Source organism: Schistocerca piceifrons, chromosome 2 (genome assembly GCF_021461385.2).
Source record: "Schistocerca piceifrons isolate TAMUIC-IGC-003096 chromosome 2, iqSchPice1.1, whole genome shotgun sequence".
In the NCBI taxonomy this organism is placed as follows: domain Eukaryota; kingdom Metazoa; phylum Arthropoda; class Insecta; order Orthoptera; family Acrididae; genus Schistocerca; species Schistocerca piceifrons.
This window is the reverse complement of record NC_060139.1, coordinates 405,858,031-405,930,119: the sequence shown is the minus strand read 5'-3', so window position 1 is coordinate 405,930,119 and position 72,089 is coordinate 405,858,031.

The window sequence follows — 72,089 nt, the reverse complement described above, 5'->3', positions numbered from 1 at the left end:
TATAGTTATAAAATAATTGTGTGTCTGAGAAGGCGGCCACTTAGAGGCTTCTACCGTGAGCATAGAGTGGATAACAATAGATGTTCCCTTGGACGTCCTTGTATATCTGAAACCAGCCTTTACAAATAGCTTCAGGTACATGAATATGTCACTCACTTCACCAAAAGAAATAACTTCCATAATAAAATCTTTAAAAAACCGAAGCATTCTAGTGGTTACGATGAAATATCAACAAAGTTAATTAAGGCATGTTCTTGTGAGTTTAGTACAATTCTAAGTTACTTGTGTAACCAGTCAATTATAACTGGGACATTTCCTGACTGGCTAAAATACGCAGATGTTAAGCCTCTATTCAAGAAAGGGGATAAAGAGATACCATCAAACTACAGACCGATTTCACTTTTGCCAGCATTCTCAAATATTTTAGAAAAAGTAATGTACAGGCAGCTTCTCAACCATCTGACCACAAATAACATATTATCAAGAACACAGTTTGGATTTCTTAAGGGTTCTGATATCGAGAAGGCTACTTACACCTAGAGTGAAAATGTACTTAATTCATTAAATAACAAATTACAAGCAGCAGGTATTTTCTGTGATTTGTCAAAGGCATTAGATTGTGTGAACCACAACATCCTTTCAAATAAATTAGAATGATATGGTGTCACGGGCAATGCTGCAAAATGGTTCAAGTCATACCTCGCTAACAGGAAGCAAAGGGTGTCAGTGCAAGGGACTAGTGAATTATGTCATCAGTCATCATCAGAATGGGATGAAATTACATGTGGTGTCCCACAAGGATCCATCTTGGGGCCATTGCTTTTTCTTGTGTACATTAATGATCTCTCGTCAGTTAACTGTCAGAAGCAGAGTTCGTTTTGTCTGCAGATGACACAAGTATTGCAATAAATAGTATGTCGAGTGTAGTTCTAGAAAGATCTGCTAATGATGTTTTTATGGATATTAATAAATGGCTTAAAGCCAAATCACTGACATTAAACTTCGAATAGACTCACTATATGCAATTCAGAACCTGTAAGAGGTTCCCACCTAGCATATGCATGAAGTATGAAGAAGAGCAGATAGAAGAGGTTGACAGTCTTAAATTCCTGGGATTACAACTTGATAATAAATTCAGTTAGGAGGAGCACACCACAGAACTGCAGAAATGCCTTAACAAATATGTATTTGCAATTCGAGTGTTAGCAGACAGAGGCGACATAAAAATGACAAAGCTTGCATACTTTGCCTACTTTTATTCCGTAATGTCATATGGTTTAATATTTTGGGGTAACACTTCAAGTCAAACAAAAGTTTTCAGAGTCCAAAAGCGTGTAATACATATTATTTGTGGAGTAAATTGACGGACGTCCTGTAGAAACCTCTTCAAAGAACTTGGTATACTAACTAGTGCCTCTCACTATATTTACTCCTTAATGAAATTTGTCCTTAATAATACACTCCTGGAAATGGAAAAAAGAACACATTGACACTGGTGTGTCAGACCCACCATACTTGCTCCGGACACTGCGAGAGGGCTGTACAAGCAATGATCACACGCACGGCACAGCGGACACACCAGGAACCGCGGTGTTGGCCGTCGAATGGCGCTAGCTGCGTAGTATTTGTGCACCGCCGCCGTCAGTGTCAGCCAGTTTGCCGTGGCATTCGGAGCTCCATCGCAGTCTTTAACACTGGTAGCATCCCGCGACAGCGTGGACGTGAACCGTATGTGCAGTTGACGGACTTTGAGCGAGGGCATATAGTGGGCATGCGGGAGGCCGGGTGGACGTACCGCCGAATTGCTCAACACGTGGGGCGTGAGGTCTCCACAGTACATCGATGTTGTCGCCAGTGGTCGGCGGAAAGTGCACGTGCCCGTCGACCTGGGACCGGACCGCAGCGACGCACGGATGCACGCCAAGACCGTAGGATCCTACGCAGTGCCGTAGGGGACCGCACCGCCACTTCCCAGCAAATTAGGGACACTGTTGCTCCTGGGGTATCGGCGAGGATCATTCGCAACCGTCTCCATGAAGCTGGGCTACGGTCCCGCACACCGTTAGGCCGTTTTCCGCTCACGCCCCAACATCGTGCAGCCCGCCTCCAGTGGTGTCGCGACAGGCGTGAATGGAGGGACGAATGGAGACGTGTCTTCTTCAGCGATGAGAGTCGCTTCTGCCTTGGTGCCAATGATGGTCGTATGCGTGTTTGGCGCCGTGCAGGTGAGCGCCACAATCAGGACTGCATACGACCGAGGCACACAGGGCCAACACCCGGCATCATGGTGTGGGGAGCGATCTCCTACACTGGCCGTACACCACTGGTGATCGTCGAGGGGACACTGAATAGTGCACGGTACATCCAAACCGTCATCGAACCCATCGTTCTACCATTCCTAGACCGGCAAGGGAACTTGCTGTTCGAACAGGACAATGCACGTCCGCATGTATCCCGTGCCACCCAACGTGCTCTAGAAGGTGTAAGTCAACTACCCTGGCCAGCAAGATCTCCGAATCTGTCCCCCATTGAGCATGTTTGGGACTGGATGAAGCGTCGTCTCACGCGGGTTGCACGTCCAGCACGAACGCTGGTCCAACTGAGGCGCCAGGTGGAAATGGCATGGCAAGCCGTTCCACAGGACTACATCCAGCATCTCTACGATCGTCTCCATGGGAGAATAGCAGCCTGCATTGCTGCGAAAGGTGGATATACACTGTACTAGTGCCGACATTGTGCATGCTCTGTTGCCTGTGTCTATGTGCCTGTGGTTCTATCAGTGTGATCATGTGATGTATCTGACCCCAGGAATGTGTCAATAAAGTTTCCCCTTCCTGGGACAATGAATTCACGGTGTTCTTATTTCAATTTCCAGGAGTGTATATCTCTTTTTTCAACAAACAGCTCAGTTCACACATACAATACCAGGAACAAAAATGATTTGCACAAGGACTTAAAAGCACTTACTTTAGTTCAAAAAGGGGTCCACTACTCAGGAACACTCATCTTCAATAATTTGCCAGCAAACACAAAAAAATTTATTTACAAATAAAGATCAGTTTAAAAGGAGCCTGACAGACTTACTAGTGGCCAACTCCTTCTACTACATTGACGAATTTTTAATAGAAACAAATGATGTATTGTATATACTCATACTATTAGTATTGTTATTTCAACTTAAAAAATTTAACATGTTCCACATCCATGAGGATCTCCTCAGCACGGATCTATGGAACGAAAAATTAATCTAATCTAATCTAATCCTCAAGGCCTTCGAAGTAAGACTTCGCTTCACTTTGCACCCAGTCACCATACGATCCACGTCAGTTAAACGCCGGAGTACACGCTGCTTCGGATGTCAGAGACAATCTGTTACTAAATGCATATTTTCAGCAATTATAGAAAGTGAACTCGCAAGGACTGTACACCGTCCTGGATCGTTTAAATATCTGAAAAAAGACTTCACCTCGCACCCACCTACCATACAGTCCGCATCAATCAAACGCGGGAGTAAGCACTGCCTCGCATGACGTCACAGCCATACCGCAACCAAACTCATGTATTCGGTACAGCTGGAAGTGAACTCGCGAGGACTGTACGCCTTCCTGGATCGATTAGATTTCGTGTAAGTAACTGTTACTGTGCAGCCCACAATGTTAACAAATCCGCTTGGAAAGTGGAGATAGTTATTTTCCACTTTTGTGCCGTGCAATTACTTTGACTATCATAAGTCAAGGCGAAAGAGCATTTAATGGGAACTTACCGTCGAGGTCGCCTCTGAACCACACACTGTATAGATTGGAGAGATATATTATTAGTATTAACATCATTAATACTACGATGTTATGGATGTGAAAATTTATCAAATATATCTATCAATTAGAACTCAAAATCTTCATTTATAGTCATAGTTCCTGACCCCGTTGAGTAAACAGTGAATAGAAACATTTCTTTCAATGGACGGACAAGAATATGGACTTACAGACTAGAAACTATGGTCAGTACGTTCTCCATCACTTACTGGCTGACCACAGAAATAGTTTCCAAGGTCTCGTAAAAGCGATGAACAATATTCAATTATTTCCGGTTATTTATTTATTATTATTACTAACCCGCTGCCTCACAATACAGAGATACCGTGTTGAAATATGTAAGAAAAAATGAAGTTCTTTGTTTCTCCCGTCGACGGAGGTCATTAGTAACTGATCATGAACTCGATATAGAGAAGGATGTCAAAAAAAATTGGCCGTATTCCTTTAAGGAGCCTCAATTTGGCAATTTAGAGTAATTATAATTAAAGATTAATATTTAATACAATAGCTCATCATATTATTAATTAAATGCATATCTACACATTGATGTCTTTCTACCTATCACACGTGATAGGTAAATCTGGAACCTTGTAAACAGCTCGAGAGCGACTAATATCGCCTACAACCATTTCATAATTTCTATTTATTTTCACTTCTTACATGCATTAAGGAGGAGCTTTGTGGTCTAGTCAGCACGGTAGGTCAGGATGTTCGGAGTGGCCATTATTTGTAACAAAAGAACTGAAATCTGGTTTCCCAGGATAGAGCTGATCAGGTTATGGTTGCGGAGGGGGCCATAATCAGTTACTGTTAGTTGAACAAAACACACAAACTTTTATTTTCCAAAGAACCATTTAATTACACATTGCCTTAAAAGGATCAAGTTACAACAATACAGCTGAAGGTCTAGTTAAGAAAACTTGCAATACCTCCTGGGCTGAGGTCCCAAAACCACACCAAAATCAAGAACGGCTGAAGGTCTGAACACAAGTTATGAAAATCACTTCAAAGAATACACGCGGCAGAAGGCTTAAAAGAACATATTTCACGTAAATATTCGGCTGAAGGCCACACACAAGACATTGAACAACTCAGGGATTAGGGCCTGGATAACAAGAATTTCAGACAGAACAAACTTTCAAAATTTTGTTTCTAAAGAAATCAATGTTCAAATTTTAATTTAAATCAGCTGAAGTCCTTATTTTGAAATTTAAACAAACTATATTGGCTGAAAGTTTCGCACGGTACATCAGACTAAAATGAAAACCACCATCTAAAACCAACAAAACAGTGGTGCTCAGAAGTGCTCCAAGGGTCTGCCTGAGGAGGTAGCTCTAACATAAGGTGAGGTGAGAAAGGTAGTCAAGAGTAAGGTTAAATAATCGAATAGCAACCCGACCCAGGGATGGCTGAAGGGCCGACCAACAGCCTAATCAATTCCCTTCCACCCGACCAACGGTACGACAACGGAAAATATCAACCGAGGAGGAAGATACCAGCAGCACTACGTCTTCAAAATTTGCATCTAAAAACAGCCGAGGCACAATAACCACACTTAAGAAAAATATATGAACAAACAACTAAAAGGCTGTCGAACTACACACCGTGCCGGACAGCATCAACACAGCGAGGAAAAACCCACTGCCGGAAAACTACGCTAACAACCAGGGCAGGTAACTGGGACATTAACGGTCACAGGGCAGAAAATACCCCTGGTGCACTTCACTGATAAGTAACAACCAGTTTTATAGTTAAAGACCATACAGGAAGACGGCTGCAAAATTTCGCCGACTCCAACACACATTGCTTCTAGCTGTAACGACCCAGGAAACTACCACCGGCAATGAAGGAAGAGATGTCACAGTAGTTGAGGTTTCATAACAGATTAACTGATCACTAAACTTCAGTGTCCAGGTTCGTTGGGCAATGAACTTTCTAGCTCTCAAGGCTAGCACCTCACAATCCGACCGCGCATGCATGATGCCACTGGTCCCGGCCTGATCTTGCGCCACGGAGACTTCCTCGCTGCTCTCTCCCAACCGACCGACTGCCACACACTCACCACCACACGGAAATATAGCGGTCACACCAAAGATGGTACAGCAGTACTAGTATCGATAAGCGCTGCTGCTGCCCCTGATGGAGGCAAGTCAGCATCTCGTTACAGTAGTAACTCAGGGAGAAATGAGACGCCACTCGATTGCGACAAAATGCCAAAGAACATATGGCATCAATGCGAGCCGGCCACGGCTCGAGAACTAAGGTTTTTATCTATGGAATTTCATAGGTGTCATGCGACGTTCACGCAGAAATGATGACGAAAATTGACAAAAAAATAGATTGAAATGCAGTGCGTGGAAATTCACAACCAACTGGTGGCCGCTGCCCAATTTTCCGCCATATGTCTTTATCATTGGAGTGCTAAAAAGATGTCTCTTCGGAGAAAATTATTATTCTGTTATAAGTCACTGAATATCTGGAGAGATACAATAATCAGTAATATCGGACTTGCTTGGTTCCAAAACATGTCAGCAGTGTTGACGTTCGATGTAGAGTTGTTTCAAGGTGCTCAAGGTCTGGCCTATGTAAGTGATACCACATTTTATAAATTACAGATTTCCGTAACAACAAATTATCCTTCAGTGGTAGCAGAAGGTTTTCACTATCGGACAGGGGTTCCAAATCCATCCGAAATTTACGGAGAATTCTTGTTATCTTAACGAAATATCACCAGCATAGAGAAGAAAAGCTAGACATATTCCTGGCGTCCCCTCCACTTTGTCCACTTCCGGTATTTCGTTTCGACAGTGTCCCGTTAACCTACTGAGTACAATATCCGGATTTCACTGACAACTCTACGATTGCAGTTATAAATCGGTATGAGTGCACTTACGATGAATTGAATGCTCCACAAATGATGATGATGATGATGTTTGGTTTGTGAGGCGCTCAAAAGCGTGGTTATCAGCACCCGTACAAATTCCCGACCTTTGCTCAGTCCAAACTCGCCACTTTCAGGAATGATGATGAAATAATGAGGACAACACAAACACCCAGTCATCTCGATGCAGCTGAACACCCCTGGCCCTGCTGGGAAAACGCTCCAGAGAGCCGTCGTTTATCCTTCAAACCAAAACTTCCAGGTATGGCACACAATAACCTTCACTGCCACCGTAGTGAACAGGATAATTTTTATGAATGGAGTGGAGGTGACGTAAAATCTCAATTAACTTATCCTTCCACGAGGCCACCCCGTGCAAGGTTCGTCCATGTATCCCCAAAATATAGTTAGTTTAAGGGCCGCTGATTTTCGCGTTGTACCCCGAAAGACCTCCACAACGTTGGCAACCAGGCGAGACAATGGGCTACCCCTGGCATTGCCGTCAGTTTGTTCAAAACATTCTTCGTTGAATGTCCAATAGGTTGATGTAAGAGGGTACCGAAGCATCCTAGTAAGAATACAGCAGTGTTAATATACAGGTTGGTGATAAAAAGACTAAAAACCCTTTAAGGGTGTTGTAGGGAAAATTACGCTGAAAAATAAATGCAAAGAAAAGAATTAGATACTCTGTGCCGATTCCCAATTATTTAGCATAAAAGTTAGCCAATCAGACCGTTGCGAGCGCAAATTCAAACGGCTCGCCGGATACAATTAGTGACAGAAGTTTTCACAGCGTAGATGATAACTCATGAGATTACTCAGCCTCTGGCTCGGGGTTCGGTCCTTACTTCAGTCCCACGCCCAATTTTTGTATCGCTCTCTTGTTCGGTTTTAGAAAACCAAACGAAGAGCGCGTATGATGACACCGTCTATAGCGAGCCGCTTGAATTTGCGCGCACGACGGCCTGATTTCTTAACCTCAAAGCTAATGAACTCGGAAAAACGTATCCAATTTATTCTTAACAATAATTTCGCGGCACAAACTAACTCTCCAAAAAACTTTCAAGGTTTCCAGTTTCTGACCATTCTGTATAATAATGTAGTAATAACAGCTCTATACATACACACATCAAAAAAAGTTTTGCATCACCTCGGTTCCGAGAGTTCAGGAACCTGTACAGAAAATTGGAATAGAGATCATCATAAACATCATTTCCGCCCTTTTTATTGCTCATGAAAGTCACACATTGCATGTTATACAGCCACACAGCGAGACCTTCAGATGTGGTGGTCCAGACTGCTGTACACACCAGTGCCTCTAATATCCACTAACACGTCCTCTCGCATTGATGCATGCCTGTATACGTCATGACATACTATCCGCAAGTTCATCAATGCTCTGATGGTCCAGATTGTCCCACTCCTCAACGGCGATTCGGCGTAGGTCCCTCACAGTCGTTGGTGGGTCACGTCGTCCATAAACAGTCATTTTCAATCTATCCCAGACATGTACGATAAGGTTCATGTCTGGATAACATGCTAGCCACACTAATCGAGCGATTTCGTTATCCTGAAGGAAGTGATTCACAAGATGTGCACGATGGGGGCGCGAATTGTTGTCCATGAAGACCAAGGCCTCGCCAGTGTGCTGTGCATTATCTGTCGGAGGATGGCATTGACGTATCGTACAGCCATTACGGCGCCTTCCATGACCACCAGAAGCGTACGTCGGCCACACATAATGCCACCCCAAAACATCAGGGGACCTCCACCTTGCTGCACTCGCTAGACAGTATGTCTAAGACGTTCAGCCTGGTCGGGCTGCCTCCAAACACGTCTCCGACGATTGCCTCGTTGAAGGCATATGCGACACTTATCGGTGAAGAGAACGTGTTGCCAATCCTGAGCAGTCCACTCGGCATGTCGGCGGACCCATCTGTACTGTGCTGCATGGTGTCGAGGTTGCAAAGATGGACCTCGCCATGGACGTAAAGGGTGACGTTGCGCATCATGCAGCCTATTGCGCACAGTTTGAGTCGTCACACGACGTCCCGTAGCTGCACGAAAAGCATTATTCAACATAGTGGGGTTGCTCTCAGGGTTCCTCCGAGCCATAATCCGTAGGCAGTGGTCATTCACTGCAGTAGTAGCCATGGGGCGGCCTGAGCGAGACATGTCATCGACAATTCCTGTCTCTCTCTGTGTCTCCTCCATGTCCGAACAACATCGCTTTGGTTCACTCAGAGACTCCTGGATACTTACCTTGTTGAGAGGCCTTCCTGGCTCAAAGTAACAATGTGGACGCGTACGAACCTTGGTATTGACCGTCTAGGCATGGTTGAACTACAGGCAACACGAATCGTGTACCTCCTTCCTGGTGGAATGACTGGAACTGAACGGCTGTCTGACCTCCTCCGTCTAATAGGCGCTGCTCATGAATAGTTGTTTACATCTTTAGGCTGGTTTGGTGACATCTCTGAACAGTCAAAGAGGCTGTGTCTGTGATACAATATCTACAGTCGACGTCTATCTTCAGGAGTTCTGGGAACCGACTTGATGCAAAACTTTTTTTGATGTGTATAGGTTGACATGTGCAAGTACGCTTATCGATAGTTATTATGCTCGCGTGTCTATGGCCGTGGAAGGCGATTTAAGCGGCTGCGCCGGTGACGAGAAGGGAGTTGTCGATTAGAGTATTCCTCGTGGCTGCTGACTGGTTGCAATACTGGGAGTACTCTTCGCCGGTGATTGTGTGTGGACCCGCACGGTGGATTCAGATCTCCACTGGTGTTGGTTTTCAAGAAGCACCGATTATGTCACGCAGACAGGAGGGCGGCCTGGAATTACGAAAGCTTATCTACGTCTGGGGAGATGGGTTGTCAGTGAGTGAAAATTACATGGTGAACGATGCGTGGAATTTACGGTTCCGATGTTTCACATGTGGTTAACGACGCTGATTTGTAATGTTCGGCATGCTAGACATTCTTAGTTTCCGTCACCGAAATAACAGTTGCTTCACCTTCAATATCGAGTGGATAAGTTACGAAAGCAAAGAGTACATTGCAGTTCAGCTGGGTCAACGTAATACGACTTGCATGTACTAACTGGATGTATATACTTTCCAGAATTTGCCGTTTTAATTCTATAGAGTTTAATAAAGTATATTATAAGCCTGCCTTTAATTATGTATTTTACTATTTGTTGTAGTTCTGGTCACTGTTGTCTGGCCTGTAATTACGGTTTTAAGGGTTTTGCTGGTCGCCATCTAACGTCACTGAAGTAGATAAGCTTGTGATGGGCTGCTGGATGGAATTCAGGTAGTTCATTATAAAACTGAATTGTTGTCAATAATGGAAGGCAATCTATGGTGGCTGTATTTTGAACGTCCTTGCAGTTAAAATAAAATTAATTTTATGTATTGTTGTTGTGGTCTTCAGTCCAGAGACTGCGTTGATGCAGCTCTCCATGCTACTCTATCCTGTGCAAGCTTCTTCATCTCCCAGTACTACTGAAAGCTACATCCTTCTGAATCTGCTTAGTGTATTCACCTCTTTTTCTCCCTCTACGATTTTTACCCTCTACGGTGCCCTCCAGTACTAAGCTAGTGATCCCTTGATGCCTCAGAACATGTCCTACCAACCGATAGCTGCTTCTAGTCAAGTTGTGCCACAAATTTCTCTTCTCTCCAGTTCTGTTCAGTATCTCCTCATTAATTATGTGATCTACCGATCCAATCTTCAGCATTCTTCTGTAGCACCACATTTCTAAAGTTTCTGCTATTTTGTCTGAAACTGACATGGTGAGACCGTGGCTGTGTACAATTAATGTAGGTTAATTCTTACAAAGAAGAAGACAGCGGCCAGCCACTACTAACACTGCTATTTATTTAGGTAAATAGTGCCGCTCCCGGTTGTGCCGTCGAAAATTCCGCGCGATTTTGATGCGAAGTTGCAGGATTGTATTTTTCGAATATTCCAAAATACATCCAGCAAGGATGGCAAGGAAAGCGTTTCTGAAGAAGAGAAATTTGTTAACATCGAGTATAGATTTAAGTGTCAGGAAGTCGTTTCTGAAACTATTTGTATGGAGTGTAGCCATTTATGGAAGTGAAACATGGACGATAAATAGTTTGGATAGGAAGAGAATAGAAGCTTTCGAAATGTGGTGCTACAGAAGAATGCTGAAGATTGGATGGGTAGATCACATAACTAATGAGGAGGTATTGAATAGAATTGGAGAGAAGTGAAATTTGTGGCACAACTTGATCAGAAGAAGGGATCGGTTGGTAGGGAATATTCTGAGGCATCAAGGGATCACCAATATAGTACTGGAAGGCAGCGTGTAGGGTAAAAATCGTAGAGGGAGACCAAGAGATGAATACACTAAACAGATTCAGATGGATGTAGGTTGCAGTAGTTACTGGGAGATGAAGAACCTTGCACAGGATAGAGCAGCATGGAGAGCTGCATCAAACCAGTCTCTGGACTGAAGACCACAACAAGAACAACAACATCCAGCGCTTACGTAATTTGTACATCATCATATTGTGCAAAGCACCACACACACACAAACACCAAAAAGAATTTGCCACATGCGAAGTTATCACAAAGATTGCAGATTTACAAATACATTCACGTAGAAATCTTGTGCCACTTACCTTCTAAAGACTTGGGGAATCAGTGCCACGCAAATAGCTGCTGTATTGCGATCGAACTGCGGACCAACACTCTATTAAGTAGGTCATGAAAATGTTTCGACTCATCAGTGTACATCAAGGATATTTCTCTGGTTACTCATATTACAGATGCACTACTATCGTAATATTAAGTCTTCATTGTATTATGATATGCGGAGAAGCTACATTCACATCAAAGACTTGTGAAGACGAATAACACAGGTTTTAGCGTAACAATACCGACAAACTTCCCAGGGCTGTAGAAGACGTTTGGAGGAATGAATTCAGAACACGAATACAAGCCCGAAATTATCATCCATCAATTGTACAGAACGTGGAAGTTACTGTATATAATGAGTGAGGCACGACATGTCTGCTTTTAGGGAGTGAGCGGCACGGTCGGACGAAATGTCCTGTGTTCACGCACAACACGAGTAGAGACGTCCTAGAGGCAAACAACAGCTGTCTGATTGTTGCGGTGCTAAACGAGCCATCGTTGGTAGTTCAGGCTGTAATGTCATCGTCAGTTGATACTTGGTGTGTCTGTAATTGGTGTCAGAGCCTGCTACCTTTTAGGTCCCAAAAATGGATTCGTACACTGATCGATCGCAAGCAGCATTGCTGAGACAGTCATCGACTCATCGAAGCCATTTAACGACGTATATGCTATTAGGCTGATTACGAGATGTTCCACTGGCGGTTTGTTAGTGTACAAACTCACTTTTACTACAGAAGGCATGGCTTTGCAGGAAACAATTGGCTTCTATAAATTTGAAGCTCTGTATCTTCTTTGGATGACTTTTCCAGCCATCGGATTTCTTCCTTAATTTGTTCCTGGAGAAGGCGTCGAAATTTGTCAGTATCCTTATCTTGCACCATGTATATTTCATTGCTGAAAGGAAAGAAAAGCTTTTTCTAATTCCGTCTAAGAACAGAGGCTGTATCAAAATATCCCCAGTTGAGAAACTGACATTTTCATTATACTGCATTGTGACCATACTGGCTTAAAGATGAAATGTCTTACTCGAAAATAACATAGGAATGTTTTGTTCGCCGTTCTCTGCTGGAGATGCTCTTGGGGTATTTGGGCAGGAGGGAGGGTGAGATGACATGTCCACCACTTGTCGATATCTAGCGGTGCCTTCTGCTGGCGCGGACCTGCGTCTTGTTGTTTGTCGTGACTGACACTACAGCGACTTTTGGATGCAGACAGTTGTACGTCATTCCTTACGAGGCGATAATCGTGTAACACACATTACGTGAGTTGTCGTCTTATGATTTTGGCGTCCCAAAGCTACATTGGCATCGCTGTACAAAAAATGGTTCAAATGGCTCTGAGCACTATGGGACTTAACTGCTGAGGTCATCAGTCCCCTAGAACTTAGAACTACTTAAACCTAACTAACCTAAGGACATCACACACATCCATGCCCGAGGCGGGATTCGAACCTGCGACCGTAGCGGTCTCGCGGTTCCAGACTGAAGCAACTAGAACCGCTCGGCCACCCCGGCCGGCCATCGCTGCACACATCGGACTATTGTGTAACACTGCACTACGTCAGTGGTTAATATGACACTGACCTGGACATCATTCACAGCACAAATGTTTCTACGTACGTGTAACAGTATATCCTTAATACAATAAGATGGCACTGGCGTTTACAAATCCACATGTAGGCAATGCGATAAATATTATACAGGTCAAACAGGCAGAAATGTCGGAACAGGTTGCCACAGCCTGAAGAAATGTAACAAATCATTACTATCTGCACACATTAAGAACACAGGCCACATTTCAACAACGAAGACAACTTTTAAATCTTGCAGTAAAAAGTAAAGGAATAGATATCGCGGAAGAAAATAAAATTTTCATTCATAATTTAAAATACAGAGATAATATTCTTAATGGGCAACTGATTTCAAAAACTCAAAAATCTTCGCCAGGTTTAAGGCAGTTCTAATGCAATAGATGTAAGATGTCCCAGTGTGAAACAAACGACCAACAGACTTTGAATATCATGACTATCACTGTAAAGTCACCGTAGTAGATACTCATCCACACACACATTGCCTGGATACGGTACTGAATTAAATTATACTGTTCACATGTATTTTCAAGCGAACCTGCTTTCAGATCAGTCCAATGAAAAAGTCTAATTCAATCAGAACAAATTAATCTGTACCGGTAAACGAAATATGTGTCAGTACCAGTAATTTCCAGTACTTAACTACATAGATTATGTTTTCCTATACTGACATCTGTGGACTCCTAAATAAGGAACCTCTATGAAAGAGACCTGCAAATAGACTAAGTCAAACGGGTACACTATGGGTCATAAAACCGGAAAGGGAAACGGCCCCAGTAAATATCGCGTCAGGCCCGCTTGCACATATGCACATGACCAACCAGGTGGTCAGACTGCACAGTGTTTTGAAGGTAGCCGCCTTGACGCCGGAAACTCCAAAGCCACACTGCAGATAAATATCTCCAGGTTGCGTCGGAACAATGGGGACTGTTTTAGCAAGCTGCGTGTGGTCGGGTATATGTGATTTTTTGGCAGGGTCCCGGAAGAGCGGAAATTTTGTACAGACCTTCTGGCAGTGAAAATTCGTCAAAATATCCAGGACATTAAAATAATATCTGTAAAATGTAAGGTAGCTATGAAAACCGCGAGACGTCGACAATGCGCCTAGGTCCTGCAAGACAGAATGATTTAACGAAACGCAGTAACAGCTATCACGGTTAACCTCAGTAAATTAGAAGTGGGAGCAAGAAAAACGGCTGTGCTTACCGAGGTCCAACTTCTTGGCCAATACAGGGACAAAGACAGAGGGATAGAGAAGGACACAGCTTTGAAGCTCCAACAGTAAGTTCTAATTTTGTAACAGAATAATTATCTGAAATATGAGTATGGGAGGAAGACAAATGTCTGCTAAAACAACCTCTCACTTGTTGGCACTCATAATATTTACTAATCAACCAATCAAAATTACCTGCAGCTTGAAAATTTGCAGAGAACCGCGTTTTCCATGTCGAAAGCACTCTGCAGAAAGTTACTTCGGATACCAGCGCCTCGACAGATGGACCTCTCCAACAGACTCCTTTGGCAGACAGCTTGATGGGCATACTTCACTTAAGAGACAAGATACTCTCACCCGGCTTAGATGCCAATGCAGATTGTTGATAAAAAGGCAATAACTGAATCTGCAGCCATTTAAGCCACTAATTGCAGATTATGAGTATGGTGAGATACAGCAGCAGCAGCGAGCCGAACTATGGGAAATGTCGACTCATTTCTAACGATATTCAGCAGTTTCTGTCTTCATCCTGCAGACTTATTTGCAGTCAGACGTTCAATAAGCTTTCACCTTCGGCCTTAGATGCGAACGCGTACCCTTATGTAGTGTTTTGTAAATTTATACACTCCTGGAAATGGAAAAAAGAACACATTGACACCGGTGTGTCATACCCACCATACTTGCTCCGGACACTGCGAGAGGGCTGTACAAGCAATGATCACACGCACGGCACAGCGGACGCACCAGGAACCGCGGTGTTGGCCGTCGAATGGCGCTAGCTGCGCAGCATTTGTGCACCGCCGCCGTCAGTGTCAGCCAGTTTGCCGTGGCATACGGAGCTCCATCGCAGTCTTTAACACTGGTAGCATGCCGCGACAGCGTGGACGTGAACCGTATGCGCAGTTGACGGACTTTGAGCGAGGGCGTATAGTGGGCATGCGGGAGGCCGGGTGGACGTACCGCCGAATTGCTCAACACGTGGGGCGTGAGGTCTCCACAGTACATCGATGTTGTCGCCAGTGGTCGGCGGAAGGTGCACGTGCCCGTCGACCTGGGACCGGACCGCAGCGACGCACGGACGCACGCCAAGACCGTAGGATCCTATGCAGTGCCGTAGGGGACCGCACCGCCACTTCCCAGCAAATTAGGGACACTGTTGCTCCCGGGGTATCGGCGAGGACCATTCGCAACCGTCTCCATGAAGCTGGGCTACGGTCCCGCACACCGTTAGGCCGTCTTCCGCTCACGCCCCAACATCGTGCAGCCCGCCTCAAGTGGTGTCGCGACAGGCGTGAATGGAGGGACGAATGGAGACGTGTCGTCTTCAGCGATGAGAGTCGCTTCTGCCTTGGTGCCAATGATGGTCGTATGCGTGTTTGGCGCCGTGCAGGTGAGCGCCACAATCAGGACTGCATACGACCGAGGCACACAGGGCCAACACTCGGCATCATGGTGTGGGGAGCGATCTCCTACACTGGCCGTACACCACTGGTGATCGTCGAGGGGACACTGAATAGTGCACGGTACATCCAAACCGTCATCGAACCCATCGTTCTACCATTCCTAGACCGGCAAGGGAACTTGCTGTTCCAACAGGACAATGCACGTCCGCATGTATCCCGTGCCACCCAACGTGCTCTAGAAGGTGTAAGTCAACTACCCTGGCCAGCAAGATCTCCGGATCTGTCCCCCATTGAGCATGTTTGGGACTGGATGAAGCGTCGTCTCACGCGGTCTGCACGTCCAGCACGAACGCTGGTCCAACTGAGGCGCCAGGTGGAAATGGCATGGCAAGCCGTTCCACAGGACTACATCCAGCATCTCTACGATCGTCTCCATGGGAGAATAGCAGCCTGCATTGCTGCGAAAGGTGGATATACACTGTACTAGTGGCGACATTGTGCATGCTCTGTTGCCTGTGTCTATGTGCCTGTGGTTCTGTCAGTGTGATCATGTGATGTATCTGACCCCAGGAATGTGTCAATAAAGTTTCCCCTTCCTGGGACAATGAATTCACGGTGTTCTTATTTCAATTTCCAGGAGTGTATAATAACCTCCTACGATACTGCACGACTTACGGGAATATAACTGTTTTATCCAGATATGTGTTCATTTTAATCACATATCAAAACCTTCGTCCTACTTTTCCAAGGCATTATACTGCTATTGTCAATGATTGTTAAACCAGTTCTTTCGTATTTTACATGCAATAAACTGTTTTAATTGAAATTCTTTCATTATTTCGTAGCGGAATGAACTTCTTTATCACTGTTTTGATGGATAGTGATTTCCTTGTGTCATACATGCAAGTTGCCGTTAGTAAAATCAATTAAAGACACAGTATAAAAGCACCTTCCATAGAGCCTCTTTAGTATATGTAGAGCTTTCGTGGAGTGAATTACGTCCAAATCATTGTCATATTAAGCAATGCAATTATCTAATGTTAAATAACAGCTCCTCCAGTGTACCACCGACCCAAATGAAGCGTTCGTACGCCAAAAACATAAGTGAAAAATCAACACATAAAAAGTATATCGCACCATAACAGCTAATGCGAAACTACATGCATCCCACACAGGCTGTGGTATCAATCACAACAAACAAAGAGACACAGCTACATCCCAGCAGAAGACATCACTGGATTTCTATATCTGGCCATCCACTTTCCCACCCTTACCCAAAATACCCACAGCCACTGCAGTACCAAATAACAGACAAAACAGTTATATATTAATACATATTATGATGTTTTATCTTTATGCAACAATTTTCTGTATGCATAAATGCCTCATGATGAGCAAACCATGCTTGATATGCACTGCAGTATGTTAAATGAAACAAAACCGTGTAACACATGTTTCTCTAGAAGGACATCCACAACTGTTGATATTCATCATCAATGGTAAGATCAGCTAAACCTGAAAAAGATTTTATTTCCTAGAAGGAAAGTACAAACCAGCTGCAGATGCATACAAAATGTGAGTATGTAAAAGTCGAATAACGGAGGTTAAAACACCTTAAGGTAGTGCATGTCTGAAAGTAAAATTTCGAATTTAAAATAAAATTTGCGTGTTCTAATTACGGTTTTGGATGACTTGCATAGGTTTTATTGATGAAGATGATACTCGCTAATACTTTCATCGCTATTTGGATTACACATTAAATTTGGTACGAGCACGACGTAGTGCAGCATACTGAAAGAAAATTGTACACAACTTTTATGAGTGTTAGGTATCCTCATACAGTGTAATACTCCACACAACGTAGTTGCTTCAATTGAATAACCGTTTTATTAATAGATTATTTTCTATACGGAACATTAAAATATTTTAATGGCACGAAGCTGAGTGAGTATTTGATTATTGTTGACTCCTTCAGGTAATGAGCGAAAAATACCTGTGTGGGTTCGTTTAGTTTTCTGTGCGATTGTGACGAACGTGTTTCGGTAATGTAACTTTGTCGCCATCACTAACAGACACCAGCTTAACTTGAGTATTTATTGATTTCATCTGTGGTAAAAAATTAATACAGTAGATACACCTGCAACGCATAACTAAGTTCTTCGATAAACATGTAATTTCTACTTCTTTCAGTATTGTAATTTTGTCTTTGAACTGTTTTATAAACTGTCTACAATATACCGATGGAGTAGTCTTTTCTTCTATAAATCTTGTGCTGACTGAGACTGAATTCGTTATCTGATGTCAAAGTTAAGTATGTGAATATTACCGCACTTCGATTGTGTAAGTGTAAAACAGTGGAATTCCACTGAAACAATTATCGTGATAATTAGTCACATTTTACGTTGAAGAACACCGGTTCAACTCTGGCCAACCCGAAATGTGGGCGACCAAGGTCACCAAGAACGGGCAAATCGGTCCGTTACTATCCTAACCTCTCCATTCATTAGCTAGCAACTTCTTTAAATGTGCAATTCTGCGAAATACCTTAAAATGCATCCTTACATAATCCAGTAGGTGCAATATACTTGATGTCGCTGTAATTGGCAGAGATGTGTATTTGACCACCTGATATGCTTTATGTAAGTAATACAGTTCAAATTTTCCGTACCCAGTTTCGTGTTGTGTGATTGCAGGAAAGCACATATTTCTGTTCTTGTCTTGCACCCTGCAGTATCTCAGATGAAGGAGGTAGCAGGTACCGAAATGGTAGAGAATAAATTAAGCTGTACAGCTATTCGAAAAAAAGAAAATTATTTTTTATAAATGCATAATTCATCAGAATAAGCTTTAAAGTGAGAATATGGCTGTGCAATAAAATTAAGAAATATTTAAGCTTTTAACAGCGTTGAGATATTTCATCTCTAGATTGCAGTACTAGTCTGTCTACAAAGCGTGAGCAGCCTTAGAATTCGTAATGAATTCACTGCAGTTAATTCACCGGAACGCCACTCTTCCACATATGAGGTAGGTCGTAGTGCCTACCCCGTGGCGCCGAGCGTGGCCCAGCTAGCCGCACAGCAGAGCGGATGGCCGTCCATGTAATGAAGAGCCGGGTGTCGGCGTGGTGTGCTTCTGACTGGCGTGGACGGGGCTCGCGCCTTTAAACTTCCGGCGGCGCGCCAGCACATGAAGTTTCAAAGTAGTTCATTAAGAGCAAAGTACCCGGCTCAACTAATTTCATCACGCCTCCTTAGAAACTCGAGTAACTAAGAGTAACTAACTCTGGCCAGGGGTGTCCAAGTATCAAAAGCGCTTGATTTGCCCTTTATAGCCAACAACGGGAAGAAAAAACAAACATGAAAGAAATCTGGCCTCAAATACGCTTGCATATATTGCCGCGAGCAAAGTGTTCCATAGCTTACTGCTTTTACTTTTCACTACTGGTCTGATAAGGAACGTAACTCTTATACATGCTTCACTACATTTATCTGCGAATATAGCAATCATTAACTGCAGCACATGTACTTAGAAAAGGAGATTTCATCTTTGTAACCACAACTGCAGTGCAAGGGATGCTCATAGTGGAATTTCCTGATGATAAACTGCCTACAGGACTGGGACACCCAGCCTTTACCTTCTATTGTAATCCAAAGCCCCGACGCAAACTTTATTTCGTTTGTAGCTCTTTCCCCGTTTCGAAACCTCAAAAGGGCTCTCCTGATATCACAGAAGCCCTACCCACGACTACTATGCCTCACTAAGTCGTGATAGAGCACATCAGGCATTGGATACGTCACTTAATCATAAAACGATCTAACTGGAGTAATCCGTTTGAAATTTCCATATCGCATAGGTTTTTACAGTGAGTAATGTTTGAAGGTGAATTGAAAAGGCTTTCGAAAACTAATTTTGAGGTCATACTCTTCAATGACTGTCAAAAAAAACCTAAAAATTTTGAGAAAGATGGTGAATTGTTTTGTGAAATGATTTGCATAAAAATATAATTAAGTAGATTAGAGAAACATTTGACGCACCTAGATTGCTGTACACGATTTGGAATATCATTCAAGGAGCATCAAATGTTTCTCTGATGTTTCATTTCTTACTTTTAGGCAAATCATTTAACAAAATATTTGACACTTTTTCATGTTTCCCCAAGAAAACAATCTTATTGACCCCTCGTTTGCTTTCCTAGCGTCTTCCCAGAATGTCCTCAATTTAGTATTTGAATCGACGGAAATCATTTTGACAGTTAAATATTACAGCACGGTAACACTGTATGCGCAAAATAGCTAGCACTTGTAGAGAGGAATACTCTGACACTTGATTGACATAGTTAGCACTGACGGAAAACATTCACATTAAAAAATAATTAATGTAAAGTAATGATATTTCAGGAATAAATTTGTCTAGGTAACATATTTAAGTGATTAACATTGCAAGATCACACGTTAATGTAAGAGGTAAGCCATTGCAAACGTGAAATGCTGTACACCAATGACGGGTGTATCCGCCAGAATGCTGAAAGAAAGCATGTAAACATACATAAATGGCTTTGTACAGTTGCCAGATGTCAGTTTGTGGCATGGATTTCCATACAACATAGGTCAATACAGGGACCGTTAATGTTGTTCGTGGATGACGCTGGAGTTGTCGTCCAATGATGTGCTTCTTTGAAGGCAAATCTGGTGATCGAGCAGGCCAAGGTAACATGTCGACGCTCTGCAGAATATGCTGGATTACAACAGTGGTATGTGGGAGAGCCTTATCCTGCTGGGAAACCACCCCCTCGAGTGCTGTTTATTAATGATAGCATAACAGGTTGACTCACCAGACTGATGCACAAAATGGCGGTCAATAAGGTAACCACGAGAGTACTCCTGCTATCATACGAAATCCCCCCCTCCGCCTCCAGACCATAACACCTGGTGTATTCAAATGGTTCAAATGGCTCTAAGCACTCTGGGACTTAACATTCTGGGACTTAACATCTGAGGTCATCAGTCCCCTAGAACTTAGACCTGCTTAAACCTAACTAACTTAAGGACATCACACACATCCATGCCCGAGGCAGGATTCGAACCTGCGACCGTAGCAGCAGCGCGGTTCCGGACTGAAGCTCCTAGAACCGCTCGGCCACAGCGGCCGGCTAATTCCTGGTGTAGGTGTAGTGTATCTGACATGCAGAAGATTGGTTGCAGACTCTCAACTGGCCTCTTTCTCACCATCCGGCATAGCCATTACGGGCACTGAGGCAGAACTAACTTTCACTATAAAAAAAAACAACAGACCTCCACCCTGCTCTTTCCAATAAGCTCTCGCTTGACACCACTGAAGGAGCAAATGAACGCGGTTTGGGGTCAGTGGAATGCGCACTAGAGGGCGTCTGCATCAGAGCTGTACTTGTAGTAACCAATTTGTAACATTTCATTGAGTCATTGTGGTCCAATTTCTCCTCAGATAACGGCAACAGATGCAGTACGATACCCCAGAGCCATACACTGAACCAGTGGTCTTCCCTCTCGGTAGTGCCAAGTGGCTGTCTGCGGCCTGTTCTTCTTGGTTTCCAGTGACCACCACTGTCAGCAATCACGTGCAGTGGCTACGTCCCTTGACGTCCTTCTGCAGTATCACAGAAGGAGAAACCAGCTTCTCGTAGCCCTATTACAGACCTCGCTCAAACTAAGGTGCTGATGACGCCGTCTTCGTCGCCTTGAAGGCATTGTTGACTAACACCAAATCACTATCACCAATCTCAGACGTAACCAACGCGTTACAGCATGTACTTGAAGCGTACGTAATTTGCATCCTACTAGTGGCACTACTGGTGCTACTCTTACGTGACCGATGTGATATATCAATAGACATCATCCTTCAGATGTATAAACAATTCCTTCTTGGTGTTGCAGGTTTTTTCCATAACTGTATTTTAATTTTTCCTCGTATCACTAATTTCTTTCTTCCAGAATGAGATGATCACTCTGCAGCGGAGTGCGCGCTGATATCAAACTTCCTGACAGATTAAAACTGTGTGCCCGACCGAGACTGGAACTCGGGACCTTTGCCTTTCGTGGGCAAGTGCTCTACCATCTGAGCTACAGAAGCACGACTCACACCCCGTACTCACAGCTTTACTTCTGCCAGTATCTCTTCCCCTACCTTCCAAACTTTACAGAAGTTCTCCTGCGAACCTTGCAGAACTAGTTTTTTTTGGAAAGGTAGACCTCACTCTGATACCTCATTTTTCCATCTTATAAACATCATTTGTCAATTAAAATTCAGTCATAAACGCTTTGTGTAATTTACAGAGTGATTCTGTGATGATCTCTCAAACTTTCAGAGATAATGGAGGAGTGTAAATGTATTAATCTGAGGTCTGGGAGTTTCTTGCCTCGGCTGATTTCAGTTGAAAAAGTGCGGAATTTGTTGTGGGACACGAATATGGACTCGAATATTTCCGCTTAAGCTCCTATATTTTCATGAGGTTCCGATAGTTTGTGGTGCCACAGGTACCCTTCAATTTGGCGTCTGTAACGAAGGTGCGTTCCAAGAAGAGAGCTTTCATTGAGTTTCTTTTGGTGGGAGTATCGTAAACGTTCGTAGGCTATCGCAGAATGTCTACAGAGACTTGTCAGTAAACAAAAGCATGGTGAGTCGTTGGGCGAGGCGTCTCATAATCGTAACAAGGTCGCAGGCCGGAGTGGCCGAGCGGTTCTAGGCGCTGCAGTCTGGAACCGCGCGACTGCTACGGTCGCAGGTTCGAATCCTGCCTCGGGCATGGATGTGTATGATGTCCTTAGGTTAGTTAGGTTTAAGTAGTTCTAAGTTCTAGGGGACTGATGACCACAGCAGTTAAGTCCCATAGTGCTCAGAGCCCGAGCCGTAACAAGGTCGCGCAAACCTGTCCTATCTCCCGTGTGCCGGCCGACTACACACAACCGTGAGTTGTGCAATTTTAGAACGTGTGGACACTCTTATTCGAGATAATCGACAGATCAGAATGCAACACCCCGCTGCTCAACTGCTGACACATTGGTCCCCCAGATGGAGTACTCAAAGGGGTTAGGAGGCTGGGTACCTTGCTGCCTATCAGAAGACCATGAAGAGCAACGGAGTATCAACTATGTGGAAATGCTTGGGCGCTTACGAGGCTCATGGCGACAGCTTTTTGCTGAAAATCATCACAGGTGACGAGCCATGGGTTCATCACTTCGAACCGGAAACAAAATGGCCACAGCAACTCTACTCCGAAAAAAATGTTCTGAGGCACTCCATCTGTCAGTGAAGGCGTTGCTACTGTCATGTGGTACGCTGAAGTGTTATTCTGCTTGATGTCCTCACTCATGTTGCTACAAGCAACTGTAAGTGTATTATTACACCATCAGGCAATTGTAGAAAAACACTTCAGCATGTTCATCGCCTCAAAAATGCAGACGAACTTCTACTTCTCCATTACAAAACAAGAAGGCCTCAGAGAAGTCCACGTACACTTGACGAGCTAATAAAACTTCACTGGTCTGTTCGTCCCGAACCACCATATAGCCCGGATTTCGCAGCTTCTGAATTCCATCACTTTGCCCCAATGAAGGTTACACGCCCAGTCTCAACATGCATGCATCTTGCACAGAAGGCTCTGCACATGGCCTCACAACAAGTAATAATGTGGGGTAAGATAAAGTGAGCGTTGGGGCCTTGAGGCGGGGCATCCTCTGCCTAATCACTTTTCACATAATGTGAAGTCCAGAGAGAGATGTTTCCATACATTACAACCACTTCCATTGACAAATAACAAATGGAACTTGTTCCAGGAACCTGAATTGTATATCTCTCCTAAGCACTGTGTACGTTAGTAAAGCCAGGAGGAACAAGACGCGGGCCTAGGCAGTGACTGTGCCTACACACACACACACACACACACACACACACACACACACACACACACACACACACACACATTGACTGATAGTCTGCGTTGTTGGCTCTTCACAACTGTAGCGTGTGGATTCTCATCGGTCCAAAAACGACTATAGTTACTTTTTAGCATTCCGTCTCTGGTGAAACAGATTTCATCAGTGTAAAGTATATATGTAAGGAAGTGAGGATCGACTATAAGGCACGCTGAACACGACATCAAGTCTGAAGCCAACAGTAATCACTTCCTGTTCAGGATAGGGGTGAGTAGTGGGGAGATGGTGGCTTCAGGACGCTTTTCATATCATACTGATACGCAAATTATTTAAATTGATCAATTAATCACCCCCACCGTGACTCCCTAACAATGCACACCACACCATCGACCACGCCCACCCCCAACCACGGAGGACATCACATGTTTTCCTCAGCCTCCCTCCTCCTCAACCTTCCCCCTCCCTCAACCTACCATATTGGTGGGAATTTCGAATTATGCGGTAATTTCGAAATTGGGTGGGAATTTCCTTGTCCCAGGGCTGTACTGTCATCCCACCCCACCCCCTACCCAGGAATTGGCAGAAAATTAAAATTGTCTTACCTTTTCTGGGACTCGAACCCTGGTTCTCCTGATTGAAAACACAATTATACCACCGGAGGTGCATGGGATTAACAGGAAATGAAAAATGACCCCTTTCTGGGATTCGAACACTAGTTCTACAGGATGGAAAGCCAAGCCCCCTCCCCCACCCCCCACTCCACATACACACATGGAGAGGAAGGTTAGGTTAGGGTGCTTTATTTATTTTGGTCCAGAAACTGACGCAAAGATCAGTCCTACTTATGTAATTCATCATAAGTATCGGGCTTAATCACACAACTATATGCATAGTGCTACACAAGAACGGGCTAAAATCGCAATAAAAGCTAAAACTGACGATACCATAAAACTGGTGTTCTCCTGCTGGGAAAAAATTCCGCAACACCACTCAAAACGAGTGACAGAAACACTCAAACTTCACCCTTCACCTACAAGCTGGTTCGAAAAATGGCTGGGATGTAAAGAACTATCTTTATTCTTTGTGGTGGGAAATATGTTCAGCTGACAAGATGCTAGTGTGAGACAGAGAGGAGTTTAAAAAGTGTATTTCCTGTTAGCATACATCTGAGAGCAGTATCTATCATTTCTTGACATCTGAGTTCGCTAGAGACGCCTACTCAAAAACCACCCTGCAGCGCAGGTAACCGAAGGCTATACACGATACCACAACTGATGGGAAATAAACATCACAGTTCTAATTACATTTCCAAATTGTCGTGAAAAAAAAACAGCATTCATAATGAATTGGTCATAATGCAACACATGTACTGAGAAAAATCATCATCCTCAAAAACTGCAAAGGTGACAGTAGTTGAAAGTGTGTTCTCCTCTATTTACAGTCACAAACTGACGAAAATCGAGGTCCCTCATCCCTCACCTCTCTCCCTCCCTCCCTCCCTCCCTCCCTCCCTCCCTCGCCCCATCCCCCCTCCATCCACCTACGTGGAGGACACAGGCTTCTTCAAACGGCCAGTTGCTCCGCAAAGCGCATAGCTGTGTTTCTGCAGCACCACTGCCACCCCTCTGCCGTCACTGGTCACACCAGGTCTTCCGCTACCCTCCGCAGTCGCTTGTGGCACATGGCGTGCCTTTCGGTGCCGCCCTTAGCAAAAAAAGGAAAATTAAGCAGCACCACGCTGTCCCTCAGGAGAACACTCCATATGCCTTTATCAAAAGTCTGCTGCCTGGAAAACGGGAAGCCTTCCGCTTCAAGTGACTGCAACCTGCTGGGCAGTCAGAATTATCGAGACTGACAAAACCTGCACGTACAATACAGCATGACGCTGGCTCCCCTCAGAACCAAACTTTGAGAAATGAGGGCTATCTCGACCACAGGTTGTTTGTCTAGAGGGACAGCCGCGACCTCTTAAGAAACTTGGCCACCACACCTTTCAGAGCGCTAGACTGAAACATTTATATTTAACATGAACGTGGCTCCTATAACTATTTAAAAAGGAAAACATAGTTGCGACGATAATACATGTCCTCTTTCCACGATAATAGGCACAGTCCATTTTCATTTAGTTTTATGAGTAAAATCGGTATAGTTTTTATGTTCGACAGCAGGATACAATTTACATCTCATTATTTCGTGACGTTCAACGAACTGTACCGCCACCAATCACAAATGGTCGTTAGAGACATATCCACCCTGTGTAAAATCAAGAAAAGAAAACTTCGACTATTTTGCTGCGAATATTACTGAGCCGTGTATCGACTCGTGCTACACCTTGTGTTTAGATTGCATTGGTTTTCCTTTTCTTCCCCTGACATGTTTTTTTGATATGTTGTCTGTCATTAAGTGGCTGCTTGGTTGTCTTTTTCCTCTGCTATCGATATCCGCGTTTTTGCTTCCGGGAAACTGCTATGGAGGAAGTGAGATCTTTGACCGGTTATAACCTCGTGTGGTGGCGCGGAAGTAGGGGCACTGCGCAGGGAGAGTGTGGTGGACACGGGAGGGCAGTGTGATTCTCCAGCGCGAAGCAGACGTGGTCGGTTGTACAGAGTCGCCACGCGATGTATGTCGGTTGTGTGTAACGAGCGGGTCGAGTTGACGGAAGAGTTCCCCACGTGTTGGTTGTATACAGAATCGCCCCACGGGTAGTTGCTGTTTATTTCGCCTTGGTGGGGCGTTAACAAGCTTCTTTAAATCCTCCGTTTCGACACTGGAGTTTAAAAGGAGACACCTAACATGAAGGAGCGGTCACTACCCGCCAACGTTGCAGAGAAGACGTGAACTCCGGTGACAGAGCGTGTTGTCGCGTGACCGTGGCGTGTTGGGTACGCTGGCGACGCGTGCGCGGTCGGATGTGTGGATCCTTGCCATCGGAGGTCGTGTACTGCCTGTTCGAGCATAATTGCAAGTTAAGTTCGTGGAAGGTTTAATCATTAAGTAATAATCTTGTGTAAAAAGCGTCTCTTCTGCCTTGTGGCCTCCGGCGACCGGGTTTCCTGTCTCTGGCACCGGTATAATTGAAGACAGTGATCTTTCCTCCTCCTCTCATTACTGTCCGATGGGAGATTTAGTTTTGGCAGTTTAATTGTTTCGCTATTCTGTCGTGGGTTATGCGTAAATTCATGCTTCTTGTTGGTTGATCATGTGGTCGCTCATTCAGGACTGCATGGTGTAATGTTTCCTTGCACGAGGTTAGCTCTAATTTTGTCAGGAAGTTAAGCCATCTTATAACAAGTTTTCGCTGGCTAAAAGTCGGTGCAGTGACCAGCCTGAGAGTGGAAATTGTGTTTACGGGCGTATTTAAATTGGTCAGTAGTCTTTCTAGCCTGAGCATCCCTGAGAGGGTGATTTGTGGCCGACTTACATGGGTCCGTCATATCTGTTATGTTCTAATGATATTCCAGGACACTTTTGTTTAAAAATTTTTTAAATTCCTCCAAGTTTGTAAATTCCTTTGATTACCATTAATCGTGTGTTTGCTGAGACCTGTTTGATTTTTGTGGCGGTGTTGGAAGCTTCACTACCTCACCGTACTTTATTAACAAAGTTCTGTATTTACTTTAGTAGCATGTTTACTAATGTTCTTTAATTTTTTTAAATTGTTGTGTTGCTATAAATTACTTTCATTGACGTTTGCGGCGTGTTTTAATATGCTGTTTATTGCCGTACTGCTAGTTTCTGTAAGATACGAATGAAACATTTGTGAAAATCTCAACTAGACAGTAAACTACTAGAAATTTGGCCGCGATTCCCAACTTGTGGTGTGGCTTGTAGTAACCGTAACCACTGTGGGTGTCAATTACCGATCGCCACAGATGTACTCGTTATGTCCAAACCGTTACCGGAGTAAAGAAAGTGAGAATTTAAACTCCAAAGGAAAAAAACAACATCTATATTAAGCAAATTTTTTCACCTTGATGAATAAATTAGATGACCTGAGAGAATCTCTTTCATTCAGTGACTGTAAATAAACTGCTGTAAACATGCGTATTACAAATATTTAAGACACGTGAAATAACGTTAGAGAATACAATCGTTCACGCCATTGGTTCACATGTTGAAGAAAAGCGCATTCATTTTACGCTCGACAACAACAAGCTATAATTGAAGAGGACGTAGCTGTTTTGTACGCTGTGGCAGGTGTCGTTTTACCAATACCATATTATACCATACTAGCAATGGTTCAAATGGCTCTGAGCACTATGGGACTTAACATCTGAGGTCATCAGTCTCCTAGAACTTAGAACTACTTAAGCCTAACTACCTAAGGACATCACACACACCCATGCCCTAGGCAGGATTCGAACCTGCGATCGTAGCAGTCCCGCGGTTCCGGACTGCAGCGCCAGAACCGCTAGACCACCGCGGCCGGCACCATACTAGCATGTATGAAACAAATCATGAGAGCCTATTTCGCCCTGTGTGGCTAGGAGATTGATATTTCGTCAAAGTAAATCACCGCAAGGGAGAAAAAGAAAAAAGGAACAGCTTTCAAGAATCATTCGGTGGTCCCTTAGCTATCCCCTCCACCCACCAGACAGAACGTCATTAGTATCAGTGCTACTCTATCCTGTGCAAGCTTCTTCATCTCCCAGTACCTACTGAAACCTACATCCTTTTGAATCTGCTTAGTGTATTCATCTCTTGGTCTCCCTCTACGATTTTTACCCTCCACACTGCCCTCCAATACTAAATTGGTGATCCCTTGATGCCTTAGAACATGTCCTACCAACCGATCCCTTCTTCTAGGCAAGTTGTGCCACAAACTTCCCTTCTTCCCAACTACACTCCTGGAAATTGAAATAAGAACACCGTGAATTCATTGTCCCAGGAAGGGGAAACTTTATTGACACATTCCTGGGGTCAGATACATCACATGATCACACTGACAGAACCACAGGCACATAGACACAGGCAACAGAGCACGCACAATGTCGGCACTAGTACAGTGTATATCCACCTTTCGTAGCAATGCAGGCTGCTATTCTCCCATGGAGACGATCGTAGAGATGCTGGATGTAGTCCTGTGGAACGGCTTGCCATGCCATTTCCACCTGGCGCCTCAGTTGGACCAGCGTTCGTGCTGGACGTGCTGACCGCGTGAGACGACGCTTCATCCAGTCCCAAACATGCTCAATGGGGGACAGATCCGGAGATCTTGCTGGCCAGGGTAGTTGGCTTACACCTTCTAGAGCACGTTGGGTGGCACAGGATACATGCGGACGTGCATTGTCCTGTTCGAACAGCAAGTTCCCTTGCCGGTCTAGGAATGGTAGAACGATGGGTTCGATGACGGTTTGGATGTACCGTGCACTATTCAGTGTCCCCTCGACGATCACCAGTGGTGTACGGCCAGTGTAGGAGATCGCTCCCCACACCATGATGCTGGGTGATGGCCCTGCGTGCCTCGGTCGTATGCAGTCCTGATTGTGGCGCTCTCCTGCACGGCGCCAAACACGCATACGACCATCATTGGCACCAAGGCAGAAGCGACTCTCATCGCTGAAGACGACACGTCTCCATTCGTCCCTCCATTCACGCCTGTCGCGACACCACTGGAGGCGGGCTGCACGATGTTGGGGCGTGAGCGGAAGACGGCCTAACGGTGTGCGCGACCGTAGCCCAGCTTCATGGAGACGGTTGCGAATGGTCCTCGCCGATACCCCAGGAGCAACAGTGTCCCTAATTTGCTGGGAAGTGGCGGTGCGGTCCCCTACGGCACTGCGTAGGATCCTACGGTCTTGGCGTGCATCCGTGCGTCGCTGCGGTCCGGTCCCAGGTCGACGGGCACGTGCACCTTCCGCCGACCACTGGTGACAACATCGATGTACTGTGGAGACCTCACGCCCCACGTGTTGAGCAATTCGGCGGTACGTCCACCCGGCCTCCCGCATGCCCACTATACGCCCTCGCTCAAAGTCCGTCAACTGCACATACGGTTCACGTCCACGCTGTCGCGGCATGCTACCAGTGTTAAAGACTGCGATGGAGCTCCGTATGCCACGGCAAACTGGCTGACACTGACGGCGGCGGTGCACAAATGCTGCGCAGCTAGCGCCATTCGACGGCCAACACCGCGGTTCCTGGTGTGTCCGCTGTGCCGTGCGTGTGATCATTGCTTGTACAGCCCTCTCGCAGTGTCCGGAGCAAGTATGGTGGGTCTGACACACCGGTGTCAATGTGCTCTTTTTTCCATTTCCAGGAGTGTATATTCAGTACCTCCTCATTAGTTAGATGATCTACCCATCTAATCTTCAGCATTCTTCTGTAGCACCACATTTCGAAAGCTTGTATTCTCTTCCTGTCCAAACTATTTATCGTCCATGTTTCACTTCCATACATGGCTACACTCCATACAAATACTTTCAGAAACGGCTTCCTGTCACTTAAATCTATACTCAATGTTAACAAATTTCTCTTCTTCAGAAACGCTTTCCTTGCCATTGCCAGTCTACATTTTATATTATCTCTACTTCGACCATCATCAGTTATTTTGCTCCCCAAATAGCAAAACTCCTTTACTAATGCCCTCAGCATCACCCGACTTAATTCGACTACATTCCATTATCCTCGTTTTGCTTTTGTTGATGTTCATCTTATATCCTCCTTTCAAGACACTATTCATTCCGTTCAACTGCTCTTCCAAGTCCTTTGCTGTCTCTGACAGAATTACAATGTCATCGGCAAACCTCAAAGTTTTAATTTCTTCTCCATGGATTTTAATTCCTACTCCGAATTTTTCTTTTGTTTCCTTTACTGCCTGCTCAATATACAGATTGAATAATATCGGGGAGAGGCTACAACCTTGTCTCACTCCCTTCCAAACCACTGCTTCACTTTCATGCCCCACGACTGTTATAACTGCCATCTGGTTTCTGTACAAATTGTAAATAGCATTTCGCTCCCTGTATTTTACCCCTGCCACCTTCAGAATTTGAAAGAGAGTATTCCAGTCAACATTGTCAAATGCTTTCTCTAAGTCTACAAATGCTAGAAACGTAGGTCTGCCTTAATCAGTTTGACAGGCTAAGTAATTAAATTGATCATGAGAGTTAGTTTGCAAGATGAGTAATTTTCTTTTTCAGTTGTCGGATTCACTCACCAGGTAAGTCAAATGGGAAACCGTGGAGTGAAGACGGTGTTCTTTTTGAGGAACACTATTGAGAACAGCCATTTGAAGCTCACCGTAGAGGGATTCTACAGCCCACACCATAGGTTTTAAGTGAGGACTTCACTATTGAAAACACGATCGTGGCTACTATGTCACTGTCATCCTGCATAAAAAGCATTCTTGAGTCTGCAGGCATTCACACGAGTCGCTGACAGTATTATGCTTCTCGTAGAAATGCTGTATGCAATTTGGAATCAAGTATGTCTATTCTACCACATACTTGCGTTGGATCCTATAGAGTTGTCTTAATTATCAGAGCCACTGATGAATCATATTTGTGCCATTCTCATATCTCGAAACTAATCGCCTTTTTTGAACTATATGCTAAGCGCCCCGTACAGCCAAAACTCCAGCTTTGCTTTCTATTAGACAGTCCCTCTGCGCCTTGTATCTGCTCTCTTCAGTCTCTGCCCCGCCATCCCTGCAGCTCCGTCCATGTGACTGTGCCAATTTAAGTCGGACCTGAATGAAAGTTGGAAAGCGCTATATCTAAGATCTCCTGCATCCTGTGGTGAAACAGGATGAGCTGAGGTAATGCAACAGGAGCGCATTTTAACCACTCAGTAGAAATGGGAACATGTTGTCGTAGCTCCTCCAACTGTGTACAATGTGTAAGGACAACGCCAAATGAAGCTTTCCCCTGCAGCACGAGGTAGTAGAAAAGACAGTACGAGCAGTTACGGTGGTGTCTCTTGTGGGGAAAATTAGGAAGATTCCACTTCATACGGGGCATGGGGAAGCACGGGATTTTGGTACTGAATTGCGAGGCATCTCCAAATTCCATATAGGCATTGCAGTCCGAAGGAGATCTGCATCTCGCAGGGTGCATTCATATCTATCACCCAAACATTCTCTCCCACTCTGGTGTCTTGTACCATGCAACAGAAAAAACCTACACACTATAAAAACTCTGCTAGCGTCATCTGCTAGCGAACTTGGTAAGATATTACCATGTCCCTGCCTTCTGATGTATCTGAAACAAATACAGTCTGCTTTCCGAAGTTGACCACATGTGGCGATGATATTAAATACACAGGTACTGGTTCATTGGAGCAGGTGGCTCGTGATCAAAGTCGCTTCCACAGATCGGTGTAAAGTTTCATCACCTGTACTGTAGGAGGTCCATACCCAACAGACTATCAATCACACGAGAGGGTTCCTGTATTGCTTCATAAGCAGTTTAATACATTGTTTTCTCGTTTGTAACACATCCAATCGGTGTACACCACAATACACTTTGTTTCTATACCATGACTTAGAGGTCCATGTCAGCTGCTGCTTAACTGACATTAACACGTTTCGATCCTTTGGCTCTCACACACAACGAACATCACATGGTATAAACTATGCAGCTACCTCAACACAGACTGGTAGAAATAAAACACAGAGGCGATGTTTCTCCTTGACAAAAATGTGGAAGACATCGCAACATATGGAAACTGGAAGAGTTACCGGTACTGTTGACCGCTTAGAACAGCTGTTCGAATGTGATGACCTGTACAGTTAACCTCATCTTCTTCATTGACAGGGTGGCCGATGTCTCGGACTTACACTTCAAAAAGCATTGCTCCTTTAAATTTCGTTCATGTACATGATTACTGCTCCGGTGTTGACCATCGCCGGAAGGTGCTATTCACAAAACACGGAAGTAGTACAAATAAAAAGAGGTGCTATTGTTTTAATGGTGAAAAAAAATTTAAAAAAAAAACATACGAAGGACATAGCATCAAATGGAAATATGACGAGTCTGCAGCATTGAGGAACACTTCCAAACAACTGTATGAAGGTGGTGACCTCTATACTGTATCCCATGCTACACAGCGACAAGTAACAGATATCCAGTGTTCCGCCAAGGCTCCCTCCATCTCAACCAAGTGGTGTCACTCAGTTTTTATGCGGTAATCAATAGCGTACCTAGTGGACGGTCGGGATGGGAAAGACACTGTTGATTTGGGGCGCTGTATTGTAATACATACCACAGGTGATAGCGAGATCGATTTTAGTAATTTTACCTGTTGTTCTGTAATTTCAACACCAGTCAATGACACGATAGAACGCTTCCCAGTTTCTACATCATCGGCAAATCACTTCTCCACTACTTTTCAAGTAACATGGACTACGTTGTGAATGCAGCTATGTGACTGTGCAATACATCCAGTCGACCATATACACCAAAGACCAGAGAGAGTCCTATACCAATACAAAGAGGTTACCTACTCATTTCCAGCACATCGATCACAGTGCAGAATTTACTATTACGACTGGTCATCTTCTCTTTAACACTTAAAGAATAACACTGTTTGTGAGAACCAGCCGTAATCTCGTACTTCTGTCAGCACATATTAGATGTAGTGTACAGTTTGTGTAGTGGATAGAGTTTTGTGTTAGAATGCAGGACGTCTTGGTTTCGATCCTGATTTGGGGGGCATTTTTTTGTTTGCTAATTTCATTCTGACATTTGATACTGTAATATACACCGTTTCTTCGGTCACATGTATCCTAAATTTACAACATCACAAATACATGGTTAGACAAATAAAAAATAGACAGTTGAAACAAGTGACCAGTCATCGGACAGAATAATTACAGAAACAATATCAATATCGAGATGCTAAAGATGATAGCACAGTACAGTAACACAACATCTACTTGTCATTTATACTACATGTAATATGAGCTCTTAGATGTCGCACATTGGCAACCAGTGACAGTAAAAATGTCCATATTAATGACTGTGTGCCCTTCACAACAGAATACGTTGTCCTCAGAACAACAGATGCTTAAAGCGACCTCCCTGCATGTCCAAACACTGGACAACCCGCCGGATCATATAGCTCTGCATCCTTCGCAATAAACCTGCATCCACATTAACAAGAGCATCATGAACACACGCTACCAATTCTTCCACATTCGTCGGCGGAGGGGGGCACACGTGTTCCTTCATGTGTACCCACAGGAAGAAATCCAGGGGATTTAGGTCAGGTGAACACGGTGGCCATACAACTGGACCTCCACGTCCGAGTCATTTCCTGGAAATGTTCTGTCCAAATACAATCGGACATTAATACCAAAGTGTGGAGGTGGAGGTGCACCACCATGTTAGAACCATATTCTCTGTCGAACATGTAGCGGAACATCTTCCAGTGCAGAGAGTTTGAGAGGAATGCACGATACCCTCGTGTAGTCAACCGGTCAGGGAACATGTAGGGGTTCGAACACCTTTCGCCCAGTATTCCGGTCCAGACGTTGGTACCAAAGCAAACTTGATATCCACGGTCGCGGGTGACGTACGCGTTAACCTCACACCAATGGTGCACACTGTTCATACTACAGACACCCTGATGATTGATTGCTACTTCATTCGAGCATATTATGGTGTTCACAAAATCATCGTTGGCTTCCTGTTATTGTTGGAATCATTTACAGAATTGCATCCGCTGATGGCGAACTGCAGAATTTAGGTGTTGCGTGAAACCATAATGATAGTGGTGCAGCCCATGTTACGCTTGTATTCGCTGAGGTTCTTGGTGTATGACCTCCAGAATAGCTTCTTCAGTAGCTGAAGCACGGCGGGTCCGTGGATAAACTCTTTCACGTGATGGTGGAAGGAGTGAATGTGATTCCCGAAGGCTCAGCTACAGACGACGAAACAGATTTTTATCTGGGTGGCGTGGACAAAGATATGTAGCAGCATATTCACGAGCGGCAACACCAGCCCGGTTATCAGATGCACCAAGGACCAGGAGCATATCCACACATTCATCGTTTGTGTATGTCATACGTCTGCCACACTGGTTTAGAGGTTTACAATGACAAAATTCAATATGTGTAAGCATGTACATTGAAGTCTCTCGTAGGCGCATTATTACGCTTGCAACTAGTCCTTGTCTGGTGGACAGCATACACAGTATGACCACGCCTACAGTCTTGCGCATTTTGCACGTAACAGACTTCAATTCTCTGACTGTTTTACGCATTTTGCACGTAACAGTCTTCAATTCTCTGACAGATATGGTGCTGCATGATTCATCAAGACACGGCTAATCGTGAAATATTCGGTTTTGAATTACAGTGTTTCCCTAACAGTAACAGACCTCATGTATCCACAATCCCATTGATAGAATAATAATACACTGAGATATGAACTAAAAGTATGTGGTTACCCGACTCAATGTTGAAAGGCTTAATTAGTGGGACCATGGTGATAGCCGGCCGGGATGGCCCAGCTGTTCTAGGCGCTACAGTCTGGGACCGCGCGACCGCTACGATCGCAGGTTCGAATCCTGCCTCGGGCATGGATGTGTGTGATGTTCTTAGGTTAGTTAGGTTTAAGTAGTTCTAAGTTCTAGGGGACTGATGACCTCAGAAGTTAAGTCCCATAGTGCTCAGAGCCATTTGAACCATGGTGATAACACATACAAATTAGTCTTGCGCGTAATACACTCCTGGAAATTGAAATAAGAACACCGTGAATTCATTGTCCCAGGAAGGGGAAACTTTATTGACACATTCCTGGGGTCAGATACATCACATGATCACACTGACAGAACCACAGGCACATAGACACAGGCAACAGAGCATGCACAATGTCAGCACTAGTACAGTGTATATCCACCTTTCGCAGCAATGCAGGCTGCTATTCTCCCATGGAGACGATCGTAGAGATGCTGGATGTAGTCCTGTGGAACGGCTTGCCATGCCATTTCCACCTGGCGCCTCAGTTGGACCAGCGTTCGTGCTGGACGTGCAGACTGCGTGAGACGACGCTTCATCCAGTCCCAAACATGCTCAATGGGGGACAGATCCGGAGATCTCGCTGGCCAGGGTAGTTGACTTACACCTTCTAGAGCACGTTGGGTGGCACGGGATACATGCGGACGTGCATTGTCCTGTTGGAACAGCAACTTCCCTTGCCGGTCTAGGAATGGTAGAACGATGGGTTCGATGACGGTCTGGATGTACCGTGCACTATTCAGTGTCCCCTCGACGATCACCAGTGGTGTACGACCAGTGTAGGAGATCGCTCCCCACACCATGATGCCGAGTGTTGGCCCTGTGTGCCTCGGTCGTATGCAGTCCTGATTGTGGCGCTCACCTGCACGGCGCCAAACACGCATACGACCATCATTGGCACCAAGGCAGAAGCGACTCTCATAGCTGAAGACGACACGTCTCCATTGGTCTCTCCATTCACGCCTGTCGCGACACCATTGGAGGCGGGCTGCACGATGTTGGGGCGTGAGCAGAAGACGGCCTAACGGTGTGCGGGACCGTAGCCCAGCTTCATGGAGACGGTTGCGAATGGTCCTCGCCGATACCCCAGGAGCAACAGTGTCCCTAATTTGCTGGGAAGTGGCGGTGCGGTCCCCTACGGCACTGCGTAGGACCCTACGGTCTTGGCGTGCATCCGTGCGTCGCTGCGGTCCGGTCCCAGGTCGACGGGCACGTGCACCTTCCGCCGACCACTGGTGACAACATCGATGTACTGTGGAGACCTCACGCCCCACGTGTTGAGCAATTCGGCGGTACGTCCACCCGGCCTCCCGCATGCCCACTATACGCCCTCGCTCAAAGTCCGTCAACTGCACATACGGTTCACGTCCACGCTGTCGCGGCATGCTACCAGTGTTAAAGACTGCGATGGAGCTCCGTATGCCACGGCAAACTGGCTGACACTGACGGCGGCGGTGCACAAATGCTGCGCAGCTAGCGCCATTCGACGGCCAACACCGCGGTTCCTGGTGTGTCCGCTGTGCCGTGCGTGTGATCATTGCTTGTACAGCCCTCTCGCAGTGTCCGGAGCAAGTATGGTGGGTCTGACACACCGGTGTCAATGTGTTCTTTTTTCCATTTCCAGGAGTGTAGTTCGCGACTGAGGACGTTCAGTTTAGTTCGCGTTTCTGTCGCTAACTAGGTCGCTCTTTTAGTTCCTTAGCTCTCATGTCGATTTCCAGAAAGACAGTTCACTCGCTTTGCTACCGCTACTGCACACGCTGTTTTATTCGTTATGCTAGTTTTTTAAATAATGACCTGTGTTGCTAATTCCTGTATTATTACAGTTCTATGTCGAGTAATTAGACTTCTAAAGGCAAATAAACCAGTTAATTACACAAATGGGTAAAATGGATTAGTCAACTAATTTACTTAGATAAAGTGTATTCGTAGTATTTTAATTTTAAAATATATTTATTTATTTATTTATTAGTTCATTGTAGGAATATTACTTGCAGAATATGCTAAATGCGTTTATTTGTGAATAAAAATACACGTTCGTAAGTAATCGACTTTTTTAAAGTTTTGGAAATAACCAACAAAAAATATTTCTGGTTTAGGTACAGGTTAAGTACTATATGGCACAAACAATAATACCTTTATCATTAACAGAAGAAACACTACACCTATAATTTGTTACCAAACAATTAGGCATAGAAAAAATAACTATGACCCCTGAGTGAGTTCGTATTCTAAAGCATACTTTTTATGCTTTGCATTATCATTCTTTAAATAATCAGTCTTCTAATTTTCAAGTGAAATATTACAAAAATTTACATATTATTATGTAAAAACATTAATTTGGAAACTTTGTTCGTTGATAACAGTGCTCTTCGTTCATTAAGGATTTGTCCCGTCGCCGAAAAAAACGCGTTCGCAGGGCACTGATGTCGCTACTGTGTAAAATCTCTTTAACACGTATGTATATACATGACGACGCTCGTGGCACCACTCAAGCGGATCTTTTTTTCGATCTAAATACTTTTCATTGAGGTATTTATCGAGTTCGCGAATACCAGCAGCAAGTTGGTTATCTGGTCTAGTGATTTTTCTTATTTCTTGGTCATACTCGTCCCATATATAGTCTTTTTTATTTTCATTACTGCTGCTGCTAGAACAAGACGCCGAAGGTTCGCTAGCAATAGGATCAGCCACTAAAATATCTCGATTCCCCCTCTGAAGTAACTGCACTCTGCCAACTTTATTTTTGAGGCGTTGTATTGCAACTTCACAAGATTTTTTGATTTCTAAAGCCTCTCTGTCTAAATCTGGGGTCCAGAGTAGTACACTCAGCGTATAGAATGTTATTCTCTGAATCTTTAAAACGGTCTTCCGTGCCTTTCTTGAGCACTGATTGCACAGCGACAATTTTTTTATTGTTAGAAGAATACTTCTGCAGAAAATTGTTGAACAGGTTACAAAACACAATAATTTTTGACAAAGTCACATTTCTTTCGGCACTTATTTCCACCGTAATTTCATAGAATGGACTAAGTAAGGGCAAAATCCTATTATTTGCCAGTCACTTTCTTTTATTGTTACGTCAGAACGCAGAAGTGCAAACGTAGCAATCACTGCATCCTTTACTTCCATTATTCACTGATGCATGTCCAAAGTAGAATTCCAGTGGGTCTGGACGTCCTGTTTGAGCTTGAGGGCAGGCAGATTCATTTGCTGTTGTGTAACAATCGTTTTTTGTTTTTTTTTGCCTTGTGTACTACGATTGAAAAACTCGACAATATTTTTAACTTGTGCCAAAACGTCAGATATTTCTTTAGTAGCTTCTTGTACAACAAGATTTAGAGAGTGGGCGAAACATGAGACTGATCGCCACTCACCAAATCTGACAGCAGATAAGATATTTGCAGATTATCGCTAACAATAGCAGCAACTTTGTGGGAAATATGCCAATCTGTCATAACGTCTTTCATGAAATTGCACAAGTTTTGGCTGGTATGCCGCTCTTTATAATTAATACAACTAAGTAATGCCGACTGAGGTTTAGTCTCTTCATCTATAAAGTGGGCTACAATGACTATATAGCTTTCATTATTCCTCGACTTCCAACCATCAGTACTGAGAGATAACGCAGATACAGTTTGCACTTTCTTTTGTACTTTATCCATTATGTCATTGTGAATCCTTGATATTAAAATTTTCGATATCGTTTTTCTTGATGGAAGTTTGTAGTTTGGGCAATGAGAAACTAGTTCTATCAGTTTTCGAAAATCTTTTTCTTCCACAATTCGTAGAGCGTGATGGCCTTTAGCTACCACCTTGACATCTTGTCTGTCTATTTCTGCAACCTCTCGGACTGACGGTGGTCTTCGAATATATTGGTTCATTGATTGTTGAGAGGATGATACCGAAATTACATTCTGCAATAGGGATGTAGTTCGATTTGCTTCCAGCGAGTTTAAACTAGGCATTATCGGTGGTTGTCTTTCCATCGTTATTGAGATTAAAGCGTGTTTTGTTTCCATATGCCGGGTTAAATTTCCATTTGAGCCTCCTGCAATACTTATTAATGTTGAACAGTGTTTACATTTTGCTTTTCTTTTATCTGTGACTTCAGTGAAATATGTCCACAACGAACTATGTTTCCTTTTTGATGATATCGTAATAAAAAGCCTAAAACAAAACATAGTAACCCTATAATCAACCGATACGCGTTACCGTACTCCACATCATCACATTGTAGAAGTCCATTCTTATGTGATGATAGTCATTTTACATTACACATTTTAGGTACTGTGAGGGAGATTATGTTGAAAAGCGATACAACTTTGTGCCACTTCTACACAATAAATAATATTTAAAAAATTATTTAAGGTTTTCATTTGACTCACCCTCGTATAATCTTTATTTGCTTCCTTTTCCAGAATGTCAAGCACCTGGGTGAGGTACGTAGCAGACAATCACGACGTCAAGCAATTGTCGACATCACTAGACTAGAATGATCTCATACCTCATTTATGTCTATCCTTTCCATAACTATAATCACTTTTCTCAGCATCAAAAACTCTAACGCCTTTGCATGTAATGAGCTCCGCGCATTCCGTAGGTCCAAGTGTAGGGAAGAAATATGACTTTCTTCCTGCACACGGAAGTGCTCCAGTTGGCTATGTGAATACGTTGCATAGATGGTAGTTATGAGAGCGGCGACATCACTTCGACAGCAGAATCCTCTACACATCTCCCGAAGCACCTCCAGAACAGAATTTCTGAGTACAGTGAGATATAGATATAGTGGGAATTAGTGAAGTTCGGTGGCAGCAGGATCAGGGATAGGGGTAATGCAAGAGTAGGCTTCATAATGAATAAAAAACAGAAATGCGGATAAGCTAGTATGAACAGCATTGCGAATGCATCACTGTAGCCAAGACAGACACAAAGCCCACGCCCACCACAGTAGTACAAGTTTTTGTGCCCCCTAGCTCCGCAGATTATGAAGGAATTGAAGAAATGTATGATTCGATAAAAGGAGTTATTCAGATACCTAACGGAGACGAGAATTTAATTGTGATGGAGATCTGGAATTTGTTAGTAGGAAAAGGAAGAGAAGGAAAAATAGTAGCTGAATATGGATTGGGGAAAGGAATGAAAGAGGAAGCCGCCTGGTAGAATTTTGCACAGAGCATAAGTTAATCATCGCTAACACTTGGTTTTTGGAATCTTGAAAGAAGGTTGTATACGTGGAAGAGACCTGTAGACACCGGGAGGTTCCAGGTTCGTTATATGATGGGAAGAGAGATTTCGGAAGCAGATTTTAAATTGAAAGAGATTTCCAAGAGCAGATGCCGATTCTGACAAAAATTTATTTGTTATGTACAGAAGATTAAGGCTAAATAAATTTCAATTTAGAAAATTGGGGAGACGGGACCTATATAAATTGAAAGAACTGCAGGTCGTTGAGAGTTTCAGGGACAGTATTATGGAATGATTGACTAGAATAGGGGAAAGGAATACAGTGGAAGACAAATGGGTAGCTTGGAGAGAGGAAATAGCGAAGGCCGCTGAGGATCAAATAGGTAAAACGACAAGGCCTAGTAAAAGTCTTTTGGTTACACAAGAGATACTGAGATTAAATGGTGAAAGGAGGAAATACAGATGCAGCAAATGAAGCAAATGAAAGTGAATGCGACTGACAGAAAGTGCAAAATGAAAAGTAGGAATGGCGGCAGGACAAATGTGAGGTCTTAGAGGCAGATACCATTGAGAAAAGGATAGATACTTCCTACAGAAAAATTGAAGAGGCCTTTGGAGAAAATAAAAATGGTATCAATATCAAAAACTCAAATGGAAAACCAATCCTAAGCTGAAAGGTGGGAGGACTATATAGAGGGTCTGTACAAGGGAGATGAACTTGCAAGCAAGTTATAGAATTGGAAGAGGGCGTAGATGAAAATGAGATGGGGGACTTGATTCTGTGAGAAGAATTCGACACAGCACTAAAAGACCTAAGTCGAAAAAGCCCCAGGGATAGACGACATTCCTTCAGACGTACTGATAGCATCGAGAGAGGCAGCCATTATAAAACCCTTCCACCCAGTGTAGAAGATGTATGAGACAATCGATATACCTTCAGATTTCAAGAAGAATGAAATCTTTACAATTCTAAAGAAATCAGGTGCTGACAGGTATGAATATTACCGAACTATCAGTTTAATAATTCTTGGGTGCAAAATACTTACAGTAATTGTTCGCAGAAGAATGGAGATACTGGTAGAAGTCGACGTCGGGGAAGATCAGTTTCGATTCTGGAGAAGTGTAGGAACACACGATGCAATTCTGCCCTGTGATTTATCTTAGACGAAATGTTAAGTAAAGGCAAACATACATTTATAGCATTTGTAGACTTAGTGAATGCTTTTGATAATGTTGACTGGAATACTGTCTTTGAAATCTAAGGAGTGAAAGGCTATTTACAATTTGTACAGAATCAAGAGGGTAGTTATAGGAGTCGAGGGGCATGAAAGGGAAGCAGTGATTGGGAATGGAGTGAGACAGGGTTGTAGCCTGTACCCGATACTATTCAATCTGTACAATAAGCAAGCACTAAAGGAAATCAAAGATAAATTTTGAGAAGATATTGAAGTTCAGGGAGAAGAAATAAAAAATCTGACTTTTGCCGATGAGATTGTAATTCTGTCAAAGACAGCAAAGGACTTGGTAGAGGAGTTGATCAGAATGGATGTCTTGAAAGGTTAATATAAGATGAACATCAGCAAAAGCAAAACAAGGATAATGGAATGCAGTCGAATTAAAGCCGGAGAAGGTGAGGGAATTAGATTAGGTAACGAGACACTTAAAGTAATAACTAAGTTTTTCCCTTTGGGCAGTAAAATAATTGGTGACGGACGAAGTAGAGAGGATATAAACTGTCGACCAGCAATTGCAAGAAAATGTTTCTGAAGAAGAGAAATTAGTTAACATTGAGTGTGGATTTAAGTGTTACGAAGTCTTTTCTGGAAGTATTTGTATGAAGTGTAGTCATGTATGGAAGTGAACCATGAACGATAAACAGATTAGGTAAGAAAAGAATAGAAGCTTTCGAAACGTGGTGTTACAGAAGAATTCTGAAGACTGGATGGGTAGATCATGTAATTAATGAGAAGGTACTGCACAGAATTGAGAAGAAAGGAGATTTGTGACCCAGCCTGAGTAGACAAGAAGAGAATATTGGTTTTTTAACTGTGGTTCTGTAGAGTAATGTTGACGATTAGATGGGTAGATCATGTAATTAATAAGGAGGTACTGAATAGAATTGTGGAGAAGATGGTATCGTCTGATAGGACAAATTCTGAGACATCAAGGGATCACCAAACTGGTACTGGATGAAAGTGTGTGTGTGGAAGTGGGAGGAGGGGGGAGAGGAGGAGGTAAAAATTGTAGAGGGAGACGAAGTGATGAATACATTAAGCAAATTCAGGAAGATGTAAGTCGCAGTAGTTATTCTGAGATTAAGGGGCTTGTACAGGATAGGGTAGCATGGAGAGGTGAATCAAACCAGTCTTCGGACTTAAGATCATAACTACAATGAGGCACTCACATGAGATGATTAAGAGACTGGCTGCATATCTCTGACAGCAAAAGGGTTTTACAGGGTGGATGAATACTACTATCTAAACATCTATATCCTACTTACTTCTAACAGTCTAAATTGTAAAAGTAAATCGTGATGTTCATGCGAGAAGTGCAATACGGTGAGAGCAGGGAGTAAGATCCATAAGTACAACTTTATTGTGACTATACAGTTCGTGCTCATAAACATTCTAGTTAAAATCGTATCTAATGATCTGGTACCTTATGTTATATGACAGTAACGATAGATCTTACGATGAAGATTATGATGTAGATGCACATGGAGAAGATATATTCAATATTTAGAGTACTGGCAAGATTGTGAGGAAAGGCAATTTTTGGAAAGTATACTCATAAAATAATTAAAAACAATTACTGTTTCCTTAACATCTTTGAGATTGTCGTCATCTCTGAGAATATAAATTCGAGGGCTGTCATCATGAGCTCTTCCAATTGAAATCAAGAGTGCACTGCCAATGAAAATTAAAGCACAGAAAGTAACGAATCTGCAGTGGAGATTGAAACCGGTAGTCGGTAGTAAAAGAAGTCGTCCAGACGTTGCTTGCTTTTCGTAGCAACAGAGATCATGGTTTATTATAAAGAATAAAAAATGATAACTTTCTGATCAACCTCCAAATACCCCTATCTCATACACTGCATGACATAACAACTGAACGACGCAGAAGACATGGTGAAATGTCATTTTAAGTTCGCACACGTGCGCACCTGAGCGGATAAATAAACGATTATAATTGCAAACATGCAGGAGTTCGACCACACCGATTGACAATAGATCACATTTTCACACTAAGACAATAGTTTGAAAAACATTGGGAATATGATAAAGATATCTACAGCCTGTTCATCGATTTTCAGAATGCATATGACAGCATCCACAGGAATAGCCTATACAACGCAATGCGGGACTTCAGAATCCCTGAGAAGCTAGTGAGAATGGAGCAAGCTTGTATGGAAGGGTCAATGGCAGAAGTACGTTTCCGAGAAGCCGCATCAGAAACATTCGAGACTGAGACAGGCCTCAGACAAGGGGATTCTCTCTCATGTGTTCTTTCCAATACCATCTTAGAGAAAGTAATAAAAGAGTGTACGCAACAGGAGTGGGCTGGAGTAGAGATGGACGGTAACTTCAACTGCTTCGCATATGCAGATGACATAGTACTATTAAGTGAATCAAAGCACGAGTTGAAAGAAATGTACCAGAAAATGGACATTTCTGCACAGAAAATAGGGCTCAAAGTGAATCGAGACAAAACAGAGTTCATGCCATTAGGAAGAAGACAGCAGGTAGAATTTCTTGAGATAGATGGCAGGAGGTTCAAGAGAGTAGACCCGTTCAAATACTTGGGCTCTTGGTTCACCACGGAAACAAAAAAGAAATGGATATCAAGGAAATAATAGCAGTGGGAATAAAATGCATGCATTCCCTCAGAGAGACGCTTGGCTCTAAATCGATCTCAGTGAACACTAAGATGAAATTATACAACACAGTGATATGCCCAGCAGTAATGTACGGTTCAGAAACGTGGAGCATGACTAAGCGAGAAAGGGAAAAACTTATTAATATTTTAAAGAAGAGTAATGAGGAACATATGGGGACCAGTTTTAGATAACGGAGAATGGAGGAGGAGGAAAAACGAGGAAATCTACCTTCTGATTCGACAACCAACTATCCTACAGAAGATAAAGAGCAAAAGAATACAATGGGTGTGCCATGTAGCCCGTATGCCAGATGGAAGACAGGCGAAGATGGCACTAGCGGAAAAACCAAATACCATACGCCCCATTGGACGACCATGGCAGCGCTGGATGGACGACCTGGCGAAGAACCTAGCAGCCCTGAGAATTGAAGACAGCTGGAGGAACCGGGCACAAAACAGGAAGGCATGAAGGCAGTTTGTGGAAGCAGTGCGTGGTCTGCAGCGCCTCTGATCGCTGAATATCTATCTCTCTATCTATCTAGTCGCAATTCTCCACGGTAGGTAGCATGGCCACCGGAGCGCATTATGTTGTTCCTGTTTAGTGTTGTTACTAGGCTTAGTAGAGTACATAAGGGGCGTGAACAGCGTCAGATGTTTTCTGATCACTGTGAAAGGCAAACAGTTGCCACAAATTCATGTGAGATAGCGTTACTAGCACCTGGCAATGTTTGAAGGAGGTCTACTTGTAGACCTCCATTTAGTCGACAGGCTAAGTCGTTCAGTATTCAGATTTATGAGGAATTTTGATGTGACAGTGTCCCTATGTTGTACCGCATAGGAAATATGTGACAGGCATAGTCCATCATCGAGTTCTGTCTATCACGTCTGACCACTACATGGCAGGTTTGCCTTTCTTGCACCAAGGATTTTTTCAACAACTGCAATCAACATAGATACTCCGCAAGCTACTGTAAGGTGCATGACGGATTGCACCCTGTACCATTACTTGGCATTTCCCCTCCTGCTCCACTCGCAAACACAACGAGGGAAAAGCCACTATCTACACGTCCCCATATGAGCCCCAGTTTCTCGTATCTTATTTTTCTGGCCCTTACGCGTGATTTATGCTAGCGGGAGCAGTATCTTTAGGCAGTCAGCCTTAATTGCCGGTTCTCTAAATTTTCTCAATATTGTTTCCCGAAAAGAACGCCCTCTTCCCTGTAGCCATTCCCATTTGAGTTCCCGAAACACTCCCTGTCGAGGAGAACATCCTGCGGTCTATCACTTAAGAAGTCTTGGAGCCAGTCACATGTCCAGAACTTATGCTATGCTCGTAGAGCCTGCAGTGGGGCACCGCGTCAAATGCTTTCCGGAAATCTAGAAATATGGAATCTGCCTGTTCCATAGTTCTCTGTATATTATGTGAGAAAAGGGCAACCTGAGTTTCACACGACTGATGCTTTCTAAAACCGTGCTGATTAGTGGACATAAGCTGCTTACCTTCAAGAAAGTTTATTATATTCGAACTGAGAATGTGTTCACGAATTGTACAACAAACAGAAGTTAGGAATATTGACCTGCAAGTTTGTGCGTCCGTTGCTTTACCTATCTTATATGCTGGAGTCATCTGCACTTTTCTCCAGTCGCTTTGGATTTTGCGCTTGGCGAGAGATTCACGATAAACGCAAGCTAGGTAAGGGGCCAATGCTGTAGAGGACTCTTTGTAAAATCGAAGTGAGATTCCATTCGGACCTGGTAATTTATTTGTTATCTTCTCTGTGCCACGTATGCTTATTTCTATGTCGTTCATACGGTAGTCCGTCCGATGGTCAAATGACGGTATGTTTGTACGGATCTGGTTCAAATGGCTCTGAGCACAATGGGACTTAACATCTGTGGTCAACAGTCCCCTAGAACTTACAACTACTTAAACCTAACTAACCTAAGGACATCACACACATCCAGGCGCGAGGCAGGATTCGAACCTGCGACCGTAACGGTCACGCGGTTCCAGACTGAAGCGCCTAGAACCGCACGCCCACACCGGCCGGCTGTACGGATCTCCTGCAGTGCTTTCGTTATCCCTTTACTTCTGCGGCTGCAATCCGAACCCAAGTAATAGACTACTTACAACATTCGGTGTTATCGCACGTCGTTGGTTGGAGTCTAGCAACAGCTGGACTACGAAAATACCGTACCTTGCGTAGGAGGCTGTAACCACAGCTGCACAAATGGCCGCGTTTTGACTCATGACGTGACCAGGAAGCATGGATTGCTGATGAAAGTCATCCCACTATGTTTAGGGATGACACTCTGTCGCCGACCACAGTGGCCGAGTGGAGCTTCAGTCTGGAACCACACGACCGCTACGGTTGCAGGTTCGAATCCTGCCTCGGGCATGGTTGTGTGTGATATCCTTAGGTTAGTTATGTTTAAATAGTTCTAAGTTCTAAGGGACTGATGATCTTAGATGTTAAGTCCCATAGTGCTCAGAGTCATTTGAACCATTTTTTGAACCTCGGTCCTAAACTATATGGGATGACCATCGTTTACGTATGTGCCGTCGACATGGAGAGAGGTGCTTTTCTTTCAGTGTTTTCCGGAGGCACAAAAATGTCGCTCCTGGCGTGTTGGTGGGAGAAGCCATCGTATATGACTTCAGATCATGTCTGATAGTATGTGAGGGAAAGCTTGACAACATAAAGGTGCTTCACAGACACCCTGCGTCCTCACGTGTTACCCCTCATGTGACGGAACTGAGGTGGCAATTTTCAGATGGGTAATAGATGTCCACACATGGCACATGCATCCATGAACTACCTGCACGATGTTGCGGTACTCTCACGGCCAGCTGTAACCGCTGATCTGTCCCCAATAGAACACATGTGGGACCAGTTTAGAAGTCAATGACAGTATCCGGAATATCAGGGATCGGTAACAACGTTTGTTGGCCATTTCGCCTCAGCAGAGGTTAAAATGGCATTACAGCACCCTTCCCAAACTAATCAGTTTTATTTCGTTTCTTCCTCTTCTTTAGGGTGATTTATTTTTTATCTCAGACAGTACATATGAAACTACAGGCGTGCGTTTCTAGTTTCATAACTTCCAGTAATCGTTACTACTTTCGTGAAAGATGAAATGTACTGATAAAGCTCTATAGTATTGGAAATAAATTTTTTACTGAAGTATGTGGGCGTGCTGAAAAGTAATTACTCAGAATTTTTATGTGAAAAATCTGAAGATTTTTAAATAAAAAAGCTTTATTAACATTCCCAACGAGATATCAGTGTTTGGACACCATAACTGTATAATCTGTGACTTTTTTGGCGTAGCCACTACCTCACCTGTCGTCTCTATCAAACTGAATTTCTCGAAGATGTGCTTTAAGTTTTGGAAAAAGATGAAGATGGGATGGGGCCGAGTCTATTGTGTGATGATCGATGAGAGTAAACACGTGGGGTTCGATTGTTGCAGATGCCGCAGCGCTCGAGTGCGGTCTGACAAGTCATGATGATGGAGAGGGTTCTCAATGTGTGGACGAACTCTTCGAATTCGAAACTCGCTTCGAGCACGTTGTTTCTCACGCACCGAAATAGTTACGTTACACACCGCCATGGTTCACGCTACAATTCGCAGCCCTCCAGTGACAGAGGCTGGAGTTACGTAGGCACGAACAATAAGAATATATTACTCTTTCATCCATCCTCAGCAACTATAGCTGTATGTACCGATATAATAAGCAACCAGTTGCATAAAAAAAATTTATTTCTTTACCGGTTTCGGGTACTTAGAGCCTTTCTTCTCCTTCTTTTATCTGTCACATTATTTGCGAGTGTCGGCAATGACAGGCATACAGCTAAATTCCATGGTGTGTGGTTCATAGTCTGTGCAGAGCAGGCGCTATTTTCGTTACAAATAAAAATGTAGAGTATTAATAACGTTTCTGTTATTTAAAAGTCTTTAAGAGCTTTGACATAAAAATGCGGAGGCATTACGTTTCAGCATGACAACGTATAATTCAGAGATAGAGATGTAGAATTAGTGTTATCACGCCATTTAGATATTTTGATGCTGTGTTCGCATTTGTGGGATGAAATTTTCTGAGATGGCTGAATTTTAGGGTCTTAATTTTGTAACTTAAAGTAACCATTTCCATTTTCCTGAGAGATGAAAAAAGTTTTTTTTAGTACAATTTAAAACAGAGAAAGAGAGATAAGAAATTTACTGCTGATAGAGAAGTTTAGGTGATCACATGCAGACCAACGAGTTAAACCGTTTTGCAATGTGTATCAAATTTCTGCAAAGTCAGACATGTTAGGACTTGATAAAGCTACTAGGAAAAGCATCTCGTTGTTTCCATCTCCATGTACATGTTACCCAATTGCTGATGAGAGTGGTATTATCCTTGACGTAGGAAACTCTCTGATTGTGTCGTTTTAATGGTTTTTAAGCGTCGGTAAAATACTGCACTATGATCAGGAAATTTAAATAAATGTGCGCGTGTGTGTGCGCTCGCATTTGTGTGTGTCTGTGTGTGTGTGTGTGTGTGTGTGTGTGTGTGTGCGGCTATGTATTTCTTTATGAATAATGCATGACGTTCAGATACTGTCGAACACAGTGCTAAATTTAGATCCTACGGATAATTTTGAACATGCTCCTATTTCCACAATTTAAGTGAAGCTTATGCCTTTTGATGAATAATACTGCTCTGTCGGGTACCTCTGAACGTGGCTGAGATGGAGGGTACATACTCACTGGACTGTTTCACTTTAACGGCCAGTGAACTACTCTTATGTGATTGGCTGTTTGGTTTTACTAACCGTTACGATGTCACTGTGAAGTCATAGTAATTGTTTCTGCCACCACTAGACATTACTTCCACGTTAGACCTGTTACAATCGTGCTGGGAATTTTGTCTGACATTAAGTGTGATTCCTGCAGAAAGGTCACATCGTGTTCGTGATATTCCGAAAGCTTTAGTAGCACTCAGAGTGCTTGCACTCTAAAAATGCAATTCAGCGCCGCAGTTTACTAATGAACTCTCATGGATTTGTAAGTAACGATCTGGCTACGAGTTTCTATAGTCAAATCTCTATAAATGTCCCTTATATAGCACGTTTTCCAAATAGATTCACTAAGCGTCGCTACCTATTCTGCAGAATACTTTCCATTATTTCTGGATCTGGGAAGGTGATTAAACTTTCCATGGGGCTCTCCACAGATATTACACTCCTCAAGAACTTCATAAATGTAAAATATTCTATTATGTTAGATAACAGTAGTATTTCCTTGAACATTCCGTAAATGCGACTAGTGCTCTCCGTTTGTGTTTTTGAATATTCATTTCTTTTTTAAAGTTAATCTATTCTGTTTGCGTACCATAGTCATCCTACTCGTCGATTACGAGGTACAGTGTTTCCGATGTGTCTGTATCTCGTTCGTTTGTACGTCAGCCTTAAAAATTTGTCCACTGCGAGGCGTTTCAAAGTACAGCCTGTCGTTTAATCAGTTACTAGAGAATTTGAGCATTGTAACTGGTAGCTAATACGATGAACACTTACGAACATCCAAATTTACATCTTTTTTCCTCAGGTCACATATGGGTAATGTTAGAATGACGAAATAAATCTCGGGTGATCAGCCTGGTATGAGTGTGCATAGGACATAATATTTCGGCAGTCGACCATGTTGTCATCATCTGATGCGTTGATGTACCGACCGGCGGTGGGTCGGCGCCAGGTATGTATAGGACAATCCCCCTCCCTCAGACGCTTCCTATGAGTCGGTGCGGTCCGCGCCCCGCGAGCGGTCCAGGTACAGAGTCTGTTCTCCCGCCGTCTGGGCGCTGCGTCCTAGGTCTTCTCTTCAGGAGGGTCTGCTGGCACCGCTCTCGTTATTCTTTCCTCCTCCCACGAAGTCGGTACACTCTGGGAAATATCGTTTTTCTCCTTAATCCTGGTGATCGCAGGTTCCTATGCCTTGCTAAGGATGTAACCGCTGTCACGATTTAGTTTTGGCTCCCTTAGTCTGATCTCTATGGTTTCTTTGATGACATAGTCCCAGTATTTGGAAGTCTGTGCCTGGACTTTGTTTTTTTTTCATAATCCATGCTGTGGAGTTCCGACAGGCAATGCTCAGTGATCGCCGACTGTTGGAGTCTAGTGTGCCGTTGATGTTCTCGGCATCGGTCCTCAATGCTGCGAATGGTCTGCCCTATGTATACACTACCGCATTGGCAAGGTATCTTTGTCCCTGACACTACCAAGAAGGCTCTTCGTTTTGCTTGGAGGGCGGAAGATGGTTTTCACTCGGTGTTTACGTAAAATGCGCCCAATTTTTCTGGACAAAACCCCACAAAACGGAATAATAACCAAGGCCGCCTCCTCCTGAGGTTCATCCTCAGTTTCCGCCGGTGTTGCAGGTGTGGGATGTAGAGCCTTCCGAATTTGCCCTTCCTTGTAACCGTTCCTCCGAAACACGGTCTTCAGATGGTCCAATTCTTGTTGGAGACTGTCCCTGTCGGAGATGGTGTGAGCTCTGTGTACAAGAGTTTTGAAAAGCTGAGCTGCCCTACCACGAATCACAATCCGCCATCACAGCTTTACTTTCGCTAGTACACTTCATAACTTCTAAAAATAACTTCCTTCCATCAGTGGTCGTCCTACAAGTGTCGCAGGGGAACATCTGTGAAATTTGAAAGACACGAGATGAGATACTGGCAGAAGTAAATCTATGAGGACGGGCAGTGATTCACGCTCGGGTAGCTCAGTTGATACAATCACTTGCCCCGGAAAAGTGAAGCTCTTAGCTTCGAGTGAATAAAATTGAGCAATCACAAGCAAAACTAACTCTTAGCACAAAGCAAAAGTAAGCAAATACGAAACGAAAATTTAAAAGGAAACATGGTGATAAGCGGCAACCCAAATTTTATTTCCCTTTGTTATTTGGTTAAACTCACTTAAGGAAATAACATTTATGTTGCTGAAGAAAACAGTAAAGGTCGGGCAAACAGTTTTAATCTACCAGGAATTTCGTTCTTATCGCACAGTTCCCTACAAAGTGAAAGTCCATTCAGAAGACATGTTTTCTTCATTATTGTTCCATCTGCCTCACCCCATATAGGCCGAGGTTGGGCGGCTAGCGATACAGCATCTCGTTCTTCAGCTAAGATGTTTGAAATACATATAAAGAGAAACAAATATGCGTAAAAGGCGAAAGAGTGATGTTCTACAACCTATAGAAAGATGAATTTGTAACGGAATTAACGTAACAAAATTGCTGACTTTTTTCTGTTTATGTTTTGAAATTAAAAGCAAAAGACGAAAAATAAATAGAAAAACGAAACACTTATTGAAAATATGTTGCAAAAACGGTGACGTTCTTTAGAAAGGAGCTCTGCTGAAAATATCTGTAGGGCTTGCATTGGTGAAAAATGAGGTTGGCGGAGGGGGCCAATTAGATGTTCCATAGAGGGGGAAGGTGGGCTATAAATATTGGCGTCCGTTGTCCGTGTGTCTTTGATGACGAAGATAGGTTTTGGGGAGGACATTGGGAAGACCTGAAGAGAGGAGGAGTTGTGTACGTGGGCAAGGCCATAACACCAAAAGGAGAAATGATGGAGATAGATGGAAGAGGTTGCCAGTCTTGTTGCGGCCATGTCAGTTGACTAGTGCAGGCGCGAAGGAGAAGTCACCCACAGGCAATGGTGTAGCAGCCAGGAGGTGTAAGACGGCTATGAAGGGGCCGACCAGACCGCAGCTGGGCGGACAGCGGCGGCCTCTGGCGGGGGGCGCGGGTTGGCGTGACGCGCCGCATTAGTCGCACCCTGCAGGCACCGGGGAAGGACCACGGTGGGGGGTGGGGGGGGGGGTGATTCACATTCACCAGGGCCGGCAGCCGCCCTGCGTGAGCCCACACCCTCCGACACTCGACAGTCGGACGAATAACTTCCGCTCCCGACGCGAGCTGACACGCACCCTGCTCCGCAGACACATGTTTCACGGGTTTCGTGCTTACCTCCTCGAGCATCTAAAAAGTCGCCTAATACCCCTCGAGCAGGCTTCCGCTTAATTACTACTTGTGGAAACGTCAAACTGTGAATTAATCACTGGAACATAATAAAATAAAAACCACACTTAATTGAATACATCTCAAAGACAATCCTTAGCACTAAAATACTAGACAAAGTCAAAGAGCTAACCCCTCTGTTAGGAACAAATTATTTATTGTGATTACATCCTTTTATGCTAAACTGACTGAAAAATGCATCTCTCAAAATATCACAGCCCTTCGGTAATTAATAGGTGGAATTAAGATGTAGCGGAAAGGAAACATTTTCTTGTTGTTGTTGTGGTCTTCAGTCCGAAGACTGGTTTGATGCAGCTCTCCATGCTACCCTATCCTGTGCAAGCTTCTTCATCTCGCAGTAACTACTGCAACCTACATCCTCCCGAATCTGTTTAGTGTATTTATCTCTTGGTCTCCCTCTACGATTTTTACCCTCCACGCTGCCCTCCAGTACTAAACTAGTGATCCCTTGATGCCACAGAATGTGTCGTACCAAGCGATCCCTTCTTCCAGTCAGGTTGTACCACAAATTTCTCTTCCTCCCAATTCTATTCAATACCTCCTCATTAGTTATGTGATCTACCCATCCAATCTTCAGCATTCTTCTGTAGCACCACATTTCGAAAGCTTCTATTCTCTTCTTGTCTAAACTATTTATCGTCCCCGTTTCACTTCCATACATGGCTACACTCCATACAAATAATTTCAGAAACGACTTCCTGACACTTAAATCTATATTCGACGTTAACAAATTTCTCTTCTTCAGAAACGCTTTCCTTGCAATTGCCAGTCTACTTTTTATATCCTCTCTACTTCGAGCATCATAACTTATTTTTCCTACCAAATAGCAAAACTCATTTACTACTTTAAGCGTCTCATATCCTAATCTAATTCCCTTAGCATCACCCGATTTAATTCGACTGCATTCCATTATCCTCGTTTTGCTTTTGTTGATGTTCATCTTATATCCTCATTTCATACACTATCCAATCCGTTCAGCTGCTCTTCCAGGTCCTTTGCTGTCTCTGACAGAATTACAATGTCATCGGCGAACCTCAAAGTTTTGATTTCTACTCCATGGATTTTAATTCCTACTCGGAATTTTTCTTTTGTTTTTTACTGCTCGCTCAATATATTTTCTTGTAGTTGCAAAAACAGAATTATAATACCATCAGTAAAAGTATGGAAAAATCTTTCATAAAAATTTCAATTTGTGTCTGTTTGTTCGTTGATGATCTAGCTCAGTTTGGGGAGGGTAAATCGTGAACAGGCGAACAACCTTGTTTAAAAATATTAATTAAAAAGAAAGGAAAATACAGAATTGAGAGACGACTTGCCTTCTTGGAATATGAAAATTATGGTATAGCCAGAAAATTCATTCTATGTAGCATTATGACTAAATGACGATATATTAATCTTGTCGATCACTTAGAAATCTCCTACTCTGGAACCAAAATAATATTATAAAAAACTGCTATGAAGAAATCAATGTGAATCACGCAGTATTTTAGAGTTCGAGCTTATTCTCTACATACCGTAGCATTTGATTAGATGATGTAGTTAGAGTGAGACTTTAGGAATGATAAGAAATTAAAGAACACATTCAAATACAGCGGTATTAGCAGGCGATCAAACTATTACTCAACGTACGGGTATGACCTTCAGAGATCTGTGCTTTATCTTTAACACATTACCTCGCGAGAACGTGAAGGCTTTTAAAATAGAAGATGAAGGGAAATAAAATAAAGAATGATGCCCCCCTAATCTCAACAAAATGCAAAAAGGAAGAACGGCAAATAAAATTTTATCGTGTAAGGCGAATGGTAGAAGAGAATGTGGAAGACCAACGAAACACTTCTGAAAATTTCTCTGTGGATTGAGGAGGCGAACCGCGTAATCCTTGAAAACAGAAGACGGAGAGAAGTGTGGATATTTCAGTAAGATGCCAAAAAATGCTTCACTCCATTGTTCAAACGTTAAGCACTCTAACGAAAATGTTAAAAATGTACGAGAAAAACTGAACTTTCCTATCTGCGCAGGACAGTATTAGAGAGCTTGCATTTTCCAGTAGACACCTAATTCAAAAGTAACGTTAGGTACTACATTAGAACCATAAAACATCTCTCTCGTTTGTACTCTTATTCTCAGCAGAGTGTGAAGTTTATAGTACCACAGGAACGACGAAACGGAGCTTTCTTTAGCACGTCAACGTCCTCGGAGCCGAGAGGCGAACACAGATCACGCTCAGGGAGGAATGAGTTCCTGACAGATGACTTCTGGAGAACTTTTCAGCAAAATAATGGCCATCTGTTCATGTGGGAGGGTTTGTTAGCCATTATCGCCAAAAGTGAATGTTATCGAAGGCGATGAGTTTCCGTGTGCAATGGTTGTTCCGAGATTCATATATTTGTTTGTGGGCTAACAAATTCCGTTAATTGACGAGAAAATACCGGGGAAATTCCTATGGATAAATTTTTATACCCAATTTATGGTCAAGCCAACGGCCTTGCCGTAGTGTTAACACCGGTTTTCATCAGGTCACTGAACTTAAGCGCGTATCGGGCTGGGCTAGCAATGGGATGGGTGACCACCCGGTCGGCCGAGCGCTGTTGGCATGCGGGGTGCACTCATGCCTTCTGAGGTGAACTGAGGAGATACTTGACTGAGAAGTAGCGGCTCCGGTCCCGTAAACTGCCTGGAGAGTGGTGTGCTAACCACATGCCCCTCCATATCAGCATCCAGTAACGTCTGTGAGTAAGGATGACACGGCGGCCGGTCGGTACCGTTGGGCCTTACAAGGCCTGTTCGGTCGGAGTTTAGTATAGTTTAGCAGTTATGGTCAGACAGGCAAAGTCCTCAAAACACATTCCTACAAAGTATGTCAGTGCTGCACAAGAATTCTCTAGGCATCCAGACAGCTCTTTCTTATTTCAAAGACATTATGCCTCCCAACTGCCGAGTACGTATGATTATTAATGGTAAATACACGGAAGGAACAGCTGTCGAAATAATTCATAATGTATTTCTGCCAGTATAGATCTACTTGTAGGATATTTCTTAAACAAATGCAGCTACACATGGAATTTAATGAAAGTATTTCATATTGCTGGATGTATTTCAATCTCTGTCTTCCTCTACACTTTTTGTCCTCTAAAGCTCCCTCTATTATCGTCGAAGTCATTGGCTAATGTCTTAACAGAAATCCTATCATCCTGTGCCTTTTCATTGTCAGTGTCTTCCACATTTTCCTTTTCTCTCTTATTCTACGCAGGACCTCCTCATCCGTTACCTTATCACTCCACCTAATTCTCAACAATCGTCTCTAGCACCACACCTCAAATGCTTCGATTCTCTTCTGTTCCGGTTTTCACACAATAACGTGCTCCAAGCGTACATTCTCAGTAATTTCTTTCTCAAATTATGTCTGATACTAGTATATTTCTCTTGGCCAGCAATGCCCTTTTAGCCAGTGCTAGTCTGCTTTTGATGTCCTCCTTGCTTCGTCTGTCACTGGGTATTTTGCTGCCCAGGTATCAGAATTTCTTAACTTCATCTACTTAGCGACCATCAGTCCAGATTTTAAGTTTCTCGCTGTTCTCCTTTCTGCTATGTCTCATTACTTTCCACTTTATTAGATATACTCTCAGTCCATATTATGTACTCATAAGACTGTTCATTTAATTCAGCGGATGTTGTAATTCTTCTTCACTTTTAGTCAGGATAATGATGTCATCAACGAGTCGTACTATTGATATATCCTTTCACCCTGAATTTTAATTCTGCTGCCTAAGCTTTTTTCTATTTCCATCATCGATTCTTCGATGTACAAATTCAATAGTAGAAGCGAAAGACTACAACCCTGTCTGACACCGTTTTTCATCCGAGCACTTCGTTCTTGGCCTTCCGCTTTTATTATTCCCTCTTCGCTCTTGTGCCGATTGTGAATTACTCGTCTCTCCCTATAGCTTACTTCTACTCTTTTCAGAATTTCCAGCACCTTGCACCACTTTACATTGTCGAACGCTTTTTCCACATCGATAAATCCTATGAACGTGTCTTTATTTTCCTTTAGTTTTGCCTCCACTATCAACCACAGCGTCAGAATTACCTCTCAGATGACTTTACCTTTGCTAAAGCGAAACTGATCCTCTTCTAACACATCCTCAATTTTTTTTCCATTCTGCTGTATATTATTCTTGTCAGCAACTTGGATGCATGAGCTTTTAAGCCGATTCCGCGATTATTCTCGCACTTTTCAGTTCTTGAAGCCTTCGGAATTGTGTGGATGATATTCTTCCGAAAGTCAGATGGTATTTCGCCAGTCTCATATATTCTACACACCAACACGAATAGTTGTTTTGTTGCCGCTTCCAACAATCGTTTTAGAAATTCTGATGGAATGTTATCTATCCCTTCCGTCTTATTTGATCTTAAGTCCTCTAAAGTTCTCTTAAATTCTAATTCTAATACTGCATTCCCTATCTCTTCTAAATCGACTCTTATTTCTTCTTCTATCACATCGGGCAAATCTTTCCCCTCATAGGGAACTTCAATGTACTCTTTCCATCTATCCGTTCTCTACTATGCATCCTTGCCGGAGACAGTACAGGACATAAATAGAAAAAAAGGACCAATACGAGTAGGACTCGCGCTCATAGGATTCCGTCATGCCAATTATACCGATAATAATACCTATTTCATTTGGCCCAGTGGCCTGCTGCAAATCTTTCTATTGGACGCCTCTTCAGCGATTTGTGCGTCCCTAACCACCTCCAGTTATCCAAGTGGAGAGAGGGGACCTGCAGTTTAACATGGAATCCGTACAGCATGTTGATTCTGGCGACGATTCATATTGTTGAGGGATGAGGAATAGGTTAATACCAGGAATGACATATCCATGGTCTAACCGTGATTCGATCCCACAACTTCTGGTTTGCCACACACGCACTGTACCGCAACACTACTAAGCTCGACAAGGGTGTAAAGAGTTCCTCTGTAGGTTCTGATGGGATTGCGAGTATCAAAATGTGTGACACATATGGTCGTAAATTTTGATTACATTGACTTAGAAACTTAAATTATTTTTTACACTGGCAACGGACCGTTGATTTTTGTATTTTAGGTAAATTTCAAATTGATACTTTTAACCATTCCCAACAAAAAGGTGTCGTTACAGACGGTCGTGTTTTTTGACTGCATTGACGTAGACACGTAGATTTCTTACACCGCCAAGGGACCAAAGACTTAAGTATTTGACATAAATTTCAAGTTGATATCTCTAACTGTTTCTGAGAAAAAGGGACTTAACCTTCCTAGTACCACTGGGGTCAAATGACTCCATAAGCACATTGGAAATACATACTTCTCTTGTTTTCAAAGCAATTTTCAACATACGCTAATTTCTCCCTCTGAGTAAATTGTATCGAATGTTGTTTTGTTAGCTTTACGTTTACAATATGTTGAAATTTATTCATGGTCTTTTGCACTGAGTACCGTTGGGTTCAGTATGGCATCTATTTACGTTTCGTTTTGTTTCTTGAATCTAACGTTTATGAAAACAGAATGATGACTTTACACTGTACAAATGAAATGTATGTTTTTGTTTTCTTTTGTTTCTTGTTACTTCATTAAAATAATGCAAATATTTCCTGTGCGAATTTGTTGGGGTTCTTATGACTCCAGTGGGACTCAGTTATCCCAATAACCTGGTAGTAGAACGGTTAAGAGACGGACAAATAGATAAACAGACAACACATGACGAAAACAAATGTGTTTCTGTAGTACAGTTACAAATTAACAAGTTCTGGACTTTTCCCCCTTGTCTTATACTGCAAAAATTTTCTTCTTGCCAAAGTTCATATCTCTGGGTGAAAGGGGAGTACTCTATAGGTTTCGATAAATGAGTATGCGAGTGTAAAAATACGTGACATAAATGGCCATATCTTTGACTACGTTGACTTAGATGCTCAAATTTCTTACATCCACAAGGAAAATTAGACTTCAGTACCTGACATGAACTTCTCCTTGATAACTGAGAGAAAGGGGCGTTAACAGTAGGACAGACAGACGGACAACAAAGTGATCCTATTACATAAACAAATTAAAAGCGATAGTTTGCTTTTGTTCTACAGTATTAATTTATTGTGTTAACCGGTTCTCGGCTTACAAGGCCTTCTTAGATATTATTGTCGCCAAAAAAGTTACAATGTTTGTAAAAGACTTGCCATTATCTTCAATGTAGATGTTAAACTGGTTTTCCAATGTCATTTACAAACTTGCTAATTTCTTTGGCACGATCGTCAGTAAATGTCTAGTGATGGCCTTGTAAGCCAATAACCGGTTGAAACAATAAATTAACACAGCAGAACAGAAGCTAACTAGCGCTTTTAATTTATTATAGTGTTGATTTGCCGAGACCCTACGGAAGATTTAGTCAACATGATACTATAAGGATTCCATTTTTACCGATTCAGATATGGAACCCCAAAAAACACCTATGAAAATGTGTTCGGAAACAGAGAATGGTCAGTACCCGGTAGTGTATGTTTTTCCCCTCTCTGTAATTACCGATACGAAACTAAGACTATTGTCCGACACAACACACGTGTCTCTTACACCAACCACTCACTATATACCATATATATCGTACTGGCAGTAGAGTGTGTATGGTGATTTATTAGAGTGGAAACAATGTAAACAGTGGAATTGGGAGTTAGTATTCCCCGCGGCAATTTCCAAACGTCGTTTGTTGTTTTATGTTCACTGGATCACTTGTTCGATTAATTGTAATGATGTGGAAAGAGTCGTTTCAACTTCACATTACGCGTTCATAAGTGAATATAATTATACGCTGACCATTTACAAACGTTTTGAATACAGATGTGGCTTAGTAATTCCTACGGACCACCTATTTCACGTTACAAAAACGGAATTCAACGGAATAGGAGTTGTTAACTAGAAACTTCCTCAGTTTGCTTTCAGATTTAACTTCATTGTATCTCAAACATTTTGTATTATAGTGATGAAAAATTTAGATGGCAACATTTTTCAGATTATGGGGTGAACATAAACTTACTGTGATATAATTAATGTAAATTTTTCCTTTCATAATGTAATTATGTACATTATAGTTCATTTACAACTTGTGTGAGTTATTTACCACTAACCTAATGAGGGAATGCGTGACAGTGAAGCAACAGTAAAAATGCCTTATTCCTTACACATATGACCAGAAGATAATCGTGGGAAGCACGAAATTTTGTTCTTAGAGTACGTTTTTCAGCAATGATGACTTCCGTTTCTAAAAGTTAGCTACCCTACAATATTATTCCATTAGACATTATTGAATGCAAGTTCAGGAAATATGTTAATTCTTTGACTAGTCCTCCCCGAGATCTACAATTACTAGAAGTGCAAATGTGACTGAACTCAGTGGTTTTATGAGTTCCAAGATATGTTTTTGCCAGTTCAAATTCTCTCCAGCGCGGACAGCTAAAACTTCCGAAGTTTTCACCCTAGTCAGTATTTCCTCACTTATCATTGGTGTAGTAGCTTTAGAGTGCAGAACTCAGTATGTGCGTTTTTGAATTTGAGAATGGAACCATTCATAGAAAATCACCCAACAGCTCTTTTGAGAACATTAACTAACATTATTTACAACTTTTTCTGTTGCTATATGTGTCTTTGGACTGATCACAGCACTAATGTCATATGCTTGTTGTGTATTAATCGGAAAGTTTTTTACATGTATGAGAAACGAAAACGGACCTCAGGCTAACCCTTGTGGATCTCCAAAAGTGATTCTTCAGAAGAATGTCACTTCGTTGGTTACATAACTAAGTACGACTTCATGCATTCTTTGTTTAGATATCACGTCCTTTCGTTGGTTCTAATATCAGTTCCATAAAACCTCATTTGATCTTGGTCAGTGTGGTGATTCGCACAGTAAAATGCCTTAGATAGGTCACAGAAAATACCTACCGCTGCTGTTTTGTTGATGAATGCTTGTAAAATTAGATAAATGAACGTGTAAATGGTATACTGAGTCGAGAAACTCTTCCGAAATACACTGCAATTTAGTGAAGATTCTTTGCTGAATACTATTCTAGAGCATATGAAGTTCTCAAATTGATATTTTATTATTGTTTAGCGCAGATTGTTAGTCAGGAGATACTTTTCATATACGCTGAATGACATCCAAAATGTCGCAGTCCGTATGGAACAAATGTTGTTCCTGCTACGTGTAGACAGAAGATAATACATAACTATAAGAAGAGACCTGATAGACGTTACAATGATCGCTCGATAGACATGGGGCAGGGAGTCTTGCATGGTCAATTATATACAAGCACTTACTTTGCCCAAATGAGTTGAGGCCTGTGCAAACTCTCAAGTTGCAAGACAACCATGCCACATTGTCGTTCTGTAAATAGTTCTTAAAAGGGTTCGCTGAAGATCCACGTTTCCCAGCTTCAGTTTTATTGACGGTTAAAGCAGCAATAACATAAAATGGTATAGTAAATTATCACTACAACGATCCATGTGCAGTCTAAAAGTTTCGTGCGATCGCGGAAGGAAGCAACTAAGCTGTAGCGTTCCGGTTGCATAATTTTTTATTTACCCTTAAGCATTAATTTAATATGATAAGTAATATTTTGTTTCCCCTCAAGTATTAATTTAATAAGATAATTAATTGCTTGCAGACTGATGAGAGATGGACGGTAAGACTGAAATGCTACTTTTCTCAATCTGCCGGAAAAATCTGTTGCATGTTACATCTGGCAAAGCCACCCAGATTCGCATGGTGGGGGATGAAGTTCCCGACAGGCTTATGTGAATGCGGCGGGAGCAGCAGATAACTACATCCACAACCAGCGACTATCTTAGCAACTAGGAACGTTGTTACGCGCTCAGCCTTTGAATTTTATTCTGAACTGACGGAGTTCTGGTTGCACCAGGCCAGGTCTGCTGTCGTTATCACCCACTCTTATTCAAGTTGTTAGGGAAGTCGTTTCTACGAGGTGCCGTGCCTGTATTTTTATTGGGAGGATAAATTATGAGTTTCAGTCGGGAGTCAAAGTTTATTTTACAGGGTGATCAGATGTGAAAGAGTGCTTATTTTATTTTCAATCCATTTTAATAGATGCAGTTTTCTCGCATTATATTTCCTTTTCGAAGGAGGAAGCATAGGTTCTTAGTGAATTCTGTCAATTATCTTATTGCTTACAATTGTTAATGTAATGACAGTCACCTTTCGGGTGTAAAATGTCGCTAACAAGTATTTGTTCCCACTGAAGGACAACTGGATATCTTTTGTTACTTGGAGGGCATTTATAGCTTTTCCATCGCTATGCTAAAATCCGTCTGGATATAGGGAAATATAATTATCACCCCTTCCCTTTGTTTTGTAGTATATTACGATACTTCCTTTTTGTGGTGTATTACGGTCAGTGAACAAAGTAATTAAGTAATAGCCTTCTTTGAGAGATTGCTCGCGATCTCTTCCCAACTTCTAGTGTCTGTAACACTGTTGAGGTCTTCTTTCAGTGATTCGCCTTTGAATAGTCTAAATCTCAATATAGATACATAATTAGACTGCCTACCCTCGTCTGGAAGCTGTTTCAGGCCTGGTGCTGTTCACAGTTATTCGAAAGTACTTCGTTTCAGAAGTCGACTGCGCCAAAACTGCAAGGTATACAGGAAACAGACATACAGCTCATCATTGGATAGAGTACCTTTCCAAGTTTCTAACTTACATGTGTCCAAGCAAAGGTCTGTACCTGTGTACAGCCTAGCGCTGTCACTGACATGAATTTCGCTGGAACGCATGACAGCTGCGTAATATCCACGACATTATGTTCTAGCCACAAGATGTTAAAATGAACTAAGTGAACAAACTTCAACAAATATTATCGATGCTACGTATAAAAGGACTGTATCGTGTAAAATTGACGATAATTATTTTTGTACTAATTTAATTTCTGCGTGAATTAAAACTATTATCAGAGAACTACACTCATGGACAACGACAATTATAATCTTTTTATGTTACCTGTGATAATTGTGGTTCAGTTGCTGTGCTAACGGATGGACTGCTCGGACGTGAGACGTGTGGAGGCCTGTAAAAGAGAAAAAACTATAACTATATACTGTTAATTATTATTTGAAAAAATAGTCGCTATTGTCTGGACGTGGATTTGTATTTATTTCAATTGTAATCCAATCCAGTTAATGTTTTTAAGTGTTAATTTTCAGTTCCGCAGTTAGGAGCGCAGCCATTAGCGCTAATAACTTACAGCGGAGTTTACTAGTAGCTAGTATAAAAAACATGTCGTTATTTATCATTGAAAATAATTTTAAATGCTAAAGAATAGAGATAAAAGACTTAAAGAGTTTTATCTAAATATATTACCTTGATAACATAAATCGAGAATAACAATAGACAAACTGGCTATCGTCTGTCTGCCGCCATCTTAGCAAAAATATCCCTGCGGCAGTTTTAAATCGAGAATTTTAACAAACATAAATGTTCTTAGATATAAATGAATGGAAATAAATGTGCACCGGTGGCCCGGATCTACTTTAAAAGACTGAATTCAACTTAGACTGAATCTTTAAAAATAGTGTTCACAGCACGTTACCTAATATCAATTTCTTAATTGCTCATGTATGAAGCCTAATTATTTCTGACAATTTACATGAAATATTTTAATAGGGGACATATGTCAGTGTTATGTGCGGGTAGTGTTTTGTGACTAAATGTTCCTTTTGCCAGAGAAAAGTACTTCCATGTTAAGTAACAGTTGTGTAAAATCTGATAAATGATATGCAACTTACTGCCACTCACACGAATTTACAGACATTTCTACACAATGTCAAGTGGAGATTTCTTTGGTAGAGTGACAAATATTAGCCCGGATAATCATTTTTGAGATCAAACGAATTGTTACGCTGACAATACGTAACTGGTTTTATATTTTATATACCTGAAATATCATTTTTAAGTAATTAAAATCTCGAAATATAATTAAAATCACGAAATACTATAAACTGGTTCTGCCACACTGGCGCCCAACGTGAGGCCACGAATGCATATTTATTTATTTAATATTGTGATTTCTTACAAGTGGAGTGAACCATGACAAAATATTGATGTTTGTATTGTACTTTATTTCACCACTGAACTTGGTGTACGTGTGAATATGTCAACTTTGGAGACAGAGACATCAAAGAGCGGCTAAACTGTGCTGTCCACCAACTGCTGAAAAAGGTTACGAACAGCTGTACATGTACACGCTGTATATCCAGGCATACGTAGTTGAAATTCACTGATTTTGTGTGTCAGAGACATCAATGAGCGGCTAAACTGTGGTGTCCACCAACCGCTGAAAAAGGTTACGAACAGCTGCACATGTACACGCTGTATATCCAGGCATACATAGTGGAAATTCACTGATTGTGTGTGTCAAAAAAAAGCAACAGTAAGGCGGTATTAAATAGTAGTACTTTTGCATTCCGGCTGCGAGTGAAATATTTTCAAGTATAGTTATATGGTAAAATTTTGTGTCTACATTTGAACCATTTTAGTTATTGTTTGTTATCTATGTAAATGTGTTAGATATAAGATTATTTTGTGTCAATCTGGTCATTGTCAAAGATATCTCAATATATTGTGCAAGATTAGTGACAAAATGGTTAGGACAAAATAGCAGATAAAACCGAATGAGCAGGCTGATACAGAAATGGCATCAGATCCTCAAGTAGTTCAATCTATGCACACTTCTGTGCAATTACTAGAAAATCTAATAATTGGTGATGGCAATCCATTAACTGATATCACAAGCGAAAGTGATACTGAGGAGTTGTCAAAACAAGCAGACATTCCTGCAGTCATACAGTTAGAAATTAATGTGATATTTCTACTGGGCAAGGGAGAGAAGTTAGCAATCCTTAAGCTGTGTCACTACACGATATGCTATCGTCACTCTTTGAAAGGTTAATATCAAGCAGGAGTGAAGGGACCAAGAGCGTGAAAAGCAACGGGAACTCAGGGACCAGGAGCGTGAAAAGAAATTTATGGAATAGATAAAAAATATTTTCGTAGAGAGAGATAAGGAAATAGTTCACAGAATAAATCAGGTATTGGTCGATCGCGATAAAGCTATCACTACTCATCTTAACAAAGAGATCAGTGCTATAAAAACTGTTATCGAACCATTAACAACCATACCAGTTCAAGTCAATAGTCTTCAAACTGATGTCGATTGAGAGGTGGCATGAGCCCCCTCTCATATTTCTATCTTACGATTCCCCTCTCTAATTGCATGCGGTGGAAAGTTGCTATTTCTTCACACGCGGACTTCCCATGCAGCGTCTCTCGTCACCCGGGTGGTTCGGTGACAGGCGGGCTCTGCTGATTTTGAAAGGGTGTGAGGGAGTCGAGTGAATGCTTTCCAGACGCTGACATTGTCAAAAGACACGCCCGGAGGGGCCTGAAGTAGCGGCTGGGCTAGAGGTTCCGTTACTTCGCAGAAACTTAGCTAAAACACTTTCAGGCGGGCTGCCAGCGAGGCGTGGGAATGACTTGTGTACCCAGGCAGTTGTGGCGGGAAAATTCCTGCGCTTTCTGCCAAATAGTAACTGTGATTGGCTTGCTCAGGGCATAGCTCCGTGACGTAGCAAAATCAGCGCAGAAATTGGCGCCAAGAATCTCCATTGGTGGAATGGTAGTGCTCCGGCAATGGAGTGGAATTTTCCGCCGGTTTTCGAGTTGCTGATTGGATCGTTTAACCACGGCCACTGTCATGGGGGCGGGAAGGTTAGGTGTTCGGCATGTACGGGTGCTCTAGAGTAGTCGGCTCTCGCTTTTTGGTCGAGGACGTCAAAGCAACCTGCCATCGCCTCCGGTACGCCAGATCGTGTTCTGGCAGTTAAGAAGACAGTTTGGTAATGTATGTCCGCAGCACCGGCAGATAGGGATTTTCCTAGGTGATAATCAGAGCTCAGCAGAGCGCGCCTGTTCGTCTTTTTCTAATTTTGTTCTGTCTTCGGAAGCAGCAATTAATGTGGGGTTAGCTGTGTGTCTCTCTTAAGATTTGAGTGGCAAGGAATTGGCTCCACATACCACTTCGTCATAAACCTCACAATCTAGTTTAGGGACAACTTCACCTTCACAGCGTTTGTTTGAGTATCCAATTTGAGCCAATTTGATGTATTATAAATGTTTCATGTGTTTTTGTTTAATATTTTGTGTTTAGTCTTAATAAATCATATTGTTATTTTGGACAGAACTTTCATTCTGTTAATCGGTAGAGGAACCCATCATTTCTCACTACGTTAATGAAACCTTCCTTTATTTAACTTATTTATCAAATTAAATTATTGCAGGTGCCAAACTCTTTTCTACTTCACTTGCAGGGTTGATTACAGTCAGCTCGCGTATATTTTTTAATCCATGTGCAACAGCAAAAGTCGGAGTTAGAATAGGGGGGGCTTAGAGCATCATTTACATATGTAGATTCTAGAAGAATTTAGTGTTAAATACACTGCTTGCCCCGGCACCTCGCATGATAAATTATAAAACCAGTTCAAAGCCCTGGCTACTACTGTGGAGTCAATGCAGAATGACATCCCCACAGAAATTCAAAAACAAGTTCGAACGGAAGTAAACAAGGTATTGAACATTGAAAATCAAAATTTTGGAACAATGTCAGCACTCAGAAATGAAAACACTGGTAATGACAGGCATAAGATCAGTGAAAATCTGCCAACGAACTTTAATGCATCAAAAGCCAGACCAAGTTTTGGTAATCAGCCCATAATGCCCCTGCATTATGTGTTACCAATGAACTCGAACTATGTAGCGGAGTGTACTTGTAATAGAGTTAGTAAACCGTCTGTTAAGGACAATAACTCCAGGGACTTAACTACCTTGATGCACGAAGAAAGCTTGATTTAGCATCAACAGTTCCAAATATTTAACGGAGAGAGTAAGAAAAATATTCATCCAGTAGTTTTTATTCGGAACTTCAAAAGTGTTCTTCCAAAGTCCTGGATGGAACAGAAAATACAGTTTGTGGTTTCTCACATTTCCGGTGATGCATCGCTCTGGGCGTTAAATGCCGCAGAAACCTGCAAGACTTTCAATGAGTTTGAGAAGGCGTTTCTCGATCAGTTCTGGTCAGCGTCGACTCAAGAACGACAGCGAAAGATTGTTTATAATACAGAAATATATAATCCGAAGACAGGTTCCTTAAGAAAATATTTCGAAAAATATATTAATATGACACGGTACTGGGATGAGCCAGTAACCACACAGGACTTGTTACGTGTATTGAAAGCTACATTGCCGATACATATTAGAGAAAAATTGTTCAATGTCGCAGATACGGGTTTGAAAGAATTTTTATCTGTGATCGATTCCCTAGATATAGTTCAAGAGGACGCCAGGAAGAATTCTGACGCGAGAAGTAGTACCAATAGTCATAATGGAAAAGCTTCCTGGAATGGAAACAGTGGAAATAGGGGCGAAGGTAGTCCCAAGAAAAATAAAAACAAGACTTATAATAATGGGAAATATAATAATAGTAGAAATTCCTACAACCAAAATTTTGACTATTTCAATAATAACAACGGACCTCATATTTGCGGTAAGGCAACTGCAGGAAAGGCACTATGAGTACGGGAAGGACTTAATCATGGCCTTTTTGGATATTGAGAAGGCGTATGACAGTATCCGTAGGGACAAGCTCTGGGATGTGCTGAACGCAAAAGGGATAGATGAAGAGATAACACGAAAAGTCAGAAAAATGTATGAGGGAAGTGAGAGTTGTGTGAAAGTGAGGAGGGAACGTACTGCATGGTTCAAGCTGGAAAATGGGCTGCGACAGGGAAGTGCACTTTCGCCTTTATTGTTTATTATTGTTATGGATGAAATCCTGCAGCAAGTATCAGATGCAATTGGAGATCATAAAATGAAAGCAGTGCTTTTTGCCGATGACCTGATGTTATGGGGAAATTGCGTGAAGGAGGTGCAAGAGCAGTTAGATGCATGGGAGGCAACGGCAGCACAATATGGAATGCATTTCTCTGCAAAGAAAAGTGAAATAATCGTCACAACAAGGAAGAAGAATAGGCCAACTGTGGATATAACTTGTGGAGGGGAAAAACTGCAAGTGGTAGAGAACTTCAAGTACCTGGGAAGCGTGATTGAAAGTAAGGGGGGAAATGCAATGGAAATAAATGAAAGGTGCAGAAAAGCAGGGCAGTTCTACAAATGCATTAGGGGGCTTAATTGGAGCAAGGAGGTGCCACAGAAATCCAAGGGAATTATATACCGAACCTACTTTGTCCCCATATTGACATACGGAAGTGAGACATGGGTAATGCACAAAAGCGACAAAAGTAGAATACAGGCTAGTGAAATGAAGTTCCAGAGGAGCGGGTTGGGTGTAACAAGACGAGACAGATTGCGAAATTTGTATGTGAGGGAAAGACTAAAGGAGGAACCAGTACAGGACAGGATAGAAAAATCAAGACTGCAGTGGTATGGACACATGAAGAGAATGGATGAGGGAAGAATTCCAAAGAGGATGTTTGATCTGCAACTGGAGGGGAAGAGGCCCAGAGGAAGACCAAGAGATAGATGGGTGAAGGGAGTGAAGGAATGTGTGATGAGAAGAGGAGAGAACTGGACGAAGGTGGAAGAAGGGGAATGGTGGAAAGACAGAACACGATGGAGAGGCTTGTGTTCCCGACAGACCCAGCCAGTGGCTGGAAACTGTCCAAGGTGATGATGATGAATAATAACAATAATTATCAGAAGTCCAATGACTCCCAGCAACCGATTGGTAATCAGAGGCAGTATAATAACGAAAATGCTAATAATAAAAACAAAAATAGTAATCGTAAAAGACGAAATGACAATAGATCAGACAGTCCGTACGAGGATAAACCTAAAACATTCGAGGTGACAATGAATGTTGGTGACAACCAACTCCAAATCATCGGCAGCCACATCAAAATTTTATGAATACAGGTCAGCCAATATATTATATACTGACTGTACCCATAACCAATAATCAGTATCCACAATGGTGGGATCCAAGTAGGCCACCTCCGACTGTAGACTCACAAAGTGTGAAAATAGTGGAGGTACCCTCGGAAACAAAGCAGAGTATAAGAAGCCAACAACCTAATCTCGGTCCCTGTAGATTTCCACCAGGTGACCGAGACCAAGAATAAAGGCGATAGGTCAATAAAATAGAAAAAAATATTGTAAGGTTACAGGAACGCTGGGAGAAAACGCAGAGTATAAAGCACCATACACTGGTTGAAGTTTCCTTTGAAAATGATAGCGCTTTATGCACGTTCCTATTAATGGAAAACTTGTCGATATCGGTGTTACTGGGTCTTGAGTTTTTACGGGACACAGAAGCTGTAATTGATCTCACCCGTGGAACATCTGTACTTAAGTGCCAACAGCGACCAATGACATTGAAGCTGAATCGGGAGTTCAGTACGACCCTCCCGCTGAGAAGAGAAGTGTATCTTTCTGTCAGCAAACAGAAATTGTTAGTGTTAAATATGAGCACCTACGAAAGTGCCACAATGTTATTGTTGTTGTGGTCTTCAGTCCTGAGACTGGTTTGATGCAGCTCTCAATGCTACTCTATCCTGTGCAAGCTTCTTCATCTCCCAGTACGTACTGCAGCCTACATCCTTCTGAATCTGCTTAGTGTATTCATCTCTTGGTCTCCCTCTACGATTTTTACCTTCCTCGCTGCCCTTCCATACTAAATTGGTGATCCCTTGATGCCTCAGAACATGTCCTACCAACCGATCCCTTCTTCTAGTCAAGTTGTGCCACAAACTCCTCTTCTCCCCAATTCTATTCAATACCTCCTCATTAGTTATGTGATCTACCCATATAATCTTCAGCAATATTCTGTAGCACCTCATTTCGAAAGCTTTTGTTATCTTCTTGTTCAAACTATTTATCGTCCATGTTTCACTTCCATACATGGCTATATTCCAAACAAATACTTTCAGAAACGACTTCCTGACATTTAAATCTATACTCGATGTTAACTAATTTCTCTTCTTCAGCAACGCTTTCCTTGCCATTGCCAGTCTACATTTTATATCCTCTCTACTTCGACCATCACCAGTTATTTTGCTCCCCAAATAGCAAAACTCGTTTACTACTTTAAGTGTCTCATTTCATAATCTAATTCCCTCAGCATCACCCGACTTAATTCGACTACATTTCATTATCCTCGTTTTGCTTTTGTTGATGTTCATCTTATATCCTCCATTCCGTTCAGCTGCTCTTCCAGGTCCTTTGCTGTCTCTGACAGAATTACAGTGTCATCCGCGAACCTCAAAGTTTTTATTTCTTCTCCATTAATTTTAATACCTACACCGAATTTTTCTTTTGTTTCCTTTACTGCTTGCTCAACATACAGATTGAACAACATCAGGGAGAGGCTACAACCCTGTCTCACTCCCTTCCCAACCACTTCTTCCCTTTCATGCCCCTCGACTCTTATAACTGCCATCTGATTTCTGTACAAATTGTAAATAGCCTTTCGCTCCCTGTATTTTACCCCTGCCACCTTTAGAATTTGAAGGAAAGTATTCCGGTCAACATTGTCAAAAGCTTTCTCTAAGTCTACAAATGCTAGACACGTAGGTTTACCTTTTCTTAATGTAGCTTCTAAAATAAGTCATAGAATCAGGTTTGCCTCACGTGTTCCCATATTTCTACGGAATCCAAACTGATCTTCCCCGAGATTGGCTTCTATCAGTTTTTCCATTCGTCTGTAAAGAATTCGTGTTAGTATTTTGCAGCTGTGACTTATTAAACTGATAGTTCGGTAATTTTCACATCTGTCAACGCCTGCATTCTTTGGGATTGGAATTATTATATTCTTCTTGAAGTCTGAGGGTATGTCTCCTGTCCCATTCATTTTGCTCACCAGATGGTAGAGTTTTGTCAGGACTGGCTCTCCCAAGGCTGTCAGTAGTTCTAATGGAATGTTGTCTACTCCCGGGGCGTTGTTTCGACTTAGATCTTTCAGTGCTCTATCAAACTCTTCACGCAGTATCATATCTCCCATTTCATCTTCATCTACATCCTCTTCCATTTCTATAACATTGCCCTCAAGTACATCGCCCTTGTATAGACCCTCTATGTACTCCTTCCACCTTTCTGCTTTCCATTCTTTCCTTAGAACTGGGTTTCCACCTTAGCTCTTGATATTGATACAAGTGGTTTTCTTCTCTCCAAAGGTCTCTTTAATTTTCCTGTAAGCAGTATCTATCTTACTCCTAGTGAGATAAGCCTCTACATCCTTACATTTGTCCTCTAACCATGCCTGCTTAGTCATTTTCCACTTCCTGTCGATCTCATTTTTGAGACGTTTGTTTTCCTTTTTGCCTGCTTCATTTACTGCAGTTTTATATTTTCTCCTTTCGTCAAAGAAATTCAATATTTCTTCTGTCACCCAAGGATTTCTAATAGCACTCCTCTTTTTGCCTACTTGATCCGCTGCTGCCTTCACTACTTCATCTCTCAAAGCTACCCATTCCTCTTCTACTGTATTTCTTTCCCCCATTCTTGTCAATTGTTCCCATATGCTCTTCCTGAAACTCTGTACAACCTCTGGTTTAGTCAGTTTATCCAGGTCCCATCTCCTTAAATTCCCACCTTTTTGCAGTTTCTTCAGTTTCAATCGACAGTTCATAACCAATAGAATGTGGCCAGAGTCCACATCTGCTCCTGGAAATGTCTTACAATTTAAAACCTGGTTCCTAATTCTCTGTCTTACCATTATATAATCTATCTGATACCTTTTAGTGCCACAATAACCGAAGCAATGATGCACCCAATAATATGAGTGACATAGCTGCAACAATCGAGGAAAAGATGAAAGAGGTAACTTGCATTGATACATCAGAGGCTGGACATTTAACAAAATTATTATCAAGATACCATGAAGTATTCAGTGAACGACCGGCTATCATAAAAGATTATCTTTATGATATGGAGGTCTATACACATAAAACCTATCGCAGAGCTTTATACTCGGTCCCCTGGACAAAGAAATAGCGAAGTTATGAAAGAAATCCGAAATGTCATGATGTTATGTGTGTATTAGTCTGTAAGCTTTCACGCCAGTTATTACATTATAATATTTATGAAACATTATGTCAAAAAGGGAGAATCTTAATGATAAGCATTCTTACTCTGAAAAAGTCATTAACTTGACACAAGTTCTCTGTCAAATACTATTTTATTAAATATAAAAATTTTTTGCTTTTCTACGTAGGATAGAGAAATGCTCAATTAAAAAACGTGTACCTTAGATAATGTATTTGTTCATGTATTAGTGTAAACTTGCAAAAAAAATTTCCATGAACCTGCCTGACCCATGTAGTCGCACACTCGTAACGGATGTCAACTGTGAGTGAGTTGCTTGTCTGTCAGAAACCGCTTTCACTATTAGTGAAACGTGTTCCAAATATGTACCGATTTGTGTACATAGTTTTCTTTACGTAGTTATATTTTCCGTATGCTGTTATGAGAATCTCTCTGTTAGGCGAACCGAACATGGACATCTGTCCCATAATATGGTAATATTCTTGATGAAAACATGTTTGAATGACTACAAAGAAACACTGATAAATATATGACATGAAAAGGGAAATGTACTGATATCTACACAGTTCAATAATGATCTTATGGTCAGAACAGTGTATCAGATTTTAAACTCATATTGTCTCATATTTAATGTGACATCTACGTTTTTTGTTATCTTGATGTAACAATACGAATTGATTTGTCAATGTACAAGACCTCACTATCTTGTAAAGTGTCATTTACATATAAGACTTTCTGTCTAGTACTTTGAGTAGTACTGGCAGCAATCAGTACAATGAAGCGTGTTTCACAAGAACTAAAAAAGGATAGTGGACGCGTGAAAAACTGTGTTCTTTTTTGTAAAAAGTGATAAACAGTGA